A 64647-nucleotide genomic window follows, 5' to 3' on the forward strand; every position below is an offset into this window, starting at 1 on the left:
TCTATGTGTTCACATTTCTCCTTCAAAATCTTTTCCTTTTCAGTTTTCTTTTCGTTTTTGATGTTCTTGATTGTTTGAGGGTCGGGTAACGTTTCAACCTGTTCAACGATTACTGTTTTTAATGGAGCTGATATTGACAGTGAATTCTCCAGTTGGGTTTCACATGTTTCTGATATGATGGGTATACCAAGTCCTCCTTTCTTAATTGGCAGTGAATACAGACGTCTCTCTTGTTCTGTTACAATGGAATCGAGTAAGTTCGGTATGAAATTTTGTGTGATTATGTCATCCAAGGGTTTGATAAAGTTTTTCATGTCTGGTATGGTTCTCAAGAAATACGTATATTTATGGATTTCGCCATGACAGAAAGCAGCATACGCGGCATGAGGTTGGGTTTTCGCATATTCACATAATTTCTCCATCTCCTGACACCAGATCTTAACTTTCTCTGTAACATACTGTTCTCTAAACTCTTCACTCCCCAAAGCAGCTCCAAGATGCCTCTTCCCTTCCGTTGTGAACTTTATTGCTGTATCGTGAAATATCATTTTAGCGTTTTCAAGCTGGCTGTTATCTTTAATAATCAACCAACTCTTACTTTCATTTACAAAGTAACCATACTTTTTTCCTTCACTAATTACTTTTTCCCACCAGAATTTCAGTTCTAACAGATTTCCTGCTCCGGTGATATCATCTGCTAATGCAACATTTTTTATATATGTACACTACCGTCTCGGAAAAAAACCGAACATTTACGGAAGAGACTAACTACGGAGATGCTTGGGCGACAAAACAAACGCGCAACAAAATTTCGAGATTCCAGTCCAATATCTATGCGTGAAACTATGAGTGCCTCCTCGTCGCTACGCTCCTGCGGGGGCAATAATAGACCTTTTCATTACATCACGAACATCACTTGCCTCGTATTTAAACAATTGCCACACGTAATTTATGAAAAGATTTATTTTTTTTAATTTGAAAAAGATAAAAATAATGAAGAGGGATGAATTCTTACATTAATGCAAGACAAATACTCCTCTAGGAATGGTAATCTTTATTTTTCTTTCTTCAGCTTCGCGTCCATCAAAGATCTCATGGGACAAAATTATTTCTTTCTTTGGGATAGTTAAATGCTTCCCAAGGTCAATAAACGTTTGAGGAGGTCGTTTGATATTTTTTGAAACTTTATTGGCGTTGCAAATATTAAGCTTTAAAGGTATTTTTCTCCTATATTTTGCAAAAAAATTACAGAATTTGCCGTTTTTGCTGATTCAGCGAAAAATTTTATATATAATGTTAATTTTTTGTTATAAACTATTAACTCAAGCTGATTGGAATGGAATTCCAAGATTTTTGTTGTTTCTCATATTTAGAATTTTCGGTTTTATCAATGCTGATTCTAGGGTCCCAAAATAGTGGTTGACCTTTAAGATGCTATATCTTTTACCCATCATCTAAAATCACAGATGTATCTGCATTTTCTGAATGGCATTAGGTGTAGAAAGTTTCCTACACCCCATTTTCATAACTTATTTCCAATATCCAAGGAGCTAGAGTGAGTTATATGCAATTTTTATCCAATTTTGGTCTTAAAATATTTCCTTTGGACGCAAATATGTTATTTTGAAGCTGTCTCAAACCATCAAAAACATGCTCATTTTTAAGTATAACCATCATTCTCTCAAAATAAACAAAAATCGTTTAATTCTGATAAATCTACAAGTCAGAATCCTCATTTTAATGACGACCTCCGTTTTGGGGGCCGTCTCCGTTTTGGGGCCATATACTGTAAGTGTTCCCGTTTCATAACAGACAGATATTTCATATCAGGACAGTGTCTGCCTATTGTGACATTATGCTGATATAAGGAAAAAATTGTTTTCCTTTTCTTCTTTCTGACCAATCTTGCTCCACATCCGTGTCAATCCATTGTAAAAAAGCTTGTGAATCAAAGTTGATGAGTAAGCAAACGATATCACCCTTATTTAAAAACAAAACCTTTAAAGCAAGAAATTTTGGCGGGAATTTAATTTGACGGATGGTCAAAAAAAATTCTTTCAGAGGAAATTTTATTTGGCGGATGAAGGATAATTTTAGCCCAAAAACGCTATCAAATAAGAAGAAAACCTGAAATAGCAAGCATTTGAGGAATGAGTACAGTAACTTGGCGGATCCAAAAAAAGGATCGGTAAAAATGAAAGTAGAATTTTACCTATAAAATCTCCTAAAAAGGCAGCAAAAACTATTACATCTTGAGTTGACAAAGAATCGAAATATAGAAAATTAAAAGACACAGAAAGCTCAGATTCATGGATAAAATGAAAAATTGATCATAAAATCCTCAAAACCTTGGAAAAACCAAGGATGTGTAATAGCGGAGCTGGATAACGCACATTTGAAAAAGCCTTATTATATTTCTGTACTCTGACATTAAAATTTGATATGAAATTTAACTTTTTTAACTACAAACTCGTGAAATTTGGATTTCCTCTCAGCCAATGATTCTGCTGCTGCATTTATCCTTCACGATTAAAAACTTTTAATTATCAAGAGGGTTTGTAAAACATTGGTGAATGACAATTTAAAAAATGAAAAACATTGTTTTCATTAGTAAAGCCATAACCATAAGGAATTTCTTCTGTAAGATACTGATATTTTCAGATAGCGAGTCGGTATGTCTGATTATGGAAAAAATTTCAAGTCAATTGAAACAATATTCGAATACCGTCGAATATTTGTCAAAATATTTACATCCGAATTTTTTAAAGAGGAATCACTTAAATTCATAACACACGCTGATAAAATTACATTTCATTTACAAGGAAGCTTTTGGGGTATCTTCTGCAAATATTATTTTGATGAAAAGTGGGAACATCATAGCAAAAAATGTGCAGACGTACTGGATTTCATGAATACTTTGTCTGTTTGTTTCATTTTTCTTATAAAAACAGAACACTCAAGGGGACTGAGATGGATTTCTATTATGAACAGTTTACAATAGAAAAGACAAAGAAGCAATCCGCTAAAGAATTATCGTCCTTCATCTAGCTTTGCTATAACACATCCCTGGAAAAACTGCCAAAATTTTGAAAATAAAAATGTGTGATCAATTTTATTTTCATTTCGATTTTTAGAATTTCATGGTAGGTCGGGCCCGTAAAACAACTAATCAAATTGGTCTCGCCTTAAGGCATTTGAAATATTCTGGAAAACTCATGAGTTTGAACATGAAAATGGTTTGGATGGTTGATAAGTATCTTACAGTCAAATTCAATAGAACTTTCAAAAAGGATTCTAATTGCGTGAAATCAGGGTTTAATTTTAAAAGATGACACTGATGATAACTCTGTACAGTTTTTCTTTGCGGACAAAATGAGAAAAAAAATTACCGCATTGAGGATTTTTTATTTTAAATCCTTTCTAATAAAAATTTCATAACGCCATTAGGTAATTGAAGTAAAACAAAACAAACTCCATTACCGATTATGACTATGGCCAGAGCCCCTAATAAGGCCAAAAAGAACGAAGCACGTCAAATTTGGCCGAAATTAACCAATGAAAGAGTGTAAAGGATGTTTTCAAGCCATCTCAAACTATTTTAACAAATTTGGTCGAAATTTCTAAAATCGCTAAAAATTAGACCAATAAATGTTAGTCACTAAATTTAGTGTTGTCTGAAGACTTGACAGAAATTAAGCGATGTAGTATTACAACACCCCTGTCTCAGTGCCCCGGTAGAAATTTTTCCCTCAGTGGGGATGAAAATTTCTATCAAAATGCCAATGGGGATAGAAAATCTATTGTTTCCAACTCGAAAATTCCAGTGGGGATGGTTTTGGAGTTCAATTTTTTTACATTCAGTTTTCAATGGGGATAAAATCATAGAGCAAATTCGCAGTGGGGTTGAAATTATAGGGTATTTTTTCCACCGGGGAGGATTTTTTGGCCTATTTTTCCACCGGGGTGGGGGGTCCACCGGGTCTGTGACACAGGGGTGTATTACACATATAAAGAATCTCAAGAACTGGAAAAAACAAAAGTAAATCAAATTGGAATGAAATAAACAATATAAAAAACATTCAAAATCAGTTCGGGGTCATTCTTTTTTTTTGAATTATCCATTCACAGAATGAGCTGATGTCACGTGACTCGCTTTTAATCTCGTTTCCAATCCCTCAAGTTCATCCATCAAGTCAAAAAACTTTTTCTTACTTTTTTCAAAAATATCCCTTCCTTTTTGTAAGACAACCTCATAAGACCCATCATTAGCAAATGGTCTAGCAACAGCTGTGAAACTGTACGTATTTCTAACACCGGCATAATTTTTGATCCATTCTCGAGCCTCCTCTTTATTTTGAAAGGCCGGATAAACGAAAGTTATTTCTTCACTTCGTAGGAATTCTTCAATTTCGGGCTCTTCTGGAAGATGTGCTCTAGGTTGCTTCCATGACAGCTTTGGAACACCACTTTCTTTTAACGATCTTAGATTTAAGACACGAACTCGTAACACGTTGATATTATCCTTGAACTGGCGAATCAGTCCTTTTAAACTCACTGCTCTTCTGCAGTCTAACAAATTATCATGACCCTCAACCCGAAATTGATCCAAAAGCAAAATTTGACTGTCATGAAAATAATGATCCGAAGAAAGCAATTTCATGAGGTGGTGAATCAGGTTGGATGTGCTCAGTAGACCACCATATACCGCGCATTCTTTCTTCTTAAACCACCCACTAACACCAGTTAAAATAATAGAAAGCACCTTTTTAAAGTTTTCCGTTTTCTGTGGATTCTCCAATAACAAGTATGCCAAGTCCTTGGAACATTCCTTTAAGTGGGGAATAATTCTCTTGTGGGACAACATTTCCGTCAAAATAGGTTGGAATTTTTTCTCCTCGAGTAAGAAAACGATAAACGAAGCTAACCCTTTCATTTCAATGATAGATCCATTGGCAAACGATTGAACCAGCAACTGTAGAATGTGACCAATAGAATCCGTGAAATCCAAATCATCCAGGTCTTCGTCTTCAGAAAATCGAAACAGTTGAAATGCTAGTTTGTAAAGCAAGGAAGGCTTTTCCAAGGTTTTTAATAGTTTGTGGAATCTGGCCAGGTTGGGTTTGTTGTGCGGGCTGGTTGGGTTGTGTTCTGTATTACGTACCAGGGCTTGAGCAATGTTTGCTAACTCTTCAACATGCGAATCATTTAACTTCACACTCCACAAATGATCCATGTACATATTGAAGATAACCTTGAAACCTTCAGTTTCACTCTGAGGCTTCGAGAAGCAATCTTTGGAGAAAGCGATCAAGATTCTGCTGACGATGACAGAATTATCACTGGAAAGAAGATGTTTGAACAAAACAGAAAAATCCTCTTTAAATTCATTGAAATCTTTCATGAAAGGTCGAATTTGATCCTTTATTAATACGGAGTAGCCATGTTTTCGACCTACACTGTTATACCTGTTACCATGGTGATCCACTCGCCCCAGATCCTTTATGTATTTGATACATTCAATGAAATAATTCCAAATGCGAGATCTGAGAGTTTTATTTTCATCGGGAAGTTGCTCTCTTGAGAATAACAATGAGATCAAATCAATATCATTTGTAATGTTTCGACATTCTGATAATTTTTCTAACCAGCATTCAGCTAATTGCTTCGAACCAAAAACAACATAGATCAGTTGTGTCCAAACCCTCCGATATCTATACAGCTCAAAATCCATCGTACCAAAACTAACGCACTTTTGGCCTGGGTTTCTCTCTGGGCTCTGCAAGCTGGATTCGATATAGTCAGGGAGCAGAATTCAATATCTCGAGTTAGAAGCGTTTTTGCTTAACCCTAAAAAAGAATGGGGTAGTTATATACCGTTGGAACGGAAATTTTATGCTGATTATGGAAACCCAGGTCGTAAAAAGTCTATCCTGGACGATTTTGAAAACGAGGCTGGAGTTTGCACTCCTCCGTGGTGTTTTTTTCGATTTTCCCTGTTTTAGAAAAATGCTGACTGTCAGCAAAGTAAAGGTTTTTAGAATTTAATTTTTTTTGAAAATTGCTACCAATAGAACTGCCTTTTAGCAAAAAATTCAAATTTTTGGAAAAAAAATTTTTTTGCACTCCTTGTTGGAGGTTTTTTTGCAAAAATCAGCGTTTTTACAAAAATATACTGCTAAAACAAGTCTGCTGGCAACTGAAATCCGGTTCAAATGACCCCTTTAATGGTTTTGACGGAAGAACTATATCTTACCATGACAAAAAACCGAAAATTGCTGTCAAAAAACAATTATTTGGCTTTATGCTCTCCTTCTTTGGTGTTTTTTGACAAAAATCGATTTTAGCCATTTTTAACCAAAATTTGACTTTTACAAACTATTCCCTTAATTTTGGAAACTGAATGCCTTCGTATCTCTAAAAGTTTCTCCATTATGTAAAATGATGAAAAAATCAAAAATTGATCTCCTCCGTTGATACTTTTTGACCAAAAAGTTATGTTTTTGAACGAATTTCTGCCTGTCCAGGGGAATTTCAGGCTTAATTTAGGGAACCCCAAAATTTGCGTACACGTGAAATTTTTTAATCGAAATGTGTTCATTAGGTCCTTAGGAGTGAAAAACCATCGAGTGACACTTTATACACCTTGGGCATATTCCATAATGGTGGAAATTTCAAAATGGCGGACTTTTTTTGAAATGTTCATGTCTCTGAACATAGACATATTATATACCATTGGAAAGGGTTTTTTCATGCTAAACAACTTTTTTGCTTACAAAAAAGTCATAAAATGTACTCAATGTGAGTAAAAGGGGACAGAAGGTGTTAAAATGATGCCATCATCACCACCAAAAATTTGACATTTGCTTCAAATTATTGAAAAGGATTTTTCATTACTCACGAAAAAGTCTGTAAATCTAATAAGTAATGTGTAATGTACGAGTAAAAAGTGATAGAAGGTATCAAAATAACGTCATCACTGTCCAAAGCATTGACATTTGCTCCATTATATTGATGAATGTATTTTCTTTTATTTGGAAAGTATTTTCATGCTGATGTTGGTGCACCATAAAGAAGCACTGATTCGACTGTAGCACGAAATAGTAGAGGGCATTTTGTAAAATCGTTCGAATGTTTTGATCAAAGCACTTGTTATACAATTTTGGAAAGCTAAGGGGTAAGGGAATCGAAATTACGATGTTTCCAAATTTTTTTCGGACACTTTGGTGTGATTTTCGGACAAATATGACGGTCTCAGGCGTAATTTCGATTCCCTTACCCCTTAGCTTTCCAAAAATGTATAACAAGTGCTTCTAACAAAACATTCGAGCGATTCCAAAAAATCGAACAAAATTCCCCCTACTAAAAAAGGTTGTGTTTAATCTTGCCATGAAGGTTTTATTCAGTAGTAATTACTTAATCATTTTGAGATTCTCACATTAACATTCCAGTGGAGGCTTTGTGACTGCCAAGGCAGTTGAATTCTTCTACATTTTACCTTACAAGAGTATATCCATGTATTCGATCTTTTTTGAGCTAACATGTAGAACTTTGATAGTGTGGAAGAGTTTTTCTGCATCTTCGGAATTGCCCAGTAAAGTACCTGTAAAGTAGTACCTGCTTCTTGATCTTTGGGGAATAACACAGTGGCCTATCCACGGGGGGATGGGCGGTTCTCCCAAAAAAAATAAAAATTAACCAAAAAGGTCAAAGTTTTTCCAATATAGAATGTGAAGGGGTCTGTAGTTTTTGTAACCTTTTTCTGGCTACATCTGACCTTTTTAAGGCATCCTTTAAGCTGCTTGAAATTTTTTTTTGTGTTTTTTACACTTTTTATGACCTTATTCTCACTAACTTTGAGATTTCCAATGCCATTTTTTAAGCTATTTGAACTTGCTTACAGCAAAGATTTACGCCTGCGGCGCATAAGTTACGAGAAAACGAGAAAAGTTTTCTCCGAAAATTTCCTCTAAAAAAGGTGAAAAATTTTTCCAATCTCGCCCCCCGAAACGAAAACTCGTGGCTACGCCTCTATTACACCGTATGTTTGTGGCGGTTGAGGGAAGTCTTCAATACATAGTCTAGCGACAGTTTAATAGAAAAGGTGCCAGCGCACTTTTATCGAAGGCATCTGTATCATTTAAAGGCGATTTAACGATGGTATTTGTTCTGTAATTGAATTGATGATTGGATTTATACAAAGAGTCGGAATCCCAAGTCTGAAATATAGGCTTGCGTTATGATATAGTTGAGATCTTCAAACTTTTGAATCACTATGACAATAACAAATCATGTGTTTCTAAAAAATTTAACCAACAAATAAGACCTGAGAACACAGCTCTGAACTGGTAAAAGTTTTCGAAAGTTATGGTGATCGTGGACCCTATAGCAACTCTCTTTACTATCGAGGCATCAAACAGTGGAATAGTCTGTCTGAAAAAGTAGTTAAATCATCAACCATCCAAGATATAAGAGTTTAAAGAAGATCTTGGAAAGAGGAAATGTTTGGGTATGATTGAAAATGTCACTATTGTTGCATATCTGTAATATCTGTATCTTGTAATAAAACAAACCAATGTGTGAGTGATTTATAGATGCCCATGTGCTTGCTTCGGAATCTGTAAAGCTTTACTATTACTTAGTTGGGCCCCCAGCGGTTTGTGTTAATGCGTGAAAATCCATTTTTTTATTGCGTGAATGCGTGAATCTGCCCTGTTTTTTGCGTGAACGCGTGAATTTTTCCTTCTCACCCAAATTTGTGCAAATTTCGCCTTTCGTTGACAATTTCCCTGATTTTTTCCGAAAATTTCCCCGATTTCCCAAAAAATCGGGTTTGCATGAATTTGAGAAAAACTTGCGTGAATGCGTGAATTTTTGGTCCGCTGGGGGCCTCTTAGTTTGACCTGGTGATCAAACCTTTTAACCTAATCCATCGTCAAATAAGAGATCTACCTAAAGGGTTTAAGCGCCAGTTCTACAGACAGGATGTGATGTGATGTACCACAGATGCAAGGTATTGTAAAAACACACAAACGTATAACCCCAGAACTCATATCAATTGAAAAGTGGACTAAAAAACCATCTCGATGATAAAAAAAGAGATTTGCCATTCCCGTTAGCACTTAGCCCCTTCAAGCTTCCCACCTGCTAAGAAATTCTCAGCGGTTTATTGATGCTACAGGGGTGTAAAAATAAAAGTGACGATTATTTAGTTTTCCTTGATGACACCGATGATTTCTTTGTAGCTGCCTGCTACGTAAGCGAACTAGATGAAGCGAATCTGTAATGAACTAGATTACCCTTGTGGGTCAAGCGAACAAAGAAAAGGTGGTCTAGAGAGTTAAAACCATTGGAATCTCTTCCACCTTCAATCAGTATTTCAGAGCATGCGTTTGGAATATTTATGTCGAGTGCTTCCCGAAATGTATCCAATCAAGTTAAATTTCAGCATTTCAGACGTCATTTTGACACCTATTGCTCATTGAGTTTAAGCCCGAAGGGCTAGAGGAGAAGCTTTAACCTTTCTTAGGCAAGAAAACGTGAAGCCTTAAAAAGTGCGCCGAATTTTTTAGGTCGGATTGAATCTAGCGATTTCTTTGTTTTTGAGTGATACTTTTTCAAAAATTTGGCGGTAAATTTTACTTTCAATCCGGCATTTGTTAAAAATCCAGGCGGGTCGTTCTAGGCCGCGCAACTTTGGTAGGATTTTTTGGCTTCAAATCCTACCAAAGAGATTGATTTCTAGCCTTCGGCTTATATTTCATTGCTATTGCTTTATACTCTACATTACATCCTACATAACACATTACTCAGTAAAATTTAAGACTTTTTAGTATTAAGCGAAAAAAATGTTCAGCTCGAAAAATCCTTTTCCGCGGTGTCTACAGAATTGTTCTCATTAGTTGCAAGGTTTCAAGTTTTGTAGGGTCAAATTTTAGGTATTTTTCACGGTTTTCGGTTCATTTATTGAGTATCTTTAAGGTTTCTCGGGGCTCCATTTGATTTTGACTGGTAGTACAATACTCTTGAACGAGGTGTGTATAAAAGATTATTTCGTAGTATTCTCGAGATTACGAGAGAAACGAGAGAAGCAAGCACGAAATTTTTTTGGAAATATTGCTTGTATAGAAAGAGACTTCGGGGGAAAACACAAATCGAACCACAAGACAAAATGCTCTTTTTCAAGGTTTTCAAGCAATTCCTTTAGATCATGAACACTTTTCAAGCTTGTTTGGTCTATTTCAAAGTTTCTTCATAAGCTTTTCAATGTTTTCAAGGTCCTGTAGTCACTTCTCTTTTCAAAAATTTGAAGTAAATGTCAAATTTTTGGTGGTGATGATGACATCATTTTAACACCTTTTGTCCCCTTTTACTCACATTGACTACATTTTATGACTTTTTTGTAAGCAAAAAAGTTGTTCAGCATGAAAAACCCTTTCCAACGGTGTATAATATGTCAATGTTCAGAGACATCAAAATTTCAAAAAAATTCAAAATCCGCCATTTTGAAATTTCCACCATTATGGAAAATGCCCAAGGTGTGAAAAGTATCACTCGATGGTTTTTCACTCCTAATGACCTAATGAACACATTTCAATCAAAAAATTTCATGTGTACGCAAATTTTTGGGTTCCCTAAATTAAGCCTAGACCATTAGGCAGAAATTCGTTCAAAAACATAACTTTTTGGTCAAAAAGCATAAACGGAGGAGATCAATTTTTGATTTTTTTCATCATTTTACATAATGGAGGATAACTTTTAGAGATACGAAGGCATTCAGTTTCCAAACTAAAGGGAATAGTTTGTAAAAGTCAAATTTTGGTTAAAAACGGCTAAAATCGATTTTTGTCAAAAAACACCAAAGAAGGAGAGCAAAAAGCCAAATAATTATTTTTTGAGAGCAATTTTCGTTTTTTGTCGTGGTAAGATATAGTTCTTCATCAAAACCATTAAAGGGGTCATTTGAACGGCTTTCAGTTCCAGCAGACTTGTTTTAGAGTATATTTTGTTAAAAAACGCTGATTTTTGCAAAAAACATCCAAGAAGGAGTGCAAAAAATTTTTTTTTCAAAAATTTTGAATTTTTTGCTAAAAGGCAATTCAATTGGTAGCAATTTTCAAAAAAAATTAAATTCTAAAAACCTTTACTTTGCTGACAGTCAGCATTTTACTAAAACAGGTAAAATCGAAAAAACACCACGGGGGAGTGCAAACTCCAGCCTCGTTTTCAAAATCGTCCAGGATAGACTTTTTACGACCTGGGTTTCCATAACCAGCATAGAATTTCCGTTCCAATGGTATATAACAACCCCATTCTTTTGTAGGGTTAAGCAAAAATGCCATTTTTGGATTCTGCTCCCCGACTAATAACCTTGTGTGCAATATAAGAGATCTGAGTATGTTTATAAACTTCTAACCAGCCTGGAATCAGCGAAAAGTCAAGGTGATCAAGAGTAAAGTCTAGTGTTTCTTTGATATCTTCCCATGGGATAGACTTGATCAATTCCGCAAAAAGTTCAATAAATTTTCGATTTACATGTGTCATTTGACCATCTTGATCCAAGCACCATTTTTCTGCTGATAACACTCTCTTTATAAATACTAGCGATAATTCTGGATTGGCAGTTTTCAGGAAGAAGTGACCCATTTCCGTAGCATGTCCTTCATGAAGATTATCATATAGGACAGGATCAAAAGTTTCGATCAAAACTTTCGCATATTCCTTGAATTCAGGACATGTAGGGTCGACCTCATTTTCCAAATATCGAATGTATTGGATCGGCTTGTCTGAGCGTAGAAATGATTGGATAACATCCATTGTAACGAAAGAACGCTGTCGGTTATCGTTGATTGATCAAACCATTCTTCATTTTACTGAATAATAAGAAAGTAAACATGTTTTGCCAGACTGGAGTCGTTTATAACCCATGTAATGCAGTAATATTGGTGTTAAGTAATAATACAACAACCATAACGGATATAATATCACTTTGTATAAGCTACAATTTGTCTCCTCCATTACTTTCTGCTTATTTTCTACATGTCTTTAATGTCTAATGTCTTGCATGCTAGTTCAGAAAAAAATTCATGTAAGGATTTAAAAAGAGAATAAAATGTATTTCGCTTACCTTAGGGCGCATCTTTGCTCCTGATGAGTTGAAGGTATTTTCGTAGATTGGAAGGTTTTGTTTTTTTTATCCTACACCTTTTTACTTTTTCATCTGAAAAAAAACAAATTGAAAATAAGTGAATCACTACTCTGGCTCTGGTAATTTATCCAATAGTTATAACAGTTATCCAAGACGATTTCCCTCATTTGAAACCAAAGCACCCATTTCAATAGACGAGCGTGCTAAATCCCTAGGTCCAAAAAGTAAAAAAATCCAAGATTTTTGAAAATTAAAAACGCTCAGGAAAGTAAGTACAAGGGTTAAAATTTTCAGTTAGATCCGATTATCCAGCTCAACTGGAGTTGAGAATATTGCTGCCTGTATCATTATTATTACATGCAAATAGTAAGTAAGTAAGTTTGCGACCGCAGTCGAGGGCGACCCGAAGGCTCCCTTTTCGTATAGCTGTCTACCTGAAGGTAGGGGAGGGCGCCATTCCTTTCCCTGGATTTCTCCACATACCCTTGATCCGTCTCTTTAGTTGCTGACCATCAAGCAGAGAGGCATCGAGTACCATTTTGGGAATCTTTGGTATGGCCCGGCTGGGGATCGAACCCACAACCTTGCGCATCGTAGCTGGATGCTCTACCTTCATGCTATGGTCGCTTAATTTATTGCATGCAAATAACAAAAAGTCTCATTTTATATTTGACAAAATAAAACATATAAAGTTAAATAAATCATTCAAAATCATTAGCTTTGTACAAGACTCGATCACCATTCCAATCAACAACCAATCTCAACCAGGAACAAGAGCATTATTCAATTCATTGACCAACGTTTTCGAGCTTTCTTTGTATATCGATTTTCTTCTAAAAAAAAGCATTTATTTGAAGCGCAGACTTTTCTAGCCTGTAATAGACGTCAACCGCGTGACGTTTCTAGTTATTTGGTTGCTAGTGAGGTACTCGCTAAGGCTTTTCAAGATTGTCGATGGGTTAATTGGAATAGCGAGAAGGACTTTTTCAGTATCTTTTTCGTTGACTGCTTCTCTTTAAAATAGGTCATCCCCAATCAAAATCTTTATTCTTTTTACTCCATGGTTCGATTGGCATGGCAATTTCAAATTACTCTTCATCAACATCAATTGGAAAAGAAGTCGGCTATTTTTCACGTTTCCAAGGGAACTGCTTCTTTCATATCGTATGCCATCGACATATTGAAAATTTGAGGTGATTAGCAGAAGTAAAACCTTTCACCAAAAACATTATATTAGAACCTAGTCTCTTTCTTTGCCGCTTTCAGAAAAAATTCCTCGACAACATTGGAAAAAGTTCGTCCCTCTCGCGTTTGTCATATAGCGAAAGTTCAAATTCATACCTTATCGGCCCTTTTTACGCTGGCGCAAGGCCCTTATTGGCGTAATACTTTAGTCGCTGGCGTAAGGAGTCGGAATTAAATTGAAAAATTCATCAATGGCCGATGCTAAATTAGGACCAACGTAAAAAGGGCTGTTAAGGTAGAGAGAAATGTAAATATTACGCTAAGGGTAGCTAACCGAGTCATTAAAATTGGTCCCCTCTACCGCAAACGATTAGCTCTTAAAAATATAAAATTTGGAGCGATCAAGAAAATGTCTCATTCATTTTATGATAATATTAGGAAATATTACTTCCCACCGGGGTAGGTCCAAAAAACAACAACAAAATGACCATATATTGTTTCAAAGTCTCTGAGAAGTTTTCCACAACTTTTCAAATACACCCTCCTGAATTGAGTCGTGGAGTGGCATCAAAAACTGCTCTTAAAAACCTAGACGAATAGATGTTAAGAAATAAAAGGGTATCATAAATCCATAAATACATAGTCGATTAAACCCGATCGGCAGTTAATTTTGAACTCAGCATCAAACTGAATATTTTGGTTTTGATTAACTATTTTCATTTGATTTTCCATCTTTATGACATCGCCTTAAGTAAGATTGTTCTATCTCATTGTATTCAAAGTTGAAGACCGGTTGATCTTTGAAAATAGTGAGGAAGCCATAAGCCACTCTGTTCAGGCAGAGGCTCTTCAGGAAAGAGCCAAAATTTTCAAGTAAGAGCCATAAGCGTTTTCGAGCGATCACGATTTGCATAGTACGAAAGACATGAAATTTGGACACACTTGAATGGTTTGAAACGAGTCATGTAACTGATTCACCAAAGTTTCGTACAATGGAAGTCCAAAGTTCGCTTCTTCTGAAAGCGTGAGATATTGAAGGATTTCGTCAGCCGTATTCTTTGACCCTTCTTCGATGATAAAAGTTTTGATTTTTTCAGTCAACCAATCGATTTGGTACTCCCGGCAAAGCAGTGATAGATCACGAACACCTTCAAAAGAAACATATAATGATTAGATTTCGTTTAGCAAGAAAATAAATTTTGATTTAAAGAAAACCCTCTTAAAAGACGCTTTTCATTTCAGAATATCTTCTATAAGAATATCAGGGTGAAAATCGGCCAAATCGTAAGAATACCCTAAGAATACCCTCTAGGGTGAGTTTCACAGAATATGATAAGAATACAGTCATTTTGTATTTGGTTAACAGAAAAATCTGCTTTCTTTTGTTTTAGACTTAAACTAAAACTTTGAGGCAGAAATATAATTTTTGCTCCAAATGTGCACTCAAAAGCCACAAACTCTGAAATTGATCATTTCTCATGTTTGTATAAAAGTCAAGTCTAAAAAAGTAAGGATACGTTAAGAATATTTCACTTTCAATTTTGGCAGTTTCTTTTTAAGAATACTTCACCCTCATCCAAAGTACACTATTCTTATTAAAAAAGTTTGTACATATAACCACTTTCTTATCGAACGATGAAAAGGAATGGTGTCGGCTCAATGAAATCATTGTTATCCCATTAGATTTGAAAATACTTACGATGAATATTTCCGATATGTTTCGACGAATATAAATGCTGCAGAAGATAAATGATTTGGTTGAAATTCTTGCCTGGTAACTCAATCCTTTTGCTCTGACCTTCTTTGAATGAATTTGAGCTCAACATTGCTTTGAAAACAGGAGAATTGTTGGTTAAGAGGAAAGAATTGACGTGAATTTCTCTCTCTTCAACGACTAGCGTGACGCAATCAGCAGACTCTTTATTGCATGATATCGACTCCAAATCAACAAACTTTTCCAAAGAAGTCAAATAATTGTTTTTCGGCATAAAAATAGGGTTTTTCTTAGGTGCAAGGTCAACCATCCGATTTTCGTATACTTCCAAATCAAGAAAGTTGAAAATCATTTGAATCTCCATTCCAACTACAGTTTCACGGAAAAACTTTCTCTCGTAAACATGTTTAGACTTGTAAACAAGTCTGTAATTACTCTGGCTATAAGAACTATACAATAATAATAATAATAAAAAGTAAACTATAAATGTACGTGCAAAAGGAGAATTACAGACTTGAAGCTTCTTCCACGCCTTTTTTTTCTTCAGCTAAAATCATAAGCTCAGACATACAGATTTCTGTATGTCAGGTGCGTACGTGTTTGCGTTTATTTTTCTTTCTTTTAATTGCGTTTTAACAATTGTTCTTTTATTTCTATGTTCCTAAGTTCAATGTTACTATGAAATAAAATTTAGTCAAAAAAGTTGGATGGTTTCTCAAAAATCTAAAAAAAGTTGAAAAATTAAACAACGTTTTTTGAGGGAAGAAGCTTCTAGTCGTTAGAATTCAAAAAAGACACGCAACATCACTTTTTCGATGCTTTTTCTTTTGAGCTTGAATTTTTAGATAGAGTCTATGTTTTCAACGGCTAGTTTACTAGTCTAAAACATGTTTGGCATAAGTCACCAATTGACGTATAACTGTGTTCTTTAAAAGCTCATATCGCATGTCGTTGCTCAAGACTAGAAAATCGTGATTAGCGATAAGACCGAAGTGTTTCAGCCAACTTTCAGAAATACATCGTTGTTCTAAGAACAAAAACATGTCGTAGGTTTGAGCGATTCTCAAAGCGTTAATGCCTTTTTCGTCAAGAACTCGTGGATGGTAAAAAGCTTTTCTCAAGCAGACCTTTTCAATGTAATCTTGAAGTCTTTTTAAATTTAGAAATTTAGCCACCCTGACAGCCTCCTCAAGATTTGTAACTGAAATATCAAATAGTTTGAGATTAGTTGTTTAGCTCGTGATGTGTGGAAAGTTGGCCGGAAAAAAAAGTTTTCAATTTAACTGGATCCAGTGTCGAAGTTGTCGAAGCTATATTACATTTATCAACGCCGTCAAGTCTATCAAAAAGTCATAACTGACCCCCAGTCAACAAAAATTAAGTATTCCCCGGAAAAAAGTACACCCGCAGTACTTGTTTCCCAGTGAGTAAATACTCTGTGGTAACTTTTTTCCTAGGAACCCCCCCCCCGAAAATTTGTACTATCTATAAAACTTACTTATGTCGTTAGAAAGAAGACCCTCTTAGTATCCTTCTCCTGCATCAAAAGCCCCGAAGGAGTTAGAGAGGAATCTTCAACCTTTCTCAAGCAAGAAAAAGTGAAGCTTTAACCGTATTTATCAGGGGGATGTTTTCCACCACCCTGCGCTATTTTGCTACTAGCTCACAGAAAATTTCTTTTGACACTCCGAAACTTTTTGACTTTTAATAAAATTTTATGAGTCACATGTTTACAAAATTTTATCATCATACACCCACGATCAAATGCCCTCCGTCTTTCATAGAAACGAAAATTGCCAAGATAAAGTCACTTACAATCAACGGTATCACCCTTGCTTATTTTTGGGACGTAAAAAGACAATGCTTCAACCAAACTTTTTGAAGACACATCAAGGTACAATTTCCCACCAGTAAACGGCCGTAAAACATTTTCTTTCGAAGCCATTTTCAAGAAAGTGGAAGGTAAATAGACTTCTTTGTCTTCGACTTCAATGATGACGTCACAATCTTGGTCATCGAAATCAAACGGAACCAATTTTTCTTTCATCTTCTCATTTGGGGCGGTTTTCACGTCATTTATTTTGGAAACCACCTTTCGTGCAGGTTCTGATGTTTTTAATTTTCTTTTGACCATTGCTTATTATGCTAAAAAACAGAAAATACTTAAAGGGACATAAAAGTACTGACGAAATTTGTAAACAAACCGTATGCAGCGGGTTACAAAATCAAAACAAAAGTCACATGTCAAAATTAAAAATATGGCTGATTTTGATTGTTTCAATTGCTTTACTAGTTTGTTTTGGACAAGTCATTTTAATTGTTCTCTTTAATGGCACGTGGTTCGCGCAATGTTTACATTTTAGTACTTTTATGTCCCTTTAACTAACTTACTTACAAATTAGCTGTCAGTAAAATTGAATTTTCCTGAAAATTAAAAGTTTAATCTTGAGTGAAACATTGCAAACAATTCACCCTTACTTTTCAAGAACAATTGAACCCAGAAATCAACTTAGTGTTCAAAAAAAATATTGACCCTATACCCCAAATCATTAATAATATTTATCCTTGATAGATCTGTGCTATTGCCTTAAAATTTAGGATTTGGGATTTCACTTGCTATTATCTTTTTATTGAGCACAAAATTGCAGTCTAAATCAAAATATCAAAAGCAACAATTTTATTGGCTGCTAATTTGAAAGAAGTTTAATGTAAATGAAATATGCGAGTTGCTGATAATATACGAGCATTGTATCAGAACTTTAAACATACATCAAAATAAATGAGCGAATTTCATGTTTTCATTGAATCGTTGAATATCGAATCCATGGTTCAAGTCTAGAGGCAATAACCTATAAATATATTAAAAAAAGCTGGACTTTTCTGCGTGTACTATGTATATGTGCAGGATAAAAATCTAAATATTATAATCTTATAAAACTGCTAAATGTAAAATATGAATACTAATAAATTTCTAGTTTACTCATTTTCAGCATCTTGAGCACTTTGTAAAGCCTCTAGCTTCTGCTTCAACGCATTACCAAACAGCTCCACGAAACTTGGACTGATATGCTCCAGCAACGCATTAATGGTTTCAAAAGGTGTTGGATATTTTGCAGAACCATTCTCATCATTCTGGTCAAACTGATGAGCAACCACTTTGAAACCTTGTGATGTTAATTGGATGGTGAACTTCTCTGTTTCCTTTGTTTCAATGTTCAAATAAACTTCGTTGGGGGACTGGGGAAGAATATCCGATAATTTGATGACGTTGAGAGCGAACTGGACATCTTTGATTAAAAGATCGACTTCTTGTAATAAATTGGACTCTTCTGCCATTTTTTAGTTATTTTATTTTTACACTGGAAAAGATGAGAATTTATGAATGAAACAATGGTTGGTTAAAAGCATTTGAGAACAATCACTTGGTAATCAACACAAATTCAAATAGGAGTTTAAGGGATATCTATTGTCGATTCAGGATTCAACTCAGGACCCTGTAACACAGCCAATCAATATACGCTTTTTCTTTTATAAGAATATACTTTATAGGAAATTTTCATGATGAAATTGGCCAAAACAAGCTAGATGCTGAATGGACCTACCTGATGATGAAAGTTAGATAGCAATGCAAGAAGAAAAATGAAAAAAAAATCATCATTGATTGATGGTAGGGGGAGAGGGAAGGGTTGTAGGGAAAAAATAAATAGAAAGTTCTGGTCGCAAAAATCAGTTTTATTGACAATTGAATCATGCTTGATGTTGTTATCAATAATGTTTTTGTGTGAAAAACATAGAAATATAAGGAAAAAAACCAATGAAAATCTGCAAAAACGGCGATTTCCGGAATTTTCGACCGGAAAAAATTTTTTCTCAAAAATCGAACCCGGCCATTTTTTGAGCATTGCGAATACGCATCTTTCTGCAAAAAATCAGAAAAAACTAAAAATAAAAATTCGAGATAATGTCAAAAAACCGGTTTTTCCGGCATATTTCCGGTATTTTCGGCCGGAAAAAAATGTTTTTTGAAAATCGGGCTCCGTCACATTTTAGATATTGTCATATTGCGTCAGTGTGTAAAATTTCATAAAAAAATATAAAGTACAGCTCGAGAAATTCAAGAAATACTGTCTTTCCGGCGAAAATAGGTTGTTCCGGCGACTTTTAAAATAGTTCCGGCTTCAAAAATCAGTTTTATTGAAAATTGAAACATGCTTGATGGTGGGCATTGCTATTAATAATGTTTTTGAATGAAAAAACAACCAATTATAAGGAAAAAGTCTGATGAAAATCTAGAAAAACGGCGATTTCCGGCCTATTTCCGGCATTTCCAGCCGGAAATGAATTTTTTTCGAAAATCTGGCTTCGTCACAATTTAGGTATTGACATTTTGCATCAGTGTGCAAAATTTCATGAAAAAATATAAAGTACAGCTCAAGAAATTCAAGAAATACCGTTTTTCCGGCGAAAATCGGCTGTTCCGGCGATTTTTTTTTAGAAAGTTCCGGCTTCAAATAACAGTTTTATTGACAATTGAATCATGCTTTTTCGTGGACATTGCTATTAATAATGTTTTGTGTGAAAAAAAAAAAAACAAAACAAAACAACGAAATAAGGAAAAAGTCCGATGAAAATCTGCAAAAAACGACGATTTCCGGCATATTTCCGGCATTTTCGACCGGAAAAGATTTTTTCTCAAAAATCGGACTCGGCCAAGTTTTGGGCATTGCTAATACGCATCTTTGTGCAAAAAATCAGAAAAAACTAATGATGAAATCTTGAGAAAATGCCAAAAAACCGGTTTTTCCGGCATATTTCCGGCATTTTCGGCCGGAAATGATTTTTTTTCGAAAATCGGGCTCCGTCACATTTTGGGCATTGCCATTTTGCATCATTGTGCCAAAAATCAGAAAAAACTAATGAGCCAATCCTGAGAAAAGCTGGTAACAGACAGACGAACGGACGGACGGACGGACAGACGGACGGACATCGGTTAATTTATAGGACCTCTACCCCACCGGGGTAGGTCCAAAAATAAGAATATGATAAGAATGCCACTCTCATGGAAGTCAGCAACTGAAGCTAAGAATGTCATTTATATAGCCTTTTACCTGTATATTGCCATTTACTTCCAAGCAATGCTAAGAAGTTTCACATAAACGCCAAATTCTTGCTTCCTCGAAAAAACCGTTTTCTTTTACTTCTAAGTACAACTAAAGTAAGTTCAATGCTTCCAGATAAACCCATAGTTTGTTTGTGAATTAAAGCTCACACTACATACTTAAATCAAAATAGAAAGACCCCTCAAAAAGTAATATGTACAATTCCAAGCAAATAAAATACCTTTACAACCGAAAATAATTTTATCAAAAAATTAAATTTGCTAAATACTGTTATTGTAATTAGAAAACTAGAAATTAATTTGTCAAAAAGAAAATAGAAAAACATCGAAACCCATTTATAGGGCTTTGTATTCTTTGTATAAGGCTTTGTATAACTCATGTGATATTCATGACGTAATGTTTTCTTATATTTTCGCCAATAGTGGCAAATTTGAAACTTGAGAAGAGTTGTTCAAAATTTGCCACTACTGTCAAAAATCGGGGTGAAACATTTCCGTAGAAAAAATTAAGTGAATACTGAGGTTAAGCATACCAGGATAATCACGGCGGCGGACGAAAATTGTAATAGGCTAGAGAAAATACAAAATTTGATCGGTTGAAACTCACTAGCCTGTTAAATCTTCGTTCGTCGTCGTGATTTTACCGATTTACTTAACTTCACTAATATTATGAGTTCTATGAAAGTAGGTAAGTAAAAATTACTCTTCAACTTGGAAGTTTTGTCGATCAACCAACTGTTTGAAAAGACCATCCTCTTTGGTAAGCAAATCGTAATAGCTTCCAATCTCAGCGATTCGCCCTTTCTGGAGAACAGCAATTTGGTTTGCACTCTTAATGGTGGACAGGCGGTGGGCAATAATGATGGTGGTCCGCCCATGCATGAGCTTTTGAAGGGCGTCTTGTACTAAATGTTCACTTTCTGCATCAAGGGCACTGAAAGAGAATTATAGGAGATCAGTATTTGATGTGGCTTTGGATCTGTGTTTTTCGCAGGATTTGTATGTTATACGTTTTTTTATATAATATATTTTTATACTATATAAGAACATACAAGGCTTCGATGGCCAAAATGTTAAGAACAAGTTAAGAACATTTTAAGGCTTTAAGGACTCTAAAACGGCCAATTTCTTCAGAAAATGGACAAAAATACTCACTGGTGAAAATGGTGAAAATAAGAACATGTTAAGAACTTTTTTAGGTTTAAATTTCAAAAAGTTAAGAAGAACCGAAGGCTTCAAAATGTTTGGATATTCTTACAAAAAAACGTGTATGTTCTTATCTGTTATTTTGTTTGAAGCCAGTTCGTATTCGTACTCAGAAGGAATACACTTACACGCTGTGATTGACAACCTACCGAAAGTTTATACAAAGCACTCTATTGTTTTATTATTGAGGATTGAAAAGTGTTTGATAACTAACCTGGTCGCTTCATCCAGGAGTAAGATCTTCGGATTCTAAAACATAAAAATGTTTTTTGAATTTTTTTAACAGAGGCTACATAATTCAAGAAACTTAACATTCAAAGAACACTTTTTTATAAGAACAACGAGCTTCAGAATCTCCAAAAAATAAGAACATATTAAGAACAATGCTGAGCCTGAAGCAATTTTGGGGTCAAAGTATTAAAAATTGGGTATGAAGTTTAAAAAACCTCAATTATATCCTATAAATACACCCCTGAGTCAGTGGCCTGGTCAGATCCACCCCGGTGAGTAGCCCGGTGAAAAAATTGCCTAAAAACAGGCCAAATGTTGGTAACCCCGGTCAAAAAATAGTCAAAAATTTGAACCCGGTCAAATTTTAGAAATTTATAGTTGAGGCCCGGTCAAATATCATCCCGGTCAAAAAAGGGAAATGCTTATCGCCCTGTACTGAAAAATTGAAAAATTGAATACGGATGTTTATTGGAGTTATTTTTTTATCAACCTATTTCAATGCTTCCAGGGTATTGCAACCTTCATGGCAAAACTGTCTTAATTTCACACGATTTAATTAAACAGAAAACTAGCCATAAATCTTGAACTACTCTTCAGATTGACCTTGTATTTAGAATGTAGACTCACTGGAAGCATTGAAATAGGTTGATAAAAAAATAACTCCAATAAACATCTGGGTTCAATTTTTCAATTTTTCGGTACAGGGCGATAAAAGCATTTCCCTTTTTTGACCAGGGTGATCTTAGCCAAATTGAGGTTTAGTATTACAAGCAGGGAGTATAAAAAGCATCAGATCAATTTGAGGCTTAAAATAACAATAGTAGTCATAGCATCAAAAGATTTTACTGGTCTTTATATAAAAAAAACTGTACCCCGGTGAAAATTTACCTCAAATTTTCCAACCCGGCGACTTTTTTCAGTCAAAAATCTGCCCCGGTGAAATCCTGTTATTTTCTTAGCCGGCCCGGTGAGCTTTTAAACTCTACCGGGTTACTGAGACAGGAGTGTATAAATAAGAGCAGGATAAGAACAATTTGAGGCTCAAAGAGACAGCAAAAAATAAGAACAGCCGTGGCATTCATATACGTGGGGCATACAGATTATTTTTTAAATGTTGTGCAGTATCTTTTCATTTTACCCGGGCTCTAGAGAGCACTGATCCCTTCACCGGAATATTCAGAGATTTTAGGGTAATGATTTTTGAGAACGATTTATGTAACTTTAGAAGTAGTATTACTAATGAAACTCCTTTCAAGTTACGCAATTTGGAAAAATAAAAATAATAGCAAATTATTCAAAGTCGCTTAGTACGTCGTTGATTTGGTGAGTGGGCATTAACAGATCTATTTATCTTCCTTACTAAATTGTATTTTAATTGTACATATTTAAAATAGGTTTTTAACGAAGAGAGAAAGAGAGAGAGAGCCAGTCTAACAGAGCAGTATATACTGTTCTCTAGATGATTCTATCTTCCGTTAGAGGGATAATAAACGCGAGAAAACATATATTTGCTGAGTTTACAGCCGTAAAGAGTAGACGGAAAAAATGAGCGGCGATAGATAAATGCAGTTTACTTTGCCCTGGGAAAACCTACGTTTTCAAATTTTACCCCGCCTCCTAAATTATTCATTAGTGACCTTGTATAGACGATGCGTTCGTCTAATTGTACTCTACCACCTCAGTCAATATCTAATCACGTAAAAAAGAAAACATTTACGAAAAGAACTGAATGCTACAATCAAATGACTGAGTTGACACTTTTCCTTGAATTTCAAAAAAAGAAATCTGGGAAATACTTTGAATGAGGAAGACGAGAGCGATAAAGAGGATCAAGAAATCGAATTGAACGGTACGTCGGAGTTCAGAGATTATTGAAATGCACTGTTTATAATAACAATAGAGTTGAACTAAACTGCAGTACAGATGAGAGTTTGAGAAACCTAATTGAACGAAACATCGAACGTCGAATTTTGATCAAAATATGTTTATTCTACTGCCATACTTTTTGTGCTTGGATGAAAAGTGGATGAAAATTGCCCCTCCATTTGAGCTATCGAAGTCCACCCAGGGAAAAAGGAGTATTCAATCAACAAAGGCGATTCAAATACGATTAATTTGACTTCATTGGGACACAAAAGACTTCGCATCAAAGTTTTAAGAAGAGAGTCAGATGCCAAAACTCCTCAAAAAAACTTGGCTGCAAATCATGAAAAATGCATCATACGAAAATATTAGTATTACAACGAATTTGTCTTAAATCCAGAATCAAAACTCGCTGTCGTTTCAGGATCAGCAGAACTTGCAGTGCTTTAAGAATCATGCAATGTTAGATGGATGTTACCTAAAATGCACCACCTTCAAGCAAATCCACAAGAAATGCAGAAACAAGGTCAAGCGAAGAAACAAAACGGAAAAATCTTCAAGGATTGTCTACCACCACAGACCACATTGCTACAAACACTGATCAACACAATACAAACATTTTTTTTATCTCCATAGTATTTTTCAGGGGGTTACACAAGTAAGCTCAATTTTCTAAGTGTTTTTTTGCCATTTGCAGGCAGAAATATGCTTTTGAAAATAGGTGCTCTGTAACACTAGAAATAAACAAGCTACATGCTGAATGGACCTACCAGAAGATTGATGTAATAAGACAATTGAAAAATGAGAACAATAGTATGAAAATGCAGAATAATACGAGAACAACTCGAGAAATTCATTGAATCCGGCGATTCTCGGCTGTTTTGGCGATTTTTAGAAAGTTCCTGTACCAAAATCTTTCATTGAAAATTGAACCATGTTTAATCGTGGACATTCTTATAAATAATATTTTTGTTTGAAAAAAAAACAAAGACATGAAACGAAAAAATCCAATGAAAATCTGCAAAAACGGAAATTTCCGGCTTTTTTGGCGGGAAAAAACATTTTCTCAAAAATCGAACTCGGTCATGTTTTGATGCAATACGCATCATTCTGCAAAAAATCAGAGAAAAATAAGGATGAAAATTTTTTTCCAGCATCCGGAAAAAAATGTCTTTCGAAAATCGGTCTCGGTCACATTTAAGGTATTGTCATTTTGCATCAGTGTGCAAAAGTTCATAAAAAATATAAAGTACAGCTCGAGAAATTCAAGAAATACTGTCTTTCCGGCGAAAATAGGTTGTTCTGGGGATTTTTGAATAGTTCCGGCTTCAAAAATCAATTTCATTGAAAATTGGAACATACTTGATAGTGGGCATTGCTATTAATAATTTTTTTGAATGAAAAAAACAATCAATTTTAAAGAAAAAGTCCAATGAAAATCCAGAAAAACGGCGATTTCCGGCATTTTCGGCCGGAAAAATTTTTTCTCTAAAATCGGACTCGGCCATGTTTTGAGCATTGCGAATACGCATCTTTCTGCAAAAAAATCAGAAAATACTAATGATAAATTCTCGAGAAAATGCCAAAAAAAAACAACAGTTTTTCCGGCATATTTCCAGCATTTTCGGCCGGAAAAAAATGTTTTTCGAAAATCTGGTTCCGTCACATTTTAGGTATTGTCATTTTGCAACAGTGTGCAAAATTTCATAAAAAAATATAAAGTACAGCTCGAGAAATTCAAGAAATACTGTCTTTCCGGCGAAAAAAGGTTGTTCCGGCGATTTTTAAATAGTTTCGGCTTCAAAAATCAATTTTATTGAAAATTGAAACATACTTGATGGTGGGCATTGCTATTAATAATGTTTTTGAATGAAAAAACAACCAATTATAATGAAAAAGTCCAATGAAAATCCAGAAAAACGACAATTTCCGGCATATTTCTGGCATTTTCGCCCGGAAAAAATTTTTTCTCAAAAATCGGACTCGGCCATGTTTTGGGCATTGTTAACCTTTAGCCGCCGAGAGACGTACCACGTACGTCATATATACAGGCCGAGAGACGTACCACGTACGTTTTGATACTGGGGTCCTTTCAAAGTTTAATAAAATAAAGACCAGTTTGAATTTTTCTATTCTGTAAAATTTAGCAGACATGATAGGGGTGAAGGTTCATTTTTTAAAAATTTTACGGTCCTGCTTTTATACATCTCGAGATATCGGAACTCAATGTCGGTGTATTTTTCAAATGTCAACAAAACATCGTTTTAGTGGTGGACAGAGGGTGTTTGATGGATTTTTGGACTGAAAAGTCATGTTTATGTCTGGTTTTTTCTTGGTTTCAGCATATAAATATCATTATATGAGATAGAGAACCTTTATTGGCAGTTTCTGTGTGGTTTGAAGGGTTTTAGGGGATTTCCTGACATACATGCCTATCTCTAGCTCCAACAACTCAGGGCTGTTTTGCCTCAGTTTTTCCACTATTCTGGTGTTTTATTGCTTGAATTTACATGATAGAGAGTCAGTTATGATTATTGTAGTAATTTTACAGCTTAGGGTAAGTGCAGGCCAATTTTAGAGCAACGGGACCACTTAATTTACCTGTTGTGGCAAGAGTGTCGATTTGGGGAAAAGTGTGCTTCACCGAAACTTAGATTCTGAGATAAATGAGCTCTTCAGCCCTGAAATTTCACACAATGGTGGCTTATAACATAAACTAAAACAAAATAATTTTTCTGGGACCAATCTTTACCTTGTACCCACTTTTTTCATTCAATTTGTCAAAAAAAAGAAAAAAAGTGAAAAAATCGTAAACATGGAATTTTTACTGTTTTGATTTGAGGCTGTGTAGTCAGGTTTAAAAGGGTGATGAGGCGTCTTTTTGGTATTATCTGAAAAAATAGATCCTTAGCTTTTCAAAATGGGTTTACTTTTTACTTAAGCTTTAGCGGTTCAGATTTTATGACATTTTCCGCGAAACCTCCATTTTCATGAAAAAAACAGCGGCAGCAGCGCGCGCTGTTTTTAAAAACAGCGGTGGCTAAAGGTTAATACGCATCTTTGAGCAAAAAATCAGAAAAAACTAATGATAAAATCTCGAGAAAGTGCCAAAAACAGTTTTTCCGGGTTCCGAAAATCGGCTCCGTCATATTTTGGGCATTGCCATTTTGCATTATTGTGCAAAAAATCAGAAAAAACTAATGAGCTAATCCCGAGAAAAGCTGGCAACAGACGATCGAACGGACGGACGGACATGGGTTAATTTAAAGGACCTCCACCGGGGTACCCGGAGGTAGGTCCAATAACGAATAAAAATTCTTCAATTGTCTTCTGAAAAAGTAACCGACTTCCTAAGATTGCATTTGTAACCTTTTTAAGCTTCTAACTGGAAGTCATTTTTTGTTAGAGCTATAAAAGTTGCATTTTTAAGTATGAAAAGTGAACGATTGAAAATGAGAGGGAAGATTGATATTTTGAAACCTTCAAAATGAGGGGCGGAAGAACATTCGTGACTTTCCTTCCACTTCCTCGCCCTCAAAAGAAAGCAATTCAAATAAAATGCGCTTTGATGGACGCAATTATTTAGTGGTCTCGTAAAAAGTCACAATCATCATTTTGAGCGAAAGCAAAACCTCAAAATTTCATCCGCCATCCATGTGAACAGAAACTGGCATTCAATTTCTTGAAAGAGCCTGTAACATAAAGACTCAATTTTTCTTGTACGTTGCTCGAGCAAGAAGAGCTAGTTATTCAATAACAATTATAGTGTATGTAACTCCAAAAGTCAACTTTTAAGTAGCTACAACTTCGTATGGTCGAAGTGATATATTTCTTTGAGAATCTTGGATATAAAGCTTCAGGCTTTCCATTTGTAACAAGTTAAGGAAATTTTAGTTGGTAAATGTTATTTCCCATCTCTTAGGTGGATAAATTTCAACTCTGAAATCCCGATTGGAATATCTTATCTAACTTTAATCCCCAAAAGGGGGGGGGAGACATTATAGTTTGTGTAATCGTCACCCATCGAAGCATCTGACTTTCCCCTGGCTTGAAGGATCCCAGAGAAGAGCAATCGAGTGAAAGGCAATATTTCTACACAAACGGGCTAGAATATTGCAATAGCTCTAGCTTTACAAAGCGCTGCAAGAATCTGTTACTGATAAACTGCAAACAAAGCTTCAAAACAAAGGAGATTGATATTCAATCAATCCCGATTTGGGCATGAAACAAATTTTAGGATTCGTCTTCTTTCTTCAAACTATATGCTTCGTTTATCAAAACTTGAAAAGGATAACAGCTTAAGCTGTAAAAGATTTTAGGGATGACAACGCAAGCCGAGACTTTAAAAGAGTTTGGCTTTAATTTGTGCAAATGTTGCTCGTTCACAGCCATGACTTATTGATAATGCGTAATTCTAAAAATAAAAAGCTCATTATACCAGTACTGGAATTAATTGATAATTAAATCATCATCATTCGAACACGTTTCTGAAACTATTAAAAATTATCTGAAACAATTAATATGCAAGAATGACAAATTAATGGTCCAATAAGCATGGCTGGAAGTTTCGAGGCATGATAAGCTTCGTTTTTCCTTTCTAAGCAAGTTTTCACTTCCTGGTCAGCAACAGTATAAAAGGGCTGCAACTTTTGGAAAAAGACATTCTCAAATTGAACTCGAGGATAAAACAACAACAACAACCAACAAAATGAAGATTTGGAAAGCTTTGTTACTCGTCTCCTTCTTGGTCTACGCAGTTCACTGTAAGTTCAATTATGCTCAACACCTTTTCTTATTCATAAGAGTCTTTTACCCTTTAACTCGTACAATATGAGATAATTTTTTTCTCGTTCAAAGTTTTCTATATATGTAAGTTCAATTATGCTCAACAACTTTTCTTATTCATAAGAGTCTTTTACCCTTTAACTCGTACAATATTGGATAATTTTTTTCTCGTTCAAAGTTTTCTATATATGTAAGTTCAATTATGCTCAACATCTTTTTTCGTGAGTCTTTTACCCTTTAACTCGTACAATATTGGATAATTTTTTTCTCGTTCAAAGTTTTCTATATATGTAAGTTCAATTATGCTCAACATCTTTTTCGTGAGTCTTTTACCCTTTAACTCGTACAATATTGGATAATTTTTTTCTCGTTCAAAGTTTTCTATATATGTAAGTTCAATTATGCTCAACACTTTTTCTTAGTCTTTTTACCCTTTAACTCGTATTGGATAATTTTTTTCTCGTTCAAAGTTTTCTATATATGTAAGTTCAATTATGCTCAACAACTTTTCTTATTCATAAGAGTCTTTTACCCTTTAACTCGTACAATATTGGATAATTTTTTTCTCGTTCAAAGTTTTCTATATATGTAAGTTCAATTATGCTCAACATCTTTTTTCGTGAGTCTTTTACCCTTTAACTCGTACAATATGAGATAATTTTTTTCTCGTTCAAAGTTTTCTATATATGTAAGTTCAATTATGCTCAACAACTTTTCTTATTCATAAGAGTCTTTTACCCTTTAACTCGTACAATATTGGATAATTTTTTTCTCGTTCAAAGTTTTCTATATATGTAAGTTCAATTATGCTCAACAACTTTTCTTATTCATAAGAGTCTTTTACCCTTTAACTCGTACAATATTGGATAATTTTTTTCTCGTTCAAAGTTTTCTATATATGTAAGTTCAATTATGCTCAACAACTTTTCTTATTCATAAGAGTCTTTTACCCTTTAACTCGTACAATATTGGATAATTTTTTTCTCGTTCAAAGTTTTCTATATATGTAAGTTCAATTATGCTCAACATCTTTTTTCGTGAGTCTTTTACCCTTTAACTCGTACAATATGAGATAATTTTTTTCTCGTTCAAAGTTTTCTATATATTAAGTTCATCATTTCCCTTTAACTCGTACAATGTATTTTTCTCAACATTCAACATTTTTCGTGAGTCTTTTACCCTTTTACTGTACAATATTGGATAATTTTTTTCTCGTTCAAAGTTTTCTATATATGTAAGTTCAATTATGCTCAACAACTTTTCTTATTCATAAGAGTCTTTTACCCTTTAACTCGTACAATATTGGATAATTTTTTTCTCGTTCAAAGTTTTCTATATATGTAAGTTCAATTATGCTCAACAACTTTTCTTATTCATGAGTCTTTAAGTTTGGGAGTGTTGTAGACCTTTTCATCATGAGCTTTTATTGAACTTTTTAACAGAAAGAAGTTAAAAGATAGCAAGAAATAAACGATCGAAAATTTTCTTTATATTCTAGGCGAAGAAGAGGAGACAAAAGCCTTGGATGAAGTCGAACAAGAAGACGCTCCAGAAACCTCCCCACAACAAGAAGAAGACGAGCCAATGACCAGTGACGAAGAAACGAATGACGAAGAAATGAACGACGAAGAAGAGAGTGACGAAGAGGGAGAGGAGACTCGAGAAGAAGAAGAGCAGGATGAACCACAAGAACAAGCAGACGAAGAAGAACAAGATGAAGAAAATGTCGAACAACAAAGTGGTACGTATTCAACAGAAATGCTAAATGTGAAATTCTCTCTCGAAAGAAGCGTTGCAATCACGGATGAATATCTAGAATCTAAGAATATAAAAATCAACCTAAAGACATTGTTAATTATGAGAAAATTCATTCCATAGGAGATGACATCTTCCACAATCTTTCCTTGTTATAACTTTGTTTTCTTTTTTTCAGATGCTTACAGACCAAAAGTGAGAATCACCAAAGTGTTCAAAGGAAAAGGACTCTTCAAAAACAAGAAAGTTAGCTGTGGAAGCTCCCTTGCTAACCTCGGATGTAAATCATCAAAGAAATGCATCAGAAGAAAGAGATACTACAAAAGACGAGTTTGCGTCAGATCTCTCATCACAACAGTTTGCCGACAACGTATCACCGCAACATGCAAAGTATGCAGCCGATTCCGACTCCGAAAATGTTATCTCTTCGGAAAGAAATACATCAGATGCCGAACATCCAAGAGAGTCTACACCAAATGCAGAAAAACCTCCAGCTCGAAAATCCAAACCAAGACGACTCGCAAAGTCGTCAACCACCCATACAAGAAATACTAAATATCAAACGCATGCTGGACACGCTTTTAGAAAAGAGCGCCATCTTTGAGGGGTGATTTTCATTTTATCAATTAGGCTTTTTTATGAAACTTTCTCTGTAAATCTTTTTTCTAAATAAACAGTGCAAATCAAATAAACTGCTGATTCTCTTTGTAATACTAATAAGCATTTAACTCAAACCATCCAAAGTTCTGGTGAGGCAATATAGTTTAACTCTCTCACACCCTCGTAATAGAATGTAGTGAGCTACTTTCCACACCTAGACCAAGAATCTGACATCAGATAAGGTAGAGCTTTGAAAGATTTCCAAAATCTAACCATCTACGAAACCATAATTTTTTATAAATCTATTCTCAAAACAAAAGAATTAAAACTGAATTTGATAAGTAAGTAATCATTAATTATTATACAAAACAGGTTACCGCAAATTAGGGATAACTCTCATATAGGAATTTTATACACGATTATCATCCCTTATATCAAGGAATACCAGAGGGGATGCGGGCAGCCACAACCTACTAACGTCCACGAACAATCTCTTGGGTTTTCTTAAGTCACAAATGAACGGACAGACAACAGTGACAAAACTTTCACCCTGCTATACTGAAGTATAACTGCAACTGTTCTTATAAGAAAAAATAAATCACGATGAAAAGTTTCAAAAGCCTTCGTTAAGGGTTCTTTAGCACTTTGGACACGTTTCTTTTTTGATCAACTCGACTTTAGAGTTCAATGGCAAATTGACTTCATGAATAGGCGAGAATATAATAAAATATTAATTTCCACGAATGAACCGAAAGCAATTCATTCCGGACGTATTGTTGCCAAAGGTTCAAAGGAATAACCCCTTGCTGATAAAATGAATATTGATTATTGTATTTGGTAGATACGGATTTTATCTAAGTCACTTTTGTTCGCCGAAACTAAGACCTTTAAAGAGGCCTTTTGGAAAAGAGTTATTTTCCTCTTGGACATCACTTAAACGCTGAATACAAATGCCATAAACCTGATTGCAGGGGGGGGGGTCTGTACTAAAACACAGACAAGTCGATTTTAGCGACGTGAAGATATACTCAAAACTTAAAAATCATTTTAATATCACAAGAAGGTGCTAAAAAGAGTACATTGGTACTAATTTTAGTGACTTTATCATTTTTTAATCTTTTTTCAGAATTTATTCTAATTGTTCGAAAAGAATTTAAAATTTATTCATCAAAAAATTTCCCAAGTTCAATTATTATTGAAAATTAAGCCCAAGCTTGAGAAAACCGAAATAGGGTTGTCTCTGTGTACTAAAATACCCCTTCCCGAAACTACCATTCTCTAAACTACCCTTTTAATAACCCCAAAAGACTGTTATTGAACTTGAAATTATAAAAAGCTAGAAAAAGGTCACCTTTTCAAAAAAAAAGTTTGATGAAATTCCATACGGTAAAGTAGCAATAGTAGGAAATAAATAAAGAACTTAAACCGTTCAAAACTGCTAAAGGGTAACTCGTTTTGCTGAAAACGCATGCATAACTTTGATGAGTGCAAATAAATAGCTGTCTCGTTATAAACCAATAAATTCTAGCAACGCTGTAAAAAATTGCAAGTCATCCTGGAAAAAGAATTCTCAATATCAACTTCATTTTAATAAGGGAAAATTTGGAAAACAAAAACACATCTAGAAAGTATGTCAAGCCCTGGGACATTTTGGTCTAAGTTTTCCCAAAAAATTATTATTTGAAATTCGGGCTTCATCAGATTTTAAATATTACCATTTTACATCAAAGTGCAAAAGAGAAATGCTCTTTTTCCCTAAAAATGACATAAGGGAATTTCCCCGAATAAGAAAATCCGATTTTTACGTCCAAAAAATTTTTTTCGAAATAAACTGCTTCAGCCACTTTTTAGAAAGCCTTGCTCTCCATCTTTATGCATAAAATCAGAAAAAACTAATAAAGCAATTTCTCAGAAAGTTAAAAAAAAACATTTTTAGTCACTTTTTGGCCTAAACTTGTCAAACATATTTTTCTCAAAAGTCGGGCTCCGTCACTTTTTGGGAATCACCATTTTGCATCTGCATAAAATCAGAAAAAACTAATGAACCAATCCTGAGAAAAGGTGGCAACAGACGAACGGACGGACGAACGGACGGACGAACGGACGAACATCGGTTAATCTAAAGGACCTCCACCCACCGGGGTAGGTCCAAAAATTGTTAATTAAGAATACTTCATTTCGCTTTCTATGTGTGTTTCATTTAAAAAAAAAAGAGCATCTCAAAATGTGTGAGCAATAATTATCGCCCTGATAACGAGATCTAAGAAATATTGTGGCTCAATTGAGAAAGAAGGTTTGCGAAAAGTATTAGAAAAGTCACGAACAAGCCAATTTGAAGAAAGCAGAAAAAGCTGAACGTATCAAGTTTGATTGATTAGTAATATGTAAAACCAATGTCATCAAATTCGCGTTTAATAAAAATACTGCATGTGAAGCAATTAATTAAAACCGAAACGACCATAATTAATACCCAAAGAGGTGTGGCTGAAAGTTTCGGAGTAATTATCTTCATCTCTCACTTCCTGGTCTGCAACAGTATAAAGGAACTGCAACATTTGGAAAAAAGACATTCTCAAATTGAACTCGAGGATAAAACAACAACAACAACCAACAAAATGAAGATTTGGAAAGCTTTGTTACTCGTCTCCTTCTTGGTCTACGCAGTTCACTGTAAGTTCAATTATGCTCAACATCTTTTCTTATTCATAAGAGTCTTTTAATTTTTATTCTTTTGCTGGACTTCAGAACAGAAAGAAGCAAAAAGATTGCAAGAAATAAACGATCCACCTTTTTCTTTTAATTTTAGGCGAAGAAGAGGAGACAAAAGCCTTGGATGAAGTCGAACAAGAAGACGCTCCAGAAGCCTCCCCACAACAAGAAGACGACGAGCCAATGACCAGTGACGAAGAAACGAATGACGACGAACAAACGAATGACGAAGAGGGAGAGGAGACTCATGAAGAAGAAGAGCAGGATGAACCACAAGAACAAGAAGACGAAGAAGAACAAGATGAAGAAAATGTCGAAGAACAAAGTGGTACGTATTCAACAGAAATACTAAATGTGAAATTCTCTCTCGAAAGAAGCGTTGCAATCACGGATGAATATCTAGAATCTAAGAATCTAAAAATCAAGCTAAAGACATTGTTTCTTTGATCAATTATGAGAAAATTGATTCCAAAGGAGATGACATCATTCACAATCTTTCCTTCCTATAACTTTTTCTTCTTTTTTTCAGATGCTTACAGACCAAAAGTGAGAATCACTAAAGTGTTCAAAGGAAAAGGACTCTTCAAAAACAAGAAAGTTAGCTGTGGAAGCTCCCTTGCTAACCTCGGATGTAAATCATCAAAGAAATGCATCAGAAGAAAGAGATACTACAAAAAACGAGTTTGCGTCAGATCTCTCATCACCACAGTTTGCCGACAACGTATCACCGTAACATGCAAAGTATGCAGTCGATTCCGCCTCCGAAAATGTTATCTCTTCGGAAAGAAATACCTCAGATGCCGAACATCCAAGAGAGTCTACACCAAATGCAGAAAAACCTCCAGCTCGAAAATCCAAACCAAGACCACTCGCAAAGTCGTCAACCACCCATACAAGAAATACTAAATATCAAACGCATGCTGGACACGCTTTTAGAAAAGAGCGCCATCTTTGAGGGGTGATTTTCATTTTATCAATTAGGCTTTTTATGAAACTTTTTCTGTTTTTCAAATAAACATTGTAAATCAAAAATAAACTACTGATTCTCTTTGTAATACTAATCAGCATTTAATTCAAACCATCCAATGTTCTGGTAGAATATACACTGTTGACTTTTTCCAAGCTTGCTCCGTAACGTACCCAAGATTATGACACTCAGATAAGGTAGTAGAGCTTTGAAAGGTCTTTACACAGACATCAAAACATTTACAAAGCTACAGTAAAACCTCCAATTAACGGTCACTCTAAAAGGCGGACACCTCTTATTAGCCGACAGTGCTCTTTCCCCCGGTCATTTCCTAGTCAAATCCTTATAAAAAAGTTTTCAAAAGGCGAACACTCAATTAGTGGACACTAACCCTATTCCAAGATGGTGTCCGCTAATTGGAGGTTCCACTGTACACCTTTTTTCTAAAATTATTCTCAAATGTTTAATTATACCGGAGCAGACACAAAAGGGCCTGTCTGTCGATGAAAAAAAAGAATCTTGATTATAGTTCTACCTTAAACACTTTTCATGGTTTTAAATCGATTCTTTACAGATTTTAAACACTTTTGTACCTCTCCCTTCTTCCACGAACAGTTTCTTGGAGTTTTGTTGAGTCCTTCTTCATAAATTAAAGGGCACTCAGTCAACAGTGACTCAACCTAAAGCCTGCTATACTAAGGTCAAATTACATACGTTTTAATAAGATGAAGAAGTTTCGAATGCCTTCGTTAAAGGTTATTTAGCACTTTGGACAAGTTCCTTTTTCGATGATAAACTCAACGTACAGAATTTAGCATTAAAGACAGGCGAAAAAAACTTCAATAAAGTGGTCATTTCCATTAATGAACCAAAGGAAATCCACTATGGACATTGTTGTCAACTGCACTAAGGAATGACTCCCTGCTATAATAAACGAAAGATTAATTGTTTTTGGTAGATACTGACTCTATGAGTGCATTTTTTCGTCGAAAATAAGGCCCTTAAAGATGATATCTTACTCTTCGAAAATGATTATTTTCCTCAATATCAATTATACAATTTTTTGAATTATTCCGACCACGGGATGGTTGGCCTAACATAAAATAGTGAACATGACATGGTGTTGTCGTGGCTACAATAAGGAATGACTTTACATTTTGTAAAAGGTGAATTTAAAAAATTACAAATAGTCTTCTTTGCCTTCTGTACTACGAAGAAAAGTTAGTACACTGGTACTAAAAATAGAGAATTTTATCATTTCTTGAATCTTTTTCAGAATGTTTCATTAATCCAAAAAACTTTAAAATTAAAAAAAAAGTTCCGCATTATTTTGCATTTAGTTAGCATCGCAAAAAAGTGTCAATGAAAAACATGAACTTCATATTGAAAAAATTAACACTTGAGAAAATTGGTTCCGAGCTTGAAAAGACCGAAACACGGTGGTCTCTGTGTCAAAATGTCCGTAAAAACTAAAGTACATGTTAACTCAAATAACCCTTCTCCAAACTAACCTTCTCTTTATTGGTACTCGTGTATGTCTGAGAATTTAGTAACAACCCCCTCCGAATACCATACCTCTGAAAAGTTGCATAACAACCTAATCCAATTAGGCATAAGACTGTTATTAAACTCAAACTTATAAAGGGCTAGAGAGAGGTCAATTTAAAAAAAAGAAGACGACATGGCAGTATATCGTATCAAAAACCCTATAATTCTATACAGTAAGTAGTATTGATTGACAGGAGATAAATGAAAAACTTAAACCATTGAAAACTGTCCACGGGTAACAAGAGAGATGACTATCAACTTCCGCCTCGTTTATATGCAGAGTTTGACGAAGGCAATTAAAAAGCGGTCTCATTATAAAACCAATAAATTCCAGCATTGTTTTTAAAGAAATTGCAAGTCATCCTGAAAAAAGAGTGCGAGGCTCGGTAACAATGTTATCTTAACACGGGGAAAGTTTGAAAAGAAAGACTAATCAAGAAAGCATGTCAAACTCGGATGGGGGTACTAGGCTAGAAATATTTGTCAAAATTCTGGGCGATCAATCTAAAAATCTGGCAAAATTCAACATTTTCAAAAAACGTGACCCTTTGAGAGGGAAATTTTCAATTATAGTGATTTTGGGACCCTTTAAGAGACTAACCTATGAATGTGTATCCCTTTAATGGACTGTTTCAGGTATGAAAAAAACTTCATTTTACTTGCACGTGAATTTCGTAAAAATAATTGACTTGACTGCATACTTAGCCCACTTGTTGACCTTCTCACGCCATCTCAGTCACGTGCGTGGCTGCCGTTGCAATGAGAAGCTAGTGTCTTCCCTAGTGATATCTTTCCATCGTTTCGCCGGTCTACCTCTCCTCCTTATGCCCTAGAACTCACTTTTCAAACATTTTCTTAAAAGGTTCTCCTCTGGGAATCTCACAACATGGCCGAACTATGACAAGCACCTTTTCTTAATGACGTGGGCAGTCGTTGTTTGAAGTTTTTTTCTATTCAGAAATTGAATCAATGATAAAAAATTGACACACATCCTCAAATTTATGAGCAAAGCTTATCAGCCTGATAATGGTTAATGAGAAATAGCGATAACAGCAAAATGGAGGATTCATTGATTCAGCCTTAATCTGAGAAAAGGCTGCCAAAAGTTTTTTAAAAGTCTTCGTGACACACCCTTTTCAAAGCAAAAAAAGCTGAACGTGTCAAGTTTGATTGATTAATAATATGTAAAACCATCATTATCATCATTCGTGCTTCAAAAAAATACTGCATGTGAAGCAAATTAATTAAGTAAAACCAAAACGACCATAATTAATAGCCGATAAAGTGTGGCTGAAAGTTTCGGAGTAATTATCTTCCTCTCTCACTTCCTGGTCTGCAACAGTATAAAAGAGCTGCAACATTTGGAAAAAGACATTCTCAAATTGAACTCGAGGATAAAACAACAACAACAAACAACAAAATGAAGATTTGGAAAGCTTTGTTACTCGTCTCCTTTTTGGTCTACGCAGTTCACTGTAAGTTCAATCATACTCAACATCTTTTCTTATTCATAAGAGTCTTTTAATTTTTATTCGTTTGCTGAACTTCAGAACAGAAAGAAGCAAAAAGATCGCAAGAAATAAACGATCGAAAATTTTCTTTGTATTCTAGGCGAAGAAGAGGAGACAAAAGCCTTGGATGAAGTCGAACAAGAAGACGCTCCAGAAGCCTCCCCACAACAACAAGAAGACGAGCCAATGACCAGTGACGAAGAAACGAATGACGAAGAAACAAATGACGAAGAAACGAATGACGAAGAAACGAATGACGAAGAGGGAGAGGAGACTCATGAAGAAGAAGAGCAGGATGAACCACAAGAACAAGAAGACGAAGAAGAACAAGATGAAGAAAATGTCGAAGAACAAAGTGGTACGTATTCAACAGAAATGCTAAATGTGAAATTCTCTCTCGAAAGAAGCGTTGCAATCACGGATAAATATCTAGAATCTAAGAATCAAGCTAAAGACATATTGTTTCTTTGATCAATTATGAGAAAATTGATTTCAAAGGAAATGACATCTTTCACAATCGTTCCTTCCTATAACTTTCTTTTCTTTTTTCAGATGCTTACAGACCAAAAGTGAGAATCACTAAAGTGTTCAAAGGAAAAGGTCTCTTCAAAAACAAGAAAGTTAGCTGTGGAAGCTCCCTTGTTAACCTCGGATGTAAATCATCAAAGAAATGCATCAGAAGAAAGAGATACTACAAAAAACGAGTTTGCGTCAGATCTCTCATCACCACAGTTTGCCGACAACGTATCACCACAACATGCAAAGTATGCAGCCGATTCCGACTCCGAAAATGTTATCTCTTCGGAAAGAAATACCTCAGATGCCGAACATCCAAGAAAGTCTACACCAGATGCAGAAAAACCTCCAGCTCGAAAATCCAAACCAAGACCACTCGCAAAGTCGTCAATCACCCATACAAGAAATACTAAATATCAAACGCATGCTGGACACGCTTTTAGAAAAGAGTGCCATCTTTGAGGGGTGATTTTCATTTTGTTAATTAGGCTTTTTTATGAAACTTTCTCTGTAAATCTTTTTCTCTTTCAAATATAAACACCGCAACTTAGAACAAGTTCTGAAAACTTGTTTTCTTATTCCTACCCTCTTATTTTTTAAACCCACCTACCATCCAGAAAAATGATCAAAACAAACCGTTCGAAGGAAAAGATAAATTTACTTCTACCTATCCCGAAGATCCATATTGGTGTTTTGAAAATTGATAAGAGGATAAGCTCATCAATATTGTGATTTAAAACTTTAATAGGAAAACTCGCTACTTCATTATCGAGAATTTGAATGAAATCCATCAACAATGAAAAATCCTCGCCTTCGACAAACCAAAAAATGTTCCATCTTAACCCAATAAGTGTCACTGACATCTTTATGAGATCGGTCAATTCTTTCGGTCCCGTAACCTTTATATGAACACAAGAATAAATAAACTTACTTTGATGATTGCTCTCGCGATGGCAATCCTTTGTCGTTGGCCACCTTTTGGAAAAAACAATGTGTTTACTCTCTTTGTCAAAAATTTGTTTCTAAGTTCGACATTTTTTTGAGATTGCAAAATTTTCGTGACTATAGATAAAAGAGAGCCTTCAACGAGTGCAAAAGAAAACAGACATCTCTACCAAACAAAAGTCAATGTACTATCCTCTGTCTTTACATTGAAAAAAATGGATTAAAAAAACTCTGCGGATAGATTACTCTTCACTATTATGGAATCGTCCACCAATAAAAATTAGACAGTTTGAGAGGAACATACATTGTAAAAAACAGGCTACCATCATTTTACCTGACAACATTTGCCCTCTTTCTCCGACGAGAGTGTCAAATCCATCCGGGAAATCAGAGATGAATCTATACGCGTTAGCTTTCTTTGCAGCATCGATGATGTCATTAGTTGTGACGTCATGAGTTGCACCGTAACTGATGTTTTCACCAATAGTCATCGAAAACAGAGCTGGCTCCTGGTGGCAGAGACAAGTAAAATGATGATGGATAAATACTCTCTGAAAGCTTGGTGCATTATAACAATCAAGAGAACCGATCAAAGCTAGTTTGTAATACAGCTGGCGCTCTAATTCGATTTTCAAGAGGAATTAGATTGTCATCAACTAAGGCAGCGTATCGAATACAGGCTGCATCATTTGAGGCGTGCGATAGCACGCGCACACCTCCACACACACCTAAAATGTCTGAGGAGTGCGATCAATCACACCCCATAAAGTAAGTTTCACAACTGAAAGTTGTGCATACCACTCCTTATCGCACACCTAAATTACTAAAATTAAGGTTTTAGGAGTGTGATTGACCACACGCCTGAAATTTTCAAATGATGCAGCCTGGAATAGTAGAGCGTCGTTTATGTTGTCGTTTATTTCTTGTTGACGGTAACTTTCAATATTATCGAATGGTAGAACGTCGAATTACAGAGCGTCAAGTGTGTGCAAACTTCTTTAAAACAGTGAGTTTAGGTTTAGGTTGATTATTTAGAGCTATCATATGCAAAAGAAAACAAATATGGAATAAATCAGTTTTTATGAAAGTTTTGTTCAGTTGACAGAGTTAAGGAATCACCTGACTGACAGTTCCGATGTACTGTCGCAAACTAGTAGGATCAAAGGATCGGATATCGTGACCACCGACGTCAATTCCACCTTTGTTGACATCGTAGTATCGTAAGAGAAGTGAGCCGATGGTGGTCTTCCCGCTACCACTTTCACCTAGATAGCATGAAAAGAGGCTCTCTCAATATAATTACGATTACAATATTCATTTCCTATTTGGTAATATTCCAATACTGAATATCTTTTCAACAAGTGCAGAACCACCATTTCATTCACGTTCTATCAAAAGTTACAGCCTTTTTTGACTCCGGTGCATATTTCATTGAGACAGACTTTAATTAGCACACACTCTAAAATCTGAATTTTATCTATCTCAAAATGCACCCATGAGGACGAATGCTTTTTTTTTCCGATTCACAATCTTGGTGAGAAAGTGGTCGTTTTCTTTGACTACAACTCTAGTTAAGCAAACTTACCGACAATTGCACAAATGTCTCCTGATTCTACTTTCATATTAAATTCGTCTAATATTTGAACATCAGGTCTTGATGGGTAGTAAAAATCGATTGTTTTGAAGTCAATTGAATTATCAGCAATGACCCTCAATACATCAGAACCCCCTGAAAATAAAATATTTTTGTTATGGTTCGATTTTCCATTCTGTCTTTGGTGGATTGAACTTAGTTGGACAGGTAGATTTTTCCGATGCAAAAGCTTAATGGCTGTGCCAAATGGAAGTAGTTTGAAGTAGTTTTATATGAACCTGTTAATGGTATAGTTGGTTTCTTGTCCACCAGTTGCCATAATCTGCTTGAAGCACCAAGTCCTCGCATTAATTCTGTGTAAAATGACCCAAGACCTAAAAGAAAACAAGCTAGATGCTGAATGGACCTACCTGATGATAAAAGTTAGATAGCAATGCGAGGAGAAAAAAATCGGTCAGAAAATATAGCGTTTAGCGAAAATGCATAACGCAATAAATTCATCAATGATTGTTGATGGGGGGAGAGGGAAGGGTTGTAGGGAAAAAATAAATAGAAAGTTCTGGTCGCAAAAATTAGTTTTATTGACAATTGAATCATGCTTGAAAAAAGGAAAAAAATCTAATGAAAATCTGCAAAAACGGCGAACTCAGCCATGTTTTGAGCATTACGAATACGCATCTTTCTGCAAAAAAATCAATCAAATGTAAAAAAATCGTTTTTTGCGGCATATTTCCGGCATTTTCGGCCGGAAAAAATGTTTTTCGAAAATCGGGCTCCGTCACATTTTAGGTATTGTCATATTGCATCAGTGTGCAGAATTTCATAAAAAAATATAAAGTACAGAAATCGAGAAATTCAAGAAATACTGTCTTTCCGTCGAAAATAGGTTGTTTCGGTGATTTTTAAATAGTTCCGGCTTCAAAAATCAATTTTATCGATAATTGAACCATGCTTGATCGTGGAAATTGCTATTACTAATGTTTTTGTGTGAAAAAACAACCAATTATAAGGAAAAAGTCCAATGAAAATCCAGAAAAACGGCGATTTCCGGCATATTTCCAGCATTTTCGGCTGGGAAATTTTTTTTCTCGAAAATCGGACTTGTCAATGTTTTGGGCAATATTAATACGCATCTTTGAGCAAAAAAATTGAAAAACTAATGATAAAATCTCGAGAGAATGCCAAAAAACCGGCTGGAAAAAAATGTTTTTCGAAAATCGGGCTTCGTCACTTTTTAGGTATTGTCATATTGCATCAGTGTGCAAAATTTCATAAAAAAATCTAAAGTACAGCTCGAGAAATTCAAGAAATACCGTTTTTCCGGCCAAAATCGGCTGTTCCGGCGATTTTTAGAAGGTTCCGGCTTCAAAAATCAGTTTTATCGACAATTGAACCATGCTTGATCGTGGACATTGCTATTAATAATGTTTTTGTGTGAAAAAACAACGGAATATAAGGAAAAAGTCCGATGAAAATCTGCAAAAACGGCGATGTCCGGCATATTTCCGGCATTATCAGCCGGAAAAGAACTTTTCTCAAAAATCGGACTCTGCCATGTTTTGGGCACTGCTAATACGCATTTTTGTGCAAAATATCTGAAAAAACTAATAATAAAATCTCGAGAAAATGCCAAAAAGCCAGTTTTTCCGGCATATTTCCGGCATTTTCGGCCGGAAAAAAATGTTTTTCGAAAATCGGGCTCCGTCACTTTTAGGTATTCTCATTTTACATCAGTGTGCAAAAATTCCATAAAAAAAATATAAAGACAGCTCGAGAAATTCAAGAAAAGAGAACGAAATACCGTTTTTTCCGGCGAAAATCGGCTGTTCCGGCGATTTTTAGAAAGTTCCGGCTTCAAATATCAGTTTTATCGACAATTGAACCATGTTCGATCGTGGACATTGCTATTATAATGTTTTTGTGTGAAAAAACAACGATATGTAAGGAAAAAGTCCGATGAAAATCTGCAAAAACGGCGATTTCCGGCATATTTCCGGCATTTTCGGCCGGAAAAGAATTTTTCTCAAAAATTGGACTCTGCCATGTTTTGGGCACTGCTAATACGCATCTTTGTGCAAAAAATTTGAAAAAACTAATGATGAAATCTCGAGAAAATGCAAAAAAGAGGTTTTTCCGGCATATTTCCGGCATTTTCGGCCGGAAATGATTTTTTTTCAAAAATCGGGCTCCGTCACATTTTGGGCATTACCATTTTGCATCATTGTGCCAAAAATCAGAAAAAACTAATGAGCCAATCTATAGAAAAGCTGGTAACAGACGGACGGACGAACGAACGGACGGACGGACGGACAAAGGTTAATTTATAGGACCTCCAGGTAGGTCCAAAAATAACGCTGTTAGGGTTGATAAGTTACATAACCCTTGGCTCAGAGGTACTTTTTTTATGAACGGAGCTTCAGTGTATTCTTTTTAGATAAAAATTTAAAAACAAAAATTGATTCTTAAAAACGCTGGGATGTCAGCTAACTGTTTACAAAAAAATACTATGAATCAAATAATTTACAGAAAAGATGCTTTATAAAGAGCATTGAAGGTAACTTACCTGCGATGGATACACCAACGTAGACGGTATACAGCATGAAGGAGGTGAGATCTCCAACAGTGATCTGTGAATCAATCATCATGCAACCACCACTGTACAACACCATCATTGCTATCATGTTACCTGTGAAACCATTCTATGAAATGAATAACAAATTTGGTTGTGTAAGACTGTCCAGGGTCGTGCGAATAATTTGAATAAGAAGATGAACTTTTAGATCCAAGGTATCCCTAAGGCATATAAGTTCTTCCAAAGCAATAAAGTAAAAAAAGCACATTGGCGTCAAAAAGCTGCCAAAGTCTTAATTAATGTAAAAAAAAACAAGCAACATGCTGAATGGACCTATCTAATGATTAACATCAGATGAAAATAAGAAAAAATAAAGATTGTGTGTTAAATAATGTAAAATGGTAAAAATGAATTTCCCTAAATACGAAAATCACTTAAACCATCCAAAAAACCTTTTAAGCTGTTTTTGGCCCAAATTTGCCCAAAAAAATTTTCCTTAAACATCTGGCTCCGTCACATTTTGGGCATTGCCATTTTGCATCATTGTACAAAAAATCAGAAAAAAATTATGAGTCAACATTGAGATGAGCTATATTTTCTTATTTGGTTAAAGGGAATTTTCCCAAAATACGAAAATCCGTCTTTTAAGGCGAATAAGAATTTTCCAGGAAAAACCACTTCAGCCACAAGCAACATGCTGAATGGACCTACCTAATGATTAACATCAGATGAAAATAAGAAAAAAGTGACAATAATTGTACAAAAACTCAGAATGGAAAAATAAAGCTTGTGTGTTGAATAATGTAAAATGGTAAAAAGAAATGTCCCCAAATACGAAAATCACTTAAACCATTCAGACCCAAAAAACCTTTTAAGCTGTTTTTGGCCCAAATTTGCCCAAAAAAATTTTCCTTAAAAATCTGGCTCCGTCACATTTTAGGCATTGCCATTTTGCATCATTGTGCAAAAAATCAGAAAAAAATAATGAGTCAACTTTGAGAAAAGCTATATTTTCTTATTTGGTTAAGGGGAATTTCCCCAAAATACGAAAATCCGTTTTTTAAGGCGAATAAGAATTTTCAGGGAAAAACCACTTCAGCCATTCTTTAGAGAATCTTGCCCTCCATCTTTGTACAAAAAATCAGAAACAAGTAATGACAGGATTTTGCACAAAGTCCAAAAAACCCTATTTTTAGGTAGTTTTTGGCCCAAATTTGCCCAAATAAATTTTTTCTCAAAAATCGGGCTCCGTCACGTTCTGGGCATTGCCATTTTGCATCATTGTGCAAAAAATCAGAAAAAACTAATGAGCCAATCCTGAGAAAAGCTGGTAACAGACGGATGGACGAACGAACGAACGAACGAACGGACATGGGTTAATTTTATAGAACCTCCACCGGGGTTCACAACAATGTGAACAATGCTTACATAACCATAGAAGAGAGATCTTGCGATGGCTTCTTTCCTGGCCAAATCATAAATGTCAGTCACCACAGCATTATACAAATTCATCTCTTTACTCTCTTGACCGAAAGCTCTGACCGTTCGAATGTTGGCAAACTTCTCTTCTGCCACACTGCTTGATTCAGCCAGCTTGTCCTGGACATTCTTGGTGATTTTCCGCACATATCGTCCGTATAAAACAGCAAATAAAACAATAGGAGGGACAACAACTAAGGAGATACCAGCCAGCTTCGGTGATGTGTAAACCTAAAGAAAAGAAATCACAGGTGAATGTTTCAGTACCTGATTGAAATTGATAATATCGGCCTCAGCCTGCCTCAGCCAAGGAAGTTCTTATAGGCACTAGTATAGGTAAGTAAATCTCCAGATATGGAAAGACGAGTGCTTCGCCAGATAGATAAATGAGGTTTAACTTTAAATGAATGTTTTGTTGTAAACATTGAAACTATACCATCAAAGAGACACCTCCAATAGCTTGAGACGTTGCACGTAACCCATCCGAAATATTGTCAGTAATGGCGCGTGATACTAAGGACGTGTCTGTAGCCAGCCTGTTGATCAGTTCACCAGATTTTTCTTTATCGAAGAAAGCGACTTCTTGTGAAATAACAGATCGAAACGCATTGCTTCTGAGTCGCTGAACTATCCGCTGACCTGTAAGAATGAAGGAGCCGTATATGAAAAATGACAAATAGAATACAACTCGTAATTCATATAAGCAACAAAGAAACATGTTTTTCTTCCAATTTTTAGTGAAACCAATCTAAAGATGTCAATGCAACCTTTAAACTGTTTTGATTCGGCAGTTATTCTTACCTCTTTTCTGCCTTATGTAGGCAGTTATTTTCTCATGTCGAAATGCAATACATAATAGAGTGTGGTTCGATGAAATTGAAAATGATGAAAATCAGAACAAAGCCTGTTTGAGAGATACTTTACCTGAAGTTTGCATCATGTAAATCCTGCCAGTATTTGCCACCGCACCAGCTGCGAAAACAAAGCCCAACAAAAAACACATTTCTTTCAGTCGCTTCAACATTTCTTCATTACTTTGAGGGTCGGAGAAAATAATGTCCATCAGTTTACCAATGAAGAATGGGACGGACATTGAAACAGCAGAAGAGAAGAGCAACAACCCCACAGCACCTGCAAAAATTATTTGAACATGAAAAAACTCCCTAGGAAATCATAAAGATGTTTAATCGTTGCCTTTTAAAAGGACTTAACCAAGTTAAATTTTGATTTGAAACGAACTAAAGCTCCCTCGCATCAACAGAATTTTACTACTCAAGGAAATGATATGCTTGAAAATAGGAGATGAGCAACAACTAGAAGCATCTAGAAATTATAAAAAATTACTTCTTTTTTCTCAACTATCTGAACATTGAAATATGATTCATTATTAGAGTGTAATCCCACTGATGGAAAGCCAGCACCTACCTCCGATACGCCATCTTTCAGGATGAGCCAATGAGAGCAACCTTGTCAATTTCTCTTTAGTATTACCATCTTCAACTTTGGTTGAAGTCCCTTTGAATCGAATGGATTTGATTCGGAATACATTCCGAGCACCAGTGTTCAATTTGCTACCACAAAGACGACATTGATTCTGATTGGCCAATGAAGAAAATGTTGTTCTTGTGGAGAATGAAGTCTGCTTGATTATTGAAGTGTATATTGTATTTTTAAATGCATTTCGACTCAGAGCAAAAATATTCATATTATTCTAAAGAAAAAGGAAAAAATGGTTACTTCTATTCTTTACAAGTATGAAATATCTCATTCTAGTGAGGCATCCTGGGATAGGTTTTCAGAAGCAGGAATACTAACTTTTTCTGGTTAGTATTTTAAAAATACCTGAAGAGGAACTGATTTTGGCAAGGAGAATTAGTTCTCTGCAAAATTTCAATTGTTTCGCAATTTTTCACTCACCAAAAATAATCAGATCCATGCAGGTATCATGATGAACACTATAACTAAATAGAAGACACTTGTAATGTCTCGAACACTTTCTTGTTTAGGGAAATAAAAAAAAATTAACAGTTTTCAAAAATTTATAAATACTGTGGTACAATGACAATCGTCCCTAAAAAAAGGAACCTCCTTTCTTAAAAATGTAAAAATGTAGTTGCTTTTTTCGTTAAAGTAAACTAAAAATATGTACAGTTTTAAAAATCGAAAAATAAAAATAAAAATATTTTATAAAGAAACTGAAAGATTGGAACAAAATATAAGTATCAAAAATGTCAAAAATGCATCAATTGTCCTCACAAACGGGTGATGAGGTTATAAAGTAAGTCTGAGTGTAAAAAGAACCGCACTGACTCTTCAGGAAACACAACTGAGTGTAAGATTAGAAAGAACACAAGAAACATAGGGTGGGGGAGGTTTCAAAAAAGGGAACAGAAATTTTTCTTGGGGAGAAACTTTCCTTTTTTTTTTTGGGGGGGGGGGGGGTGAAGGGGCTGGGCCAGGAGGAAAACAAGAAAAATATGTTAGTAAGTAAAAAAACAGTCAAAACTGATAAAAGGCAAAATATGAACAATTTATCAGTAGCTTTCGTATGAAAAATAGCAATAAAGTCTATGATAAACGTGTAAAAAGTTGAAGAATAAAGATCATTACAAGCATCCACGTCCGGTATAGGGGGCATACCAGAAGTTTAATGACATCACCACATGTTTTGAATCATCCTTTCTGTCTTTCTCGTCCTCATAATAAGAAAAATCAGGACGACTCCACATCACTTGATTTTTTGTCATGTAAAGAGTAAAGATGGGTACATCAAACTCTCTCGTCAATGTTGGTTTCAAGTCAATGGAATAACCTTCACAAAAATCTTCAAAGCGATATAATTGCAAAAGCATGACTTTCCTGAAGCCAGGATTAGAGAGTATAGCAATACAATACTTATTCATCTGCACATCTCTGAGTCCACCACCGACCAACATGTCACGTACCATTTCCCCATTTCGCCGAAAATCAAGATAGGTGTCTCCGAAAGAGAGAACTCCTGAAGCCATTACATACTCATCACCATTAACACAAATCACTGAGTGGATATTATCAATATCATGAATTTCATGCAAACACTCATCGTCTTCCAGACACCAAATAGTACCACCTTCAGGATCTCCACCATTGTTGTGGTAAAACTTTGAATAAATCAGTGAACGGCCTTCAGGGTATCCTTCTTTTGGATTGTGAGAGATTTGGATGTGGTCAGAAATATCAGGTGATTGACCAAGGAGCTTTTCGAATCTGTGCATGAGGTGAAAAGTCACGGTGTTTCGCTGATCTTTGCCAGGTCCCAACGGGGTTGTGGTAGCCAGAAATTTCAAGAAAAGACCACTGATATATACTACAATTACTATGTCACCAAAAATAAAAATCTTTTGAGCAACATCTTTTCTCTTCTTGCCTCTCCCTGCGAATCTTCTTGTTAACCCAATACCAGCCTATAAAAATAATGGAAAATCAAAGTTAAAGCGTGAATAAGGTGACGTGTTTAACTCTCTTCTATCTGGAGTTTGTAGTCACATTGCACCATGGCTGGGCAGATCGAATGAACAAATTTGGCCATAAAGCTGAAAAAAGAAGTTTACCAATTATGTTCTGAGTCAAGTTGGGAAGAATGTAAGGCTACCTGCAATGAGTTAGATTGATCATGGATTTTCATTTCTTTGTGTGTTTTGCGATTCCAACATTTGATACCAGCTTTATCACTAACCATCACGAAATCCTTATGCACATCCCAAATGCTCTTGATATTAAAAGGTTTCTCAACCGGTATGGTATATTTCACTTTGGTTTGCCATCGAGAAATATATGTCACTTTGTACATTTCATCCATGTCTAGTACAAGTATTCCGCTCTCATTGACACATGAGAAAAACAACTCTTGGTCACTGTGTTTCATTTTCTCGGCAGAGTTACCGAAGCCTTCATAAATCATGCGAGGACGTGGAAATTCTAATAGCCATTGCTCCTCCAACTTGGCCTCAAACAAATCTCGATCTGATTCAGATTGCCACATCAATTGAATGAAGTCACGCCAAGAACGTTTCACACATCGTACATAATGTAAATCAATGCCAGATAGATAATGGAATATTTTCTTGACGATCACAAGAAAATCATATGCTCCTTCCTTGATAAGGAGATCTATTACATTCACGCCTCTAGACTTGCAGGAATTTTTATGGAATGGCCAATCTTTCTTTTGACAGTCTTTACCACAATATGAAATTGTATGGCATCCAGTGCATTGTTTCGCCAGTGTAGATCCGCATACGTAACAGTTTAGATGCATTTTAATACTTTAATGGGATAAATTTTCGCGGGGATTAATTTTCGCGGATTTCGCGGATTTGGGTGTCATCCGCGAAAATAAGTCCCGTTGGAAATTTGAAAAAGGCCCATCCGCGAAATATTTCTAAACAAAACTCAAAATATGTCAAATAAATACTATTTGAATGGTTACTTGCATCAAAGAGGCGCAAATAATGTGTATTTCAACAACCAATATGCATGATTTGACAGTAAAAGTCACAAAATCGAGAAAATAATGCCCCCCAATAGTGCCATCCGCGAAAATTAATCCCCGCGAAATCTTAAAATTTCGCGGATGAGCTCAACCGCGAAATTTAATCCCCGCGAAAATTTATCCCATTAAAGTACTACATGAAAATCCCTTTAAAAAGAAACAAATAAATAATTTTGACAAGAACTAAAAAGCTAATCGATTGTTCATTGGTATGCTGATTTGAAGTTTTGCAGATTTGATTGATTTTTAAATTCCCAGCAAAAAAGATTGAGTGATTAAATGAAATCGGTTGTTAAGAATCAGTAAAATATAAGGAGCGAAAATCATGTATTTTATAAAACAAGATGTGACAATCTTTTGTTTTAAGAGCATTCGCAACAAAATCAGTGTTTAAAAATCATGATCAGATGAAATACAATATCAACTATCTAGAGTAATATTGGTCAAGCACAAAATGCAAGAAAAAGAATTAGAATTTTATTACGAAATCCAATGAATTGACATCACGCGAACATGGTTTTTATAGCAAATAAAGCTGCCTTTTTTCATAGTCATGCCTGATATTCCAAATTATTTCATTCTTTGTCAGGAAAAATGCTTGAGAAGAAGCTGGATATGATGTAAACAAAGTAAAATGGGACAGATTTATAGATCCAATGTCGTTGTTGAAGAAATCTTTCAAAGAATAACATTTCAAATATATCCAGGACCCACCAATCCGCATCGTGATGATATAGCAATAATGCATTCAATTTTGCTATATCCAAACCTGCCACTTTGAAAATAATGAGAGATTCTTTGTTTTTCCAAGTCTCGAGATACTGATCAGAGAACATCGATTTTGAATGACTCTCCATATCCATATTCACCAAAACAATCACAAGTTCTTGTTATGATACAGGAATCTCGTCAATCCGGTTTACATAGATGATATATTTTACCTCTTATATATACTTCAACCATATGTCATCTTCAAGGCACTGAGTTTCACGTTCATCGTCTGTTCCAAAATTATGTTTGGAATAAATTTGTGTGCATCCAAAGTAGTTGGAACTATTTGAAAATTCACCATGACAGATACACATCTGTGTAGAAGTCTAAAAGTTACAGTATTTAGTACATCTACATTAATCTTAAAATTAATTTTGGCAGAATTTTTCATGTTAACATCAGTCAAATAAACAATGATTACATTATCACCAAAGAAACAAATCTTTTCTGGGATTTCTTTCCTCAGGTTGTCATTATCTTTGTGTACTACCCTGACCAACCTGGATTAAAAAACATCATAAGTAAATAAAAAGTTTGATAAAAATCTTTTAGCACAATGTTGAGGACTAGAAAAAAATGACAACTACAAATATATGGTACCTGCAACACTTTGGCTTCATCACAAGTGATAAAATTCGTTTCAGTTTTACCATCAACACATTTTATACGACACTTATCTCAAACCATTACAATTACAAAGTTTATATGAGTATCCCATTTACCATCCATGTTAGCACTGAAATTTCATTTCTTTTTCAAAAAGCGAGGAAAAGTTCCTGATCATTGTGTTGTAAACCGAGGGGTAAAACTAATACAACCAGTGTCCATCAACTCTCTTCTCTGTCCATTGTTCAGCTAGCTTGACTTCATAAAGATTTCTTAGATTTTCTACCTTAGATTTACCTAAAGAATTGATGATGTTACACCATGAACGTTGACTTGTAATATATCATGGTACAAATTTCTACCTAAATGGAAAAGTTTTTTCAACAAATTCTCATGACCATTAGGTTTTCATGAATGTTTTATGGTTTAACCTTCTTTGGAAAACTTGTTATGAAATAACAATACATGTCCAGTACACTGTTTGGTCATTTACACCACACTTTAGCTGCATGACCTTGTCAAGATCTTATATTTTTATTTCTATTTATATTATATTTCTAAATGAAAATATTTAAAAATGTCAATATCAGGTATGGGAGATTTTTGTGTTCATTCTATCCTAAACCACTAACAAAAAGTTTCAACTTAAGAAATTTTCTTTCAAAATAGAAGAGGAAAGCTTTATAATCAATCACATTACTGGTTGGGACATGGATGTACTTCGAAAATAATGTTAGATATTGGTTAGGATTATATATAACTGTTTTTTTAATTTACATCAATAGACTATTTACCACTCTCGTACTCAACTTTGCTATGTAAACAAATAATAATATCTTTATTAACAGCTAAAAATATCATCTTATAGCAAACAAAAATCTAAGTCACGTTTTTTTTTTAAGAAACTAGTTTTACCAAGCAGCCTCAATGTTTCTTAAGAAATCGGCCTTTTGAGCCTTAAATGTTTCTTACATGTTTCTAAACTTTTTGACATAATTAGCCTTGATTGAAAGGTTCTTATAAAAAAACGAATTAAAAAATGTTATTTTCTCATTCTCAGCCTCAGCATGTTTCTTAGATGTTTCTTAGTTTTTAGGCATTCTGAGCCTCATGTTTCTTAAAAGTGTGTTTCTTAAAAAGAAAAAGACGTGTATCAACTGCATTGTACAATGTTTGATAAACACCGGATTTAGGAACAAATTTTCCAGTATAAAGCGGCGAAAGTTATGATAGCATAGGATGAAACAAACTAGGAATATCTATTGCCCTTATGAACTATCCTTCGAATTTAACCCTCTCATTAAAAATAAAATCCATATGAACCATGTGTACAAACGTTATTTATTTATTTTGAAAGCATGGTACATAATAGGTAAATATACTTGATCAATAAAATTCAAGATGTCTTAGTTTTTGGAAGGAAGAGAGTGTCCTGGGGGAACATCAACAGTCTGATCTGCATAGTAAGGCACATACCAAAAATTCATCGAATTGATTGCGAATGTGTCTCGAGAACACGGATTCTTGTAACAAAGAAAACAACCATCTTTATCATGACGCTCATGACTCCAAATAATCTGGTTCTTTGTCATGAAAAGTGATTTAGGAAGAGAATCAAAAGGGGTGACTAGAACTGTGCTTAGGTTTGAGAAGTTTATATTTGGATCAGCAATATCCTTAATAAAATAACAGGTCAAACTTGTTGGCTGCATAAGACCAGGATGACACAATATTGCAATACAGATTTTGTTCATGTAAGCACCACTTAATCCTTTGACTTTCAAACTTCTCAGACTTTTGTTATTCTTCCATAATTCCAGATATTTGGTAGGGCAAAATAAAGCATTCATATCTGAGCCATTAAAGTTATGTTGACCAGTAGAATCATGATTTCTTGAAAGCAGACAATAATCATCATCACCAACACGTGACACAGCATGTATATCTTCGACTTCTTGGAGATCTGCTAAGAACTCATCGTCCTCGAGACACCACAATCCAGCTTCGTTACATTCATCATCACTGCTATCATTCCCACTGTCTCCTTCATAATACAGCTTTGAATAAATCCTGGTACAACCAAAATAATACTGCCCATTCGACATTGTACCGTGTGAGATTTTAATTTGATCAATATCTACCGGAGAACAATCAACAAGATTCTCAAAATTATGTAAGAGATGGAAAGTTGCTATTTTTTCATGTGAATCCTCTGAATCAACTGGAGAAATTTTTACTGAGAATTTTAGGATGAGTCCACTAAGATAAACAATGATAACAATATTACCAAAAATATTGATCTTTTTGGGAATGTCTTTTCGCTTTCCACCACTTGCATATCTTCCTGTCATCCCGATTCCACTCTAGATAACACAGGAAAATATTATTGATCCCCTAGGTTACGATCTGAAAATCAGGCTTTTTTCCTATACTAGGGAGGGCACAATGGCTCCAGAGCTGTGGAAATGAAATTCCAATTTTCTCTATCAGTTAAAAGCCTCAAGCAGAACCCCATTAAACCCCCATAAGATTACCTATATCCACAAAACATGAATAATATCATTTTATGTGATAGGTTATGGAAGGCTGGCAAAATTGTTAAATGTATTTGACAGTTTACTTGCACTACTTGTAGAATCAAGTCACTTTAATCACAACAGTGGAGCTGTACTAGAGAGCCAACTTAATAACTTAAAAAACTCAAACCTGTTTCACAGATCCGCTGAGCCCTTGCAACAGAAACCCATTTTGAACAAAGGAGGCCACCCTTCTGGGATGCCTCACCTTTAGCGTTATGTTACAACTTAAAACAAAATAAAAACCAACCAACCTGCAACTTTTTAGATTCATCACAGATAACCATTTCTTCTTTGGTGATACGATCCCAGCATTTGATTCCTGTTTTGTTCCAAACCATCACAAAACTTTTATGAACATCCCAAATGAGGTCTCGGTACATTGTATTGTCAACATTTATAACATATTTTGTTTTTGTTTGCCAACGAGAGACATAAGTCACTTTGTACATGTTATCCATATCAAGCACTAGAATTTTATTTTGATCACGACAAGCTAAAAACAATTCTTGACTGTTGTGTTTGATCTCCTGGGATGGCATACCGTGACCCTGAAACAACATTCTACCACGTGGGTGTTTGTGAGCAGTTGTGAGTCCACTGGTGTGCCAGTTTGACTTCAAATAGGTTGCGGTCAACTTTACTATGCCACATTGAATCAACTATAGCTCGCCAGGAGCGCTTAACACAACGAACATAGTGGAGCTCTCTTCCTGGTAGATAATGAAATATCTTTTTAACCAAGTCATCATAAATATTGGCATTGATTAGAAAGTCAACAACATTATGTGGTTTAGATTTGCATGAGTGTTTATGGAACGACCAATCTTTCTTCTGACAACTTACACAACAATATGAGATTAAATGACATCCAGTACATTGCTTTGCTGGTTTTGATCCACAAACATAACACTTTTCTTGCATTATTTTAAATCAATTCTAATAAAAGCAACTCTTAAATATATAATAATTATTCAAATGTGAAAACAAAAACAATCACCAGACTAAATTTCCTGATAAAAAAAGTGAAAACTAAAAATTTAATTTTATTCATCATTTGACGTTTCGGTGTCTTCTTTGCACCATGATCACAAGTATAGTAAAAAAAATTCAAAACGAATTTCAATTTACAACATTAAAAAAAAGCACAAAATTAAAAAATTACTACAAGGTAAATTTCCTGATACTTGAAAATATTTTGCAGATAATATTGTAAAAGGGTATTGAAAATTGTATGGTATACTTTGTTCAAAGAAACCTGCAAAAACACCATCAAATTATTGTTAAAAAAAATTCTAATTATATAATCCAGTTTCCATGAACAAAAGGGAGAATACTTTCAACCTTAAAGGGATAATCAGATGGTTTGAGATATTTTACCTGCAGATAGCTTCTAGGATTTTAGGAAAAACCTCTAAATTTTTCGGTGTACTTATTTTCCTAACTCAAGTTATGCCAATTTGAAATCTCGAAAAATGGGACTTTTCAGGGACTTTTCACACTTTTTTCTATTCGTCGCATCAAAATAAGAAAGCCTTAAGTCCATTTTTGTAGTTTTGAGAAAATCAAGTTTAAAGGTTTGAAATGGCTGCCATTTTTGACCATGTTGGGCTAGCTAGCTGCTTTTTTGATATGAATATAAATGAAGAAAGATCTTTCAAGTTCTAAAGTACCAACATTGTCACTTATACCATTGCGGAGATATGAATGCTTCTTCATAGCATGTTTTTCGAGAATGGACTTAAACCTTTTTTTCTATATGTAAATTTCCTTGATTAAAACTGAAAATTTGAAAAATTTCCAGTGAAAAAGTGTCTTAACTCCAAAATGGACTTAAGACTTTCTTGCTTTAAACTTTCTTAACTTTTTTGAACTCTTTAACTAAAACCTTAATCTAAAAGGTCCTAAAGTCCAACTAAAATGACAATGGACTTAAGACTTTCTTAACTTGAGAAAATTTCAAAAATAAAAATTCTTATTTTTCAAAAAACTTAAAATTAGGCCACTTTAGGTTGGTTTTTGATGGATTTAAGCCAAAAATTCGATAAAAAATGGGGTGTAAAGCATCGGTATGGTCATAACTCAATTTTTGAAAAAATGGACTTAAGGCTTTCTTATTTTGATGCGACGTATTGTTTTCAAGAAAAGGTTCAAAATTTCAAAGTGGCATAACTTGAGTTAGGAAAATAAGTACACCGAAAAATTTAGAAGTTTTCTTAAAATCCTAGAAGCTATGATCTATAGGCAAAATATCTCAAACCATCTGATTATCCCTTTAATTAAAACTTATTAATTTAATGTTTTTAATAAAAAATAAATGCACAAAGATTACAATAATAGTAGTATATATCATGATATAATCATTAGACAAATCTGAAAAGAAAAGAAAACTAAGAATAATTAAAAACGATTAAATAACTCTGAAATGTAACATAATATAGAATTCAAGGTAAATAAGTTAAACAAGTTTGCACAAACGAATTCCGAATCTTAAAAAAAAGGCATACAATGGGCCTTTTTGTTTCATTTACTATAAATACTGTATCTGCTAAATGTGCTATGAAATTCCATGAACACCTTGAAAATGATAGCAAATATTGCTAACGTTTTGGACAGAAAAAATTGAAATGAGTGCACTTATAGTAAATATAGCAAAAAAGGCGATGAAAAACAAACAGACCCAAATTATAAAATTTCAACACAATATGCTATTATTTTTCATTTCATAAAATTTCAAAAGCTATACCTCATAATTTAAAACTGAAAATATCTGAAAATATTTGACAGAATTCCCAAGCACTTTTTACACTTTTACACTTGTCACTTTTCTAAGTAGAAGCTTGAAGCTTTGGAAATTTTGGAGGTTTTCTTAGAAGTTTTCACATCATCAAAAGGTAAAACAAATTAAATTAGATAATAATGAGTTTTTCAAAATCTAGGGTCAACAGAGTGCAAAAGAGTTCAGTGAAATATTTAAATCTTTCAATATATTTTCAAACAGCTACAAGACAAGGTGCTTGGAAATTCACACAGTATGCTAATTTTCAGCATTAGCAATTCAGCATTCATCTATTTATCGGATACAAATGCACCCATAGATGTCATGGAACCCTCTTTCAGTTCATTAAGTTTTTTCTCACCTCTACGGATCATATACTCGATTTGCATAACATTGGTTTTTGGAATTTCCTGATTCTTTCGGAATTCATTTTGAATGTAGGGTCTTATACCAGGCCTGTCTCCAGCTGCTCGTAACATGGACCGATACAAAGAAAGGACATGTTTTTGTAGTTGACTCCTCCGCACCATTACTTATTTTCAACTATTCATTTTTTTTATCTTCAAAGAAAAATTGACAAGAAATTAAACAAAAGAAACATGTGGCGTAAAGTTAGCCATGACCTTAGCCACTCTAATGGATATTGCTCTGGACTTACAAGCGGGGGTCAAAGGTTCAAATATCTGTCTCAAACTTCTGTCTGTCGAAATTCCCTATTTTGTTCCAGTTACTTAATGCACATTCAGTTTATTTGTAATCAACTTCAAAAAATGAAATTAGACCTACCATACAACAATTAGAAGTGATCTCTTTCTCTCTCCTCTCATCCATTTAAAAAGGAAGATCCCCATCTTAACTCCCTTCGCTTGCATTTGGAAAGAAAAAATTCATAGAGTTCATTACCTTTTTATCTTGCTTTGAAAGATTTATAACGGAAAAGGTAGATTTTAGGCAAGCAACTTTGATGGACCAGATAAAGATTGACTCTTTTTTTATTTGATTGCCTTGGAAATTCATGAATACATTTTCTTCTCTCGCCTTGGAAATTTTGAATTTTGGTGAAAACTTTTGCCCTCGTAAATCCTGTGTTGTCCACCCCCTGTTACGGACAAATTCTGGAATGGCCCATTGTTTGCCAACCCACTGGTCTCGACAAGATGAGTGGATGCCACAGAGCCGTTGAAATACTACTACGTTGTATTCCAAGCAAAGTAAGTCTTCAAAGTTGGATTATTTAAATAAGAAAGTGATTGAACACTCACAATTTTTTTTAAATTTTAGTACTCAAAATTTGATTCTTAATTGATAAGTGGTCGTTCAATTAGGCCATTCCAGAACTTGTTTGTAACAGGGGGCGGACAACACATGATTTCCGAGGGCAAAAGTTTTCACCAAAATTTGAAATTTGAAATTTCCAAGGTGAGAGAAGAAAATGTATGAATTTCCAAGGATGCATTTTGCAGAAGTACATGAATTTTCATCGAAATTTCTGACCACAACTGGAACTGGAAAAGAAAAATTATTTTCGAAGCTAGAAAAACTTTTAAAATGCACATCGTCTGACGGGGGTTACAAAATTTTTCTGGAATGGCCCATTACTATCATCATTATATCACTAATAATTAAATTTTTTGATTAGTACTGTCTGGTCTATCAGTGTCAGAAACAATAGACTAATTAGAACAGTTGTTCTAATCAGGACACCAATGTCCTTATAAAGTCATTTTGATGTCCTTATTAAGTCACCGGGCTAATATCTTAAAACGGCGAAAGCGGCGCAAGTTCTTAAGCAGTGTGGCTCGAATCCTTCAGATCCTTGGTTAGAAAAAGCTATACCTGTTTACTTTTTTCTTGCCAGATTCAGCAAGCCATCAACTAACAAAATTAATACTGGCATCGAAAAATTGACACGGCCTTTCCACTAGACACTTCTAAATTATCTGCCATTACGAAGATGTTCCGAAATTAACCAATCAGATTTACAATCGGAATTGCTCTGGGAGTCGGGAAATGTAAAGTTACCTATTAGGAAAATACTTTTTTTTCCGAGGGTTAAACGTATAAAATAAAGAAAATTGAGATGGTTTGTTTTTTTCTTCATTATATATTTAAGTTTCCATTATCAAAATTCTAAAAATGCTAATTTGTAGATCATATGCGACTCCCCAAGCGATTAAAAGTACCTGAAAATGGGACCGGTCTTTAGACGGTCTTTTAAGGGGCGGTAAATGACCAGTAAAAATTTACCAAAAGGCTGCTACGTGTTTAGGGGACCGGCCCCGATTGCTCGGTTGACATCCTTTTACAAAACTTTTTTGATGTAATTGTTATAAAAATCACTAACTAGCGGCCTGGACCGGTCTAACGAACGGCCTGGACCGGTCCAACGAGCGACCACGACCGGTCTAACGATCGGCCACGAGCGTCTAGAAGCGGCCACAACCGTTAGAGATCACATTTCTAGAAAGTCTGAAGGCCGATCTAAAACAAAAATTTGACCGCTATTAGACCGCTCGTAATACCAGACCAAGACCGGTCTGATTTTCAGGTACTTTAATTGCTTGGGAAGTCACATATTAGAAAATGTTTATATATTTCACAAAATAAACACTTACAAAAAGATATTACTTACTATTTTTACCCACGTATTTTAAACAGCGTCTTCTGTAGGCGTAATATCAGGCGGAGACAAAATGCCCTAATGGTAAGATTCCCAGGTTGTGTTATTGTTTTGTTCCTTTTGTCAAGTCTGTCGGTCTAAGTGTTAACAAAAAGATTTTTTTTTTTGCATGAATTACGCTACCTTATACGTTATAATAAAATTATACAAAATGAAAGTGATTCTACGCCGCCCGCCTAGAGAGTGCGAGCCCTAATATTTTTTCTCTCACGGCCTTCACGGGAAAACGAAAGTGATCGATATTCTTCGAAGGAAGAACTTGCCAAAAAAAACCCTAGAAAAAAAGATGTCTTTCAAGGTTGGGAATGGTTCCTGCGAAGATGAAAAAATTTTGACTAGGCGTTTTTTTTGGCAAACCCAAAAACTCTAATTTTTACCTTCCCTCAAGCTAAAAAGGTTACGGGTTTTGGGCAATCGAGGCAAAAATCAGCAAAAAGCTGGTGTACGACCCTACCGATTCCCCGGACAATCCGGGGTAAATGTCTGGGGATAGAAAAAAAACTATATTTTCCCGGACATGTAACTTGGGCACCACCACGCACATCCGTAGAGGCACGCTGCACGACCATCTAAATGTACCCCACAATCAGGTATACACGCCGCGTGGCAGTTAAGCCGATGGAATTTAATGTTATGTTTACCGTAAGCCGCCCGCGTGTTCAAACACCTGCCGCATCAAGTTGTCATTATTTGCCATTTTCTCGAAAAGTTGTCATTATTTTTCCTCCCACTTGAGCAGAGAACAAAAAATTTTCGAAGTTGATATCAAAACAAACGGCCCGTGGCTTTTTTAGATTGTTAACAACCCATACGGCCCTATAGTCTTTACCGTGTGAATTTAATTTTGTCATATTGTGGAGATAACATTATATAATTCTCTAGCAGAAAGAAAAAGATTTATCTCTTTAAGCTCATACAAACAGGAACCAAAAGAATCAATAAAAACACGAGAGTTCCGGAGACACAAGAGGAGATTGTGTATCTATAAGGAAAAACGAAAAATCTGGTAAAAATAAATGTTTATGGGAAAATAATGAATAATGAATAATGAAAGCTTGGCCGTAAACATATCATTAATTCCATCAGCCTTAGATCGCGTAGCGCGAACAATGCACCAAGTCCGGAGCGTCCGGGGCACTATAAAGTTTCAAAATAAATGTTAAAATCCCCGGACATTTACAAGAAATCCCTGGATTGTCCGGGGAATCGGCAGGGTCGTGCTGGTGTTCTCTGTAAATCTGAGAATCGCGATAAGATCCTCACTGTTAGGCACTACCATTGGAAAGAGCACATGAAAATGTTCCTATAGGTGTGAGTTTCGAAAGCTTTCATCGGTGGAATCTTTAATGTATTCAGAGAGCCTAATAGCACAAAAATTTCATAGTGGTGCCTTGCCTTGTTGCGACAGGTGAAACAAGTATATACACAGTCACAGTAAATGATAGATTTTGAAATAATCCACCAATCAATTTTGATGATTTTTTTCTTCAATTTAGTCAAATCATAAAGGTTTCTTTTTCCATTGCGCATTGGGCGGTCATCGGAAAATTGTTCTATTCGCGTCACCCGCCCGCATCAAATTTTCCGCTGATTTTTTTCCGGTACGGAGATGCGGAAAAAAATCTGGGAAAAGCAATTTGTTCTTTTAAAGTATAGCTTTTTTCTCAATTGCTCTGACGACCATCGAAAAATTGTTTTGCTCGCGTTACCACCCGCCCCTGAGTTAGCTACTACTGGCGTGATTAAAAAAAACCGGGAATGTTTTTGACCGCTCATCCGCCCGCATGCATTATTAACACCCGTTGCGACGCGAACAGAGCATTTTTTCGATGACCACCTTGGTAAGGCGCACAAAAATGCGCTTTTATTAGCTCTAAAACATCTAAAATTACTATTAAAGTTTAGAATGCCCTAATTTTTGAGTCAATGTCCCTATAAAGACATCGAAATGGTGACTTAATCTAAACACACTGTCCCTTATCAGGATAGCGCCCTCTTCTAATAGCAGCTAGTCGATTGTTCCTGCTGACTGTCTATAACCTGATCTTTTACACTCAACAAGACGGACAAGAGCAGAAAAAGTTAAAAAAACATCCTACCAAACATTGCATGGAATCCTGCAGTGTTTTAAAAAGCTTGCTAGATAGTGGGCCATTCTAAAAATTCAAATCTTTCCCAGTCAGTGAGCCAGATCCAACACACGTGCAGCCATCCCATGTTAACCAGCGTCTGCAATTCTGCAGAAACAAAACCAGTCTGAGTTAACTGGAGTGTACTATTCTATTTGTTCTATTCATCGTATTACCGCTGAATTTAATTTGTTATGTAGGTTCATCGATTACAGGATTTATTATGGACAAAATAGTACCTTCCAGTTTAGCCCGACTGTAACCCATTCTATTTATTTTCTTGCTGTGAATTGGCCTGACCAAGCCGCTGAGATTACTTTACGCCGAAAAAAAGAGTCATGTCTGCTTTCGAGCATTGAGTTTCAAGCCCGAAGGGCTAGAGGCGAGGAAAGACAAGACTCCTGGATGGGAAATGAAACCACTTATTTTCCATCCAGAACCCCCGCGCGTTGTTTTTCCACAAACGCCAGATTGAAACTAAAATCTAGCAATAATGTAGTCCTCCAAAACAACGTTCTATGCGCGTTTTGAATGGGAAACAAGAAGCCCGTTGGGCGTGAAGGCCCAGCGAAAAGTAACGTGTTGAAAACGAGCGTGCAAAACAGCAAATGTATGACCCTGTTGACATGGATCAAAGAAAGGAAAAATTTTTTCAAAGTCACCGCGGTACTTATCAATAGTTAGACACTTGAAACTTTATTGAATGGTCTCCATTCCAACCGGGTCTACAGGCGCAGGTTCACGGTTGAATACTGTCGGGTACAATTAAAAAGAAACACCAATTACTCTAAATTTGAGTCTAAGAATTAGTGAATAAGGTAAAAATAGAAATAATACCAGAAAGAAAGAAGAAACAATATAAAAATAATACAAAAACGGGTAAAGGCTACTACGCCCGGAAAGCTTTTTGCTTTAATGTAGCCCTACCCACTGAGTAATACTTATTTAGTGGCTGTAATTTTTGTTTGGTCAACTCTGGTGATATCAACATCTTCTCACTACTGGATGACTCAAATCAATCTTGTTCTCGCTATCAAAGACTGAAGACCACAAGCTTTTACAAACCAGGTTAGCCCTGGACTATTGAGGTATAAAATTATTTCATTACTTCCCTATCAAGCCAACGTTTCAGTCATTATCATATATCCAAAGGGTCCTGTGGCTGGTCCCCAGGCATTTTGCTAAATCCTGAGGAGCAGCTGTGCATGACAGGAATTTGGGTTCCCATGTGCAGCTGATCAGGTATCTATTATCCTGTTGTCTTCCTTTACGATCCACTTGAAACCAATCTTTAATACATTCGAGCGTCTCAAGTTAAGTTCTCTCAATCTCTGATTTGTACATCATCATGTCACTGAATCAACGTTCGGGCGCTGTGCCAAGTAGTGATGTTTCAGAAAATGTGATTGAAACCTGGAAGAGAGCTCTTGCTGGACTTGTGGAAAATGCTCCTACTGACGTTATCAAAAATTGCTTACGGATGTACAACCCTGAACTTCCAACCAAAGACAACATCAAAGCACTTAAATCATGTCGCAAATCTCCAATCATTGAAACCCTTGACTATCTCACAACCTCTTCATCATCATTGCCATCTAACAACCTTATAACAAGGATGATGCAATCCACCTATTATGTTTGAAGATCAAAAATTTTTTCCCAGATGTATGCCAGATTTGTCAAGAATCATATTCATGCAAACTCAATGACAAACCACTCATTAGCTGTGGTGCGTGTGGTCAGGAAGTGCACCGACCATGCTATCTTAAACTTCTGATGAGCATGAATCTTTGAATGAACTGAGAAATTATGTAATCTCATCTTAAAATCCCTGGATTTTGTTATCTATGCCCGGCATGTCAAGACGAAAACATAAATTTTACTCACAAAAATGAAACAGATGAAGTAAAACAAGCTCAAATAACGAATTCACCTACGGAGATCACTGAAGCTGTTGAAGCCACTGAATCTTTCTTAAATGGAACCCAACCCACTCCAAGAAGGACACTCCCTCACATTCCAATCACCCCAGATATTATTATCGACAGACCCTCGAATAAGATAGTTGATGGAATATACCTGGGTAGGACTAATTTCCTAAAATCTAATTTCAACGCGATTTACAAAACGACGCAACCCTTTCTTCAGATAATACTACAACCTTATCTTCGGATAATACTACAACCAAAGGACAAAGTCTCTGATGAAACTCCAGTTTGTAACTTTTACAAGAAAGGAAAATGTAAATATGGGCATCACAGGCAAAGATTGCCGATTCAAGCATCCAAAAATCTGTACCAAGTTACTAACATGGTAATAACTCCCCAAAAGGCTGTAATGCTGGCACAAATGCAACATGTTTTCATCCACGTATGTGTTCTTCATCGATCAGAAAAGGTGAATGTTTTAACACAAATTGCACTTTTACTCATGTCAAGGGGACTAAAAGGGACCCAGTACTAAAAAAAACCATACAAACCACACAACAATCATTGGATTTTCTGAAAATCTTAGACAATTTTCGGACAGAAATGATATCAATGATCACTACCAATCTGAATGTACGAAATATTCAGCAACCATCTCAAACTGTACATCAGAAATACCCACACCAATTTCACCCCCGTCTTCAGGACTATCCACTCAACCAAAGCAATTTTCACCACAACAAACAAGGGATACCACATCAATGAATACTTTTTCTTTTATGAATATTCAGGGTTTATGTCCCCAGACCACTCAATCATCAGTTCCTCTACTAGAATCAATTCTTCATTCTGAGAACCACATTTTTATGGGCCTAACCGAAACATGGCTATCATCTTCGCACAAGAAAGCAGAGCTATGAAATTGAGGGATACGAGCTTTTTCGTAAGGATAGAAATCGCATCAAATCCAAATATGGAAGACATAGCGGAGGTGTCGCATTTTATCTTCGAAGGGGCTCCCCCAGGGGCTGGCGTGACACGTGAATGAGCCTTTTTTCTGACGTGAATACGTGAATTGGACTTTTTCAGCGCGTGAATACGTGAATTGAGATTTCAGCGTGAACGTGAAAATAAGATTTTTCCACCTTGAATTCGTCAATTGAGATTTTTAGCGTGAACGTGAAAAGCAAATCATTGTCTAAAACACAAGGAAACTCTAAAAATCTGAGTCATAAATCTGTAAAGTTTTCTTTGCTCGCTTCGCTCGCATAGACTTGGATTAACTTATAGTCATATTAACTTATTGTCATGGTAAAGTCATTCAAAATAATCAAAACTTTATAACATCAAAATCATCAAAGATATCTAAAGAAATATTTTTGTTATTTTTCTGATGCCGTGTTTTTTCATTTTTAATGACAATCTTTGTGCATCGAGAAACATCAAGAGCGTTTTTAGCCAAAAAAGTCTTGAGAAAATTTTCTCCTTCAACGTTGTCACTCGTATTCTACTACAATACAATACACAAAATGATACCGCGTTAACTTAGAGGATTTTTGCTCCTTCAATAATTTGCAAAAGTAGGTAGTTCTAAAACATCTTGTATACATGCAGCATCGAACAATTGAAAAATAATCCTCATAGATAATGGATGCACATGACGCGTTTTCAAGCAATCTAGACATTTTAAATCTCAAAAGTTTTCTCTTGAGCGAAACTCTTGGAACGCCGCACCGGGTAAGGCAGGTACGTCGCTCGTCGTAACCGATCTTTGCTAACGAATGGTCAGTGCTAAATCAAATCAAAATTTTCAAAAGAATTGTGTGACCAAACAAGGCAAACTTTGCTAACAATAGCGTATTAAGGCCTTTTTCAGTCATAAAAGAGCGAAAGTTATCGAAAAATTTTGTGCTCCCTACGCTCGCCTTTTGGTCTTCCATACATTTCCTTCCATGAGATAGAGGTCAATTGGAATTGAATTGGAATTGGCGTCCTCTGGTTGTACTACCGCTCCACCTCTTCGAAGCTTGTTTTGAAGTATACGGCTTCTCAAACCATGATTGCCCCAACCTCGATTTAAAATTAAAACAAGCTACATGCTGAATGGACCTACCTGAATATTGACGTAATAAGACAATTGAAAAATGAGAACAATAGTATGAAAATGCTAAATAATACGAGAGCAACTCGAGAAATTCATGGA

At 35.3% G+C, this 64647-nt stretch overlaps 7 protein-coding genes and 1 long non-coding RNA gene across 8 annotated transcripts; 3 read left to right on the forward strand and 5 right to left on the reverse strand.

The window, feature by feature from the left end:
* Window positions 1-18020: 18020 nt before the first annotated feature.
* LOC136798141 (GSK3-beta interaction protein-like) lies at window positions 18021-18380 on the reverse strand. Its single transcript, XM_067054723.1, has one exon. It carries the CDS (start codon window positions 18378-18380, stop codon window positions 18021-18023), a length of 360 nt encoding a protein of 119 aa, XP_066910824.1.
* Window positions 18381-20213: 1833 nt separating this feature from the next.
* Window positions 20214-46154, reverse strand: LOC136798145 (ATP-binding cassette sub-family B member 10, mitochondrial-like). The gene is made up of 12 exons (XM_067054727.1): window positions 45870-46154; window positions 45369-45575; window positions 44881-45083; window positions 44394-44675; window positions 42957-43092; window positions 40672-40767; window positions 40385-40528; window positions 39919-40064; window positions 39134-39308; window positions 38786-38829; window positions 21584-21618; window positions 20214-21097 (listed from the first exon to the last, which is right to left on the reverse strand). The coding sequence occupies exons 1-12, from the start codon at window positions 46147-46149 to the stop codon at window positions 20863-20865; spliced, it is 1983 nt and encodes a 660-aa protein (XP_066910828.1). The 5' UTR covers window positions 46150-46154; the 3' UTR covers window positions 20214-20862.
* LOC136798137 (probable ATP-dependent RNA helicase pitchoune) lies at window positions 28120-30657 on the forward strand. The gene is made up of 3 exons (XM_067054720.1): window positions 28120-28226; window positions 29747-29989; window positions 30182-30657. The coding sequence occupies exons 1-3, from the start codon at window positions 28172-28174 to the stop codon at window positions 30556-30558; spliced, it is 675 nt and encodes a 224-aa protein (XP_066910821.1). The 5' UTR covers window positions 28120-28171; the 3' UTR covers window positions 30559-30657.
* On the forward strand, window positions 33158-34367 carry LOC136798138 (probable ATP-dependent RNA helicase pitchoune). The gene is made up of 3 exons (XM_067054721.1): window positions 33158-33273; window positions 33410-33640; window positions 33842-34367. The coding sequence occupies exons 1-3, from the start codon at window positions 33219-33221 to the stop codon at window positions 34216-34218; spliced, it is 663 nt and encodes a 220-aa protein (XP_066910822.1). The 5' UTR covers window positions 33158-33218; the 3' UTR covers window positions 34219-34367.
* Window positions 37196-38410, forward strand: LOC136798139 (probable ATP-dependent RNA helicase pitchoune). Its single transcript, XM_067054722.1, has 3 exons — window positions 37196-37302; window positions 37439-37696; window positions 37891-38410. Exons 1-3 carry the CDS (start codon window positions 37248-37250, stop codon window positions 38265-38267), a joined length of 690 nt encoding a protein of 229 aa, XP_066910823.1. The 5' UTR covers window positions 37196-37247; the 3' UTR covers window positions 38268-38410.
* Window positions 46155-46886: 732 nt separating the features above from the next.
* Window positions 46887-48744, reverse strand: LOC136798146 (uncharacterized). The gene is made up of 2 exons (XM_067054728.1): window positions 48076-48744; window positions 46887-47887 (listed from the first exon to the last, which is right to left on the reverse strand). Exons 1-2 carry the CDS (start codon window positions 48739-48741, stop codon window positions 47051-47053), a joined length of 1503 nt encoding a protein of 500 aa, XP_066910829.1. The 5' UTR covers window positions 48742-48744; the 3' UTR covers window positions 46887-47050.
* A 541-nt stretch (window positions 48745-49285) lies between these two features.
* Window positions 49286-50911, reverse strand: LOC136798147 (uncharacterized). The gene is made up of 2 exons (XR_010845352.1): window positions 50347-50911; window positions 49286-50246 (listed from the first exon to the last, which is right to left on the reverse strand). It is a non-coding gene; the product is annotated as an uncharacterized lncRNA (long non-coding RNA).
* Window positions 50912-51679: 768 nt separating this feature from the next.
* Window positions 51680-53915, reverse strand: LOC136798148 (uncharacterized). The gene is made up of 2 exons (XM_067054729.1): window positions 53183-53915; window positions 51680-52715 (listed from the first exon to the last, which is right to left on the reverse strand). The coding sequence occupies exons 1-2, from the start codon at window positions 53489-53491 to the stop codon at window positions 51759-51761; spliced, it is 1266 nt and encodes a 421-aa protein (XP_066910830.1). The 5' UTR covers window positions 53492-53915; the 3' UTR covers window positions 51680-51758.
* Window positions 53916-64647: the final 10732 nt, after the last annotated feature.

Source organism: Clytia hemisphaerica, unplaced genomic scaffold (assembly GCF_902728285.1).
Source record: "Clytia hemisphaerica strain Z4C2 unplaced genomic scaffold, Clytia hemisphaerica genome assembly, whole genome shotgun sequence".
Classification (NCBI taxonomy): Eukaryota; Metazoa; Cnidaria; class Hydrozoa; order Leptothecata; family Clytiidae; genus Clytia; species Clytia hemisphaerica.

Excerpts from the sequence above, each read along its gene's own strand:
- LOC136798141 (XM_067054723.1), bottom strand. The coding sequence starts at position 18,380 with ATGGCAGAAGAGTCCAATTTATTACAAGAAGTCGATCTTTTAATCAAA.
- LOC136798137 (XM_067054720.1), top strand. The coding sequence starts at position 28,172 with ATGAAGATTTGGAAAGCTTTGTTACTCGTCTCCTTCTTGGTCTACGCA. Across the intron at positions 28,227-29,746 it reads CTTGGTCTACGCAGTTCACT|GCGAAGAAGAGGAGACAAAA; the intron begins GTAAGTTCAATT and ends TTTATATTCTAG. Across the intron at positions 29,990-30,181 it reads AAATGTCGAACAACAAAGTG|ATGCTTACAGACCAAAAGTG; the intron begins GTACGTATTCAA and ends TCTTTTTTTCAG.
- LOC136798138 (XM_067054721.1), top strand. The coding sequence starts at position 33,219 with ATGAAGATTTGGAAAGCTTTGTTACTCGTCTCCTTCTTGGTCTACGCA. Across the intron at positions 33,274-33,409 it reads CTTGGTCTACGCAGTTCACT|GCGAAGAAGAGGAGACAAAA; the intron begins GTAAGTTCAATT and ends TTTTAATTTTAG. Across the intron at positions 33,641-33,841 it reads AAATGTCGAAGAACAAAGTG|ATGCTTACAGACCAAAAGTG; the intron begins GTACGTATTCAA and ends TCTTTTTTTCAG.
- LOC136798139 (XM_067054722.1), top strand. The coding sequence starts at position 37,248 with ATGAAGATTTGGAAAGCTTTGTTACTCGTCTCCTTTTTGGTCTACGCA. Across the intron at positions 37,303-37,438 it reads TTTGGTCTACGCAGTTCACT|GCGAAGAAGAGGAGACAAAA; the intron begins GTAAGTTCAATC and ends TTTGTATTCTAG. Across the intron at positions 37,697-37,890 it reads AAATGTCGAAGAACAAAGTG|ATGCTTACAGACCAAAAGTG; the intron begins GTACGTATTCAA and ends TTCTTTTTTCAG.
- LOC136798145 (XM_067054727.1), bottom strand. The coding sequence starts at position 46,149 with ATGAATATTTTTGCTCTGAGTCGAAATGCATTTAAAAATACAATATAC. Across the intron at positions 45,084-45,368 it reads TTACATGATGCAAACTTCAG|GTCAGCGGATAGTTCAGCGA; the intron begins GTAAAGTATCTC and ends TCATTCTTACAG. Across the intron at positions 40,065-40,384 it reads AGACATTTGTGCAATTGTCG|GTGAAAGTGGTAGCGGGAAG; the intron begins GTAAGTTTGCTT and ends CATGCTATCTAG.
- LOC136798146 (XM_067054728.1), bottom strand. The coding sequence starts at position 48,741 with ATGCATCTAAACTGTTACGTATGCGGATCTACACTGGCGAAACAATGC. Across the intron at positions 47,888-48,075 it reads ATCAATCTAACTCATTGCAG|GCTGGTATTGGGTTAACAAG; the intron begins GTAGCCTTACAT and ends TTATTTTTATAG.
- LOC136798148 (XM_067054729.1), bottom strand. The coding sequence starts at position 53,491 with ATGTTGTTTCAGGGTCACGGTATGCCATCCCAGGAGATCAAACACAAC. Across the intron at positions 52,716-53,182 it reads ATGAATCTAAAAAGTTGCAG|AGTGGAATCGGGATGACAGG; the intron begins GTTGGTTGGTTT and ends TGTGTTATCTAG.